This window comes from Eschscholzia californica, unplaced genomic scaffold (assembly GCF_041429995.1).
Source record: "Eschscholzia californica isolate CP2 unplaced genomic scaffold, dmEscCali1.0.p SCAF_4, whole genome shotgun sequence".
NCBI lineage: Eukaryota > Viridiplantae > Streptophyta > Magnoliopsida > Ranunculales > Papaveraceae > Eschscholzia > Eschscholzia californica.
Genome location: NW_028238461.1, coordinates 52,751,168 through 52,823,256, shown reverse-complemented (window position 1 = coordinate 52,823,256; position 72,089 = coordinate 52,751,168). Strand labels below are relative to the sequence as shown.

Genomic DNA, 72,089 nt, shown 5'->3' with positions numbered 1-72,089 from the left:
TTCTTTAACAAAAAATAGAAAGAAAATAGTCTTTCCTAAAGTAAACAGTAAACAAGTAGAGTTACTATTTTTTTTTTTTGTTGAACTAACAACTAGAGTTACTCAGCCGCCTTACTTACTACTCTTTATATTTATATATATGATAAGAAGAAGCATCTTAACAGTGCAACTTGCTTCTTCCAAACAGAAGGCTCTTCTAACTCTTCTCTATCTAAAGGTCCCTAGCTAGCTTTTCGTTTTGAAGGAATTAAGAGATGGAGAATAATAATCCACAAAATCATGTAATAAGAGTTTACCCAATACTATCAGAAAGCAACCCACCACCCCAATCTACCCGAGGAAACTCAGACCCCGCCCAAAACCAAAAGGATGACTGTATTCTAATTGTCAAAGCATTGTCCTTATCTTTCATCGTGGTCTCTTTGATCTGGCTAGGAATTTTCTTGAGCGACTCTCATAGCCTTCCCGTACTTCGAGTCAACAATGCTTCACTTTCTAACTTCAACGTTTCTTCCACAAAGTTGAGATCATCAAACTGGGAATTCGATCTTTTTGTTCGAAATCATGACAATATGTTCACATTCAATTATGAACGAATCAATGGTTCTGTTTTTTACGGAGACAAACTTGTCGCTCAAAAATTACTTCCACCATTCCATCAAAAAAAGAAAACCAACAACAATGTTACTTTCTCCTTCTCCATGGATTCTTCCGTATACCTTGATGAAGCAGCAAGGAGAGAAATTGTTCGGGATCGTAATAATAGTGTGGTGAGTTTCGATCTGAGAATGTCGATTTTGGAAAGACATAAGCTTGGGATTTTCAAGGGAACAAAAGTGATTAATGTTTTATGTGAAGATATCAAGTTCCAATTTTCATCAAATAGTACTAGTAGTTCTGATGGAATAATGTTGGGTGGATCGAATGAATGCCAAGTATCTAACCGTGACGCAGGCGATGAACCGTGGCGTATTCAGAATTGTCTTTGAGGGGGGTCTGACAAATTTATTTTCAATTGCTTTTGTTTCTTTAGAGAAGAATCATCATAGTTCTTTGTAAGTGGTGATTTTCTTATCTTAAATTCTCATATTTTATAGTTATTTTTTGTTTTCATTCCTCTTGTTTATTGCTTCCTATTTGTTTGTAAGTAATTTTGTGACTCTAGTGTTCTACTAGAGATAATTAACTAGGTTTACATTAAGAAAAGGGTGATTGTTTTTAGGCCGCCGATTCAATGAGCTCAAGCTCATAAACCAGAATATGAGCTTGAGCTCCTATTGGTTGATATTTTTGAGAACATCTCCCACGTCAAATAATCAGCCACAATTTAAGGGATCCTTATGTGTTAGCAAATAACATATAATATCTTCCATATGTACATATTATATCTTCAATCCTTATTCTCTCATCTTCCATTTCTTTAGAGAGAGAAAGTAAGAAGAAGAAGAACCTTTACTTCCTCTGTTTGTCGCTCATCTTTCATTGAAGAGCATGATCCTCTCTGCAATTTCCCCCAAAATCACTACTACCCATAACCATTATAATATGATCTCTTTCACTCTCGCAACAAATTTATTCTTCCATCTAGTTACTTTTGTACACAGAGAACAACTATTCTACCTCTCTTGATTAAATGAAAATGAATGTAACTACTTCATTTTTCTATTATTCTTGGTTGTTTTAATTATTTTGTTGTGAGTTTCTCCTGTCTAACAAAGACGTTGATTAAGAAGATGAAAAAGAAGATTATGAACCATGCGAGTAGAAAAGACAAGATTATGAACCATGGTAGGTAGTGAAATCCAACTATTCAAGAGTTGATGATGGCGGTTTTTTTCTAGAGTTAATTCCTATATGGCCCCCTACTTTGTGACCAGCTTCCTTTATGGCCCCCAAATTTCTGTAAATTCAAATATGACCCCCTATTTTCATGGAAATGTCATAACTACCCTTCCCAATTAATATATTTTCAAAATAAAATTAAAAACAAAATTAAAAACAAAATCCTAAATTCCACCTCACTTCCCTCTCCACCACTCATCTCTCTCCACTTCACCTATCTCTCCAACTCACCTCTCTCTCTCCAAGTCAGCACTCTCATGAAGGTCGCCGGCCGGAAAATTTTCCGGTCGGCGACCTTCAAACTTAAAAAAAAAAAAAAAAAAATTTTCACTCACCTCTCTCTCTCTCCAAGTCAGCACTCACATGAAGGTCGCCGGAATTTTCCGGCCGGCGACCTTCAAACTTCAAAAAAAAAAAAAAAAAAAAATTTTTTTTCCCTCATCTCTCTCTCTCTAAAAATTCCGGCGAAGGGGGTTTCCCTTCGCCGGCCCCTTCGCCGGAATCTGGTCTGTTGAAGAACAGACCGATTTGGTCAGTTCTTCAACAGATCCGGTCTGTTCTGTTGAAGAACAGACAAAGAGACTTCTGATGAATCGATGGATTCAATTTATTCCAAAAACTCTTTGTTTAATCTGGTTATACAATTTTGACGATTAGGTGTTGGAAGATTCTTGAACAATTTTGATGTAGAGTTCAATTGAATCTCTTGATGGGTTAGAGTAAATCGCTGTAAATTACTACTTACTTTTTTCATTACCAAACTTCAATCAAAATTCAACAAGTTCTAAAATCCTCTATAAAAACAAAGATGAGTTCAACAAGCAAAGCTTGGATGGTTGCAGCTAGTGTGGGTGTTGTTGAAGCATTAAAAGATCAAGTTGGAATGTGTAGATGGAATTATGCTCTAAGATCAATTCATCAACACACCAAGAACAACATCAGATCTTATACTCAGGCCAAGAAACTCTCTTCTTCTTCTTCTTCTTCCTCTGTTATTTCAAATAAGAAGAAGATGATGAGTGAGAAAGAAGAAGAGAAATTGAAGAAATCAGCAGAAGAATCACTCAGAAAAGTTATGTACTTGAGCTGTTGGGGACCTAATTGATGATCAATATTTTTACACTCATCAATTGATTCAACATCTCTTTATCATCACTGTAAATGCTATTATCATCAATAGAAATTTCTTAGTTTGATTTCTATGTTTCTTTATGTTTATTTTATGATCTATTGAGTTAATTTTTGATTTGTTGGGCAGAAGCTCGATTTTTTCTTAATTGAGCTTAGAAGTTGCAAGTAAGCAAGCAAGCGGCAGATGCTATTTGGCCCGGGCAGACTATAACTCGATCGGCCCCATCAACTTCTAGGCTGTTGAAGAACAGACGGTCTGTTCTTCAACAGAACAGACCGGATCTGTTGAAGAACAGACCAAATCGGTCTGTTCTTCAACAGACCAGATTCCGGCGAAGGGAAACCCCCTTCGCCGGAATTTTTAGAGAGAGAGAGATGAGTGAAAAAAAAAAAAAAAAATTTTGAAGTTTGAAGGTCGCCGGCCGGAAAATTTTCCGGCCGGCGACCTTCATGTGAGTGCTGACTTGGAGAGAGAGAGGTGAGTTGGAGAGATAGGTGAAGTGGAGAGAGATGAGTGGTGGAGAGGGAAGTGAGGTGGAATTTAGGATTTTGTTTTTAATTTTATTTTGAAAATATATTAATTGGGAAGGGTAGGTATGACATTTCCATGAAAATAGGGGGTCATATTTGAATTTACAGAAATTTGGGGGCCATAAAGGAAGCTGGTCACAAAGTAGGGGGCCATATAGGAATTAACTCTTTTTTCTATGGTGGTGACGGTTTTCCGGTGATGACGACGGTTTTCCGGCGACGGTTTCCGGCGACAATGGCGGTTTGCCGGCGAATGTGACGGAGATTTAAATTAGTTTTTCTTTATTCTGTATTATTTTATGTTTTGTTGACCTTTAGGGTCCTTTTATTCGTGATCTTTAGGATCCTTTCATCTTTTTCTTTCTTTTTCGTCAGAGTCTAGTCCAATTTCTTTCTTATTCACGAGGTACTTTGCACTTAAAGGTATGCAACTCTCATGAAGTTGGAAGAGAGAAATAACAATTTCATCCATGTAAACATTGTGATTGTATCACTTATGAATGGAAATCGATTCCCGTGGCTTCAAAAAAAAAAAAAAAAGAAAGCAAATAACAACCCATGTTATCCTTGAGGAATTACAAGACTGCCATATTTCCACCACAACCCATATTAGCAACACAAATTATCTCATTTGCCCATTTTTTCACCCATCATATTTTATTTCTCCTCAATACATGGATTTATAATCAACAAATATCAATTCTTTAAATTCTCTAGTTAATTTTTTTCTCATCTTATGGCCTATTTAGTTATTGGACGGATTGAAATAGAAAAAAAAATGTATCAAAATAGTGGTGGAGGTGGTGTTCGGATTTGGTGGTAGTGGTGGTAGGAGATGAGGAAAAAGAAGGATTTTGTTTCCAGCTAAAATTCTACACTCAGAAAATTAGTTAAAATTCACATTTCTCTTAAAAAATTTCTATTCCAATTTTTTTTCTTATTTTGCCATAGCGTCAGTCTTTAGTAATTTTAATGGGCCAGCGCTTTGGGGAAATCAAAATAATTCCCGGGTGTGAAGACTTTGTCAAAAACTGGTCAACTTTAGTTAGATTCTTAAAATCAGAAACTATTTTGCTTTCCCTAAAGCGCTGGCCTTTTAATGTAAAACTATATACTTAAGAACTGGCCAGCGCTTTCGGGAAAGCTAAATATGTTCCGGGGTGTGAAATTTTAATGGGAATATATAGAATTTTAGAAATTTTCTGGTGAAATAAATTTTAAGGGGAAATAAAAAAAACACTCCACCTCACCTCACTTTCTCTCCACCTCACTTCTCTCTCTCCTCCTCATCTTCTCTCTCCCCACCACTCTCTGTCTTCTCCGACAGGTCGGCGGCCGGAAAATTTTTCGGCGGGCGACCATGAAAAAAAAACAAAATTCACTCTCTCTCTCTCTCTAGAAACTCCGGCGAATTTCCCTTCGCCGGAGTTTCTAGAGAGATAGTGAAACTTTTTATTTTTATTTTTCATGGTCGTCGGCCGGAAAATTTTCCGGTCGGCGACTTGGAGAAGACAGAGAGTGGTGGGGAGAGAGAAGATGAGGAGAGAGAGACGTGAGGTGGAGAGAGAGAGAGACGTGAGGTGGAGAGAGAGAGAGCTGAGGTGGAGAAGTTATTTTGTTTTCCCCAAAAAAAATTGTCAAACAAAATTGACCAAGTCTTCAAACCCCGAAAACTATTTTGCTTCCCCAAAGCGCTGACCTAAAAACTCGACCGTTTGGTTAGTTTCTTGTTGGCGGACTAAAATAAATAGTCAATTAACCGTTTGAAAATATTATTCAGAATATCTAGTAGGGAGGAGAAGAAAAAGTCACACGTGAAAAATATTTTCAAACGGTTAATTGACTATTTATTTTACGTTGAAGCCAAATTTTAATTTAATTGAAGTTGGATGTTTTTTAATTTAATGAGATCCGGGCGGAGCGATTGTAGGGGTTAGGTGGCGCCTCCTCTTTAGGACGGTTACCGATTAGATTTTCAAAATCTAATCAGTTTCTGAGGTGGTTACAGGCAGTTATCGACTTTATTTTCTTTGTTTCTGGGTTATAGTTTCTCTTTAGGAGAATTTTATTGTAGAGATTAGTCTCTTTTCATCCTCTTCTTCTTTAATCTTCTCTTCTGTCTTACCATTATCTACCGATTATGTCTACTTCTAATGAACTTTTCTATCAACAATTTGCTGCCCTGTCTACAGAGGATATACCTCCGGCAATGGCGGAAGGAACTGACTTAGTTAGTTCCTTCGCCCAAAATAACAAGAGAGGGGTTCTCAAGTTTATGAGTTCTAGACGAATTGATATTAGTCAAGCAATGATGCGACTTGCTCGAGTCATCAATGGTCCGAATAAGTTCAATCTCACTGAATTACAGGATAATAAATTCCTAATTCGGTTTGAAACTTCTAGTGAACTCGGCCTGGCACTAGACAGTTCGCCTTGGACTATTGCGGAAGAATTAGTCATCCTGAAAGAATGTAACATTGATTTGGCTCCGGAAGAACACACATTCGACTCGGCCAATTTTTGGGTACAAATGCATGGAATTCCACTAGGTTTTCTCAATTCCGAAACGGTGAACAGATTGGCTTCAAAGATCGGGAACTTTATTCCTACTACCCCGGCAGATGAATCCAAATGGAGTGTGTTTGGGCGTGTGAAAGTTGAAGTTAATCTTTCGGAGCGTTTTCCCATGGGAGTATATCTTAAACTTTCGGAATATAAAATTATTCTTATTGAATTACGTTTTGAACGCCTACCTCGTTTCTGTGTTTCTTGTGGGAAAGTGGGACACTCTATGAAATTCTGTCCCATTGTTCTTCGTTTTAATGATTTATTAAAATGGAATCTAAGCGACGAGCAACGTTCTTTGGTCATGAAGGCTATTCAGCCAAAATATTCTGACTTGTTTCGAGTTCCTTTTTCTTCCAGGGGTCCAGGTAAAGCATTGGAATCATTCAATACAATCTCCTCTATTGTAGGAGTAGACCAGAAAGGAAAAGGAGTTCTTCCTATACGTGAAGACCCACCTAATGTTACTCCCATTACAGATTCATTCGGAGATCTCCTAGACCATCTTAATCAAACCAAGAGGTCTAAAGTCATCACACATGAAGGAACGGTGAAAGGTATCAAAACAGGGACCTCCATTTCCGCCGAGTTTGGGACGGATCTAGAAGATTCTCCTAAAGACACTGATGAGCATTCAAACTTGATTATGCCGGATCGTACTAGGCGGAGTTTCAAAAGAACATCAAGATTAAGTATTCCTGACTTATCTACTGAAAGGGCTGCGGCACCCGTAATGCCGAAAGCACCATGAGTTGTTTTGCTTGGAATTGTCGGGGATTAGGGAACACCCCGACAAGGAATACATTATATCAGTTCCTTAGGTCTATCCGACCCTCTTTGGTTTTTTTATCTGAAACTCGTATTTCCTCTTCTAGTAATATTCCTCTTCTTGCTAATTTTGGTCTTACTAATTATCTCCCTATTTTTTCTTGTGGTCGTAGTGGAGGTCTTCTCTTATATTGGAGTGATGATATGTCCGTTAATATTAATTTTACCTCTAATAATCTTATACATATTACTATCTCTGACTTTAATAACTCCCCTACTTGGGATCTGTTTTGTATCTACGGTCCTCCTCGTGTGACGGATCGTCGTACCTTCTGGAATGACCTATTGCCCCTTGTTATTAATAATAACAATCCAGTATGCTGTATTGGAGACCTGAATAATATTATGTCTCCCTCGGAAAAATGGGGTGGGAGTTCGTATACTCCTTTTACTCAAACTTTTAAGGACTTCGTTACTCAATCGGGTCTAATTGATATTGGGTTTAACGGCCAGGCGTTCACTTGGACTAATAATAGATCTTCCTTTCATTTAACTCGTGAGCGTCTAGACAGGACCCTTTGCTCATATTCCTGGTTAATGGACCACCCATATTCCGGCCTCTTTCACCTCCCTAGATATAATAGTGACCATGCCCCCATATTACTTAAATTTCATGTCGAAGGCAAAATTCTGAATACTATTTCTAGATATGAGACTTTCTGGACTAAGCATGATCAATTTTTTGATACTTTAAAAAACAGTTGGGAGGAAACTTCTGGCCCTTTCCATGAAAGAGTCTGCCTAGTAAAGAATGATCTTTCTGTTTGGAGTAAAAAGGCTTTCGGAGTTCTCTCGAGTAGACTCAACATTCTTCGAAAGCGTTTACTAGATATACAGTCTTTTCCTCCTATAGACGAATCCCTGGCTATAGAAAGTGAGCTCCAAGAACAACTCCTTTTTTTGGAGGATGTTCATCGGACTAAACTAGAACAAAGGTCTAAACAACATTGGACTCATAATGCTGATCGAAATACTAATGCGTTTCATAGGTCGATGTCTAATCGTCGACAGAAGAATAAAATCGCCCAGCTAAAATTATCTAATGGTAATGTTTCAATTAATGAGCAAGAAATTACTAATGAATTGATTTCTTTTTTTCAGAATTTATTTCAAGCAGAGTCAGTGACACAAGCTCCAATTGAGATTTTAAATGCATATCATGTGATCCCGGATTCTGAAATGGGCTACATCTCGAGGGTGCCTGATTACGAGGAAATTAAGGGAGTAGTAATGAAAATGGGAGCTATCAAGAGTCCTGGTCCAGATGGATTGCCAGTTCACTTTTATCAACATTGTTGGGACATTATAGGGCCGGATCTCGTTTCTTATATTCAGGATGTTTTTTCCTCGGGACAGATAGATCCAGCTATCAACACTACTACTATTGCCCTCATTCCCAAAATCAGACAACCGAGTATGGCCACGGATTTCAGGCCGATCTCACTATGCAACTCAATATATAAATTCATCACGAAAATATTGGCGAACAGGATCAGCCCCTATTTGGATCAATGCATCATGTGGACTCAGAATGCCTTTGTCCCATCAAGACAAATTATGGACAATATTGTAATGTCCCAAGAAATCATTCATTCAATGCATAATTCGAAGGCTCGAAATGGTGGGTTTTCACTCAAGATTGATATGGCCAAGGCCTATGATAGGGTCAACTGGGACTTCTTGCATCAAGTCCTTCGGTCTATCGGTCTTTCAGGTAACTTTCTTCGCCTTATTTTGTCGTGTATTTCTACTCCTCAGTTTTCCATTCAGATAAATGGCTCACTTCATGGGAGTATTGTTGCTTCTAGGGGAATCAGGCAGGGTTGTCCTTTATCACCCTACCTGTTCTTCCTAATATCTCAGTCGCTCTCCCTTCTCATTTCTTATTATGAAGCAAACAGTTTGTACAGTGGTTACAAGATTAATAAGAATAGCCCCTCTATATCTCACCTACTATTTGCGGATGACCTAATCCTCTTTGGGAGGGCTAATACCACTCAGCTTAACATCATCATGGAGATCCTTGACACCTACTCCAACTTCTCTGGTCAGCGAGTTAATTTTAACAAATCCTCCATTTACTTTGGCAAAAGGGTTCCTCAAACAGTTCGATCTCAATTTATAAGTTCCCTTCAAGCTCCTATTATGACCAATCAAGCAAAATACTTGGGTTCCTTTCTCCTGAAACCTGGTCACAGAATTGACAGTTACTCCTGGTTAACAGAGAAATTCAAAAATACTCTATCAAATTGGAAGTCAAAACTAATATCTCAAGCGGGTAAGACAGTATTAATTAAATCTATTTTGGGAGCATATGGTACATACACATTTAGTTATCAAAAAGTACCTAAAACAATTATTCAGAGATTAGAACAAGTGGAAAGGAGCTTCTGGTGGGGTCATTCAACCTTAGAAAAGAAGTTACATTTTATTAACTGGCAGACCATTTGTTCTCCTAAGAAGAGTGGTGGTTTAGGGATTCGATCTCTCGAGGAAGTTAATGATTCCCTTATAGCAAAGATGACATGGAGAATTCTCTCGGACTCAACTCAACAGTGGGTACAACTACTTCAGACTAAATACATAAAGTCAGGTACATTTTGGACTGTTGATATTCCTAATCATTCTACTTCCTTTTGGAAATCAATTCTTCATTCTAGAGATTTTATTTGGAATCATATTATTTGGTCAATAGGTGATGGTAACACTGTTAATATAGTCTCGGATCCCTGGCTCTTAACTATGCCTAATAAGATCCCTATAACCATACAGAATCTCCCTAGTAATATCCATAAGGTTAGGCATCTTAGAAATATGGACAATACTGATTGGGATTACAGTATTCTGCATACTTATTTTGAGCCAAACTCTATTGAAGCTATAGTATCTGTCTATATAGATCATTTATCCAATCAAGATAAACTTATTTGGACCCCAACAGACCATGGTCGATTCACCACCAAATCATGTTATCAACAACTTAGGGTTACACCTAATCTTTCTAATAATATTCATGATTTTCCTTGGTCTAAACTTTGGAAAAACCCGAACATGAACCCTAGGATTCAACAGTTTATCTGGAAGCTAATACATAATGGGATAGCTACTTTAGGCAATATTGGTAAATTTAATCTTTCTGTTATTCCTATTTGCAAGCTTTGTAATTCGAATGAAATCGAAACTATCATGCATTTATTCGGATCATGCCCAAAATTTAAAGAACTTATCATGATTTCTAATAATAATAAACTACTAGCTCTTTCGGATGATCCGATCTTTAACTTGAAAAAGATTTTAAGTAATGAAGGTAGTAGATCTTTAGATTGGATGTTATATACTCATCTGATTTGGGGTTGGTGGAAAGCTCGCAATGAAATGATATTCAGCTCGAAATCTCCTGATCTATTGAGATGCTGGTGGATGATTAACCAAGAGGTAAGTACTAACTCCTTAAACCTTCCTTCATCAATGGATTTAGTTCACATGCAGGATGATCTTTGGATGCCTCCTCCTCGATCGATAGTTAAAATCAATGTAGAAGGAGCCTACAAACCTCCATCGGCGGCGGCAGGAGCTATTGCGAGGGATAGTGACGGTGGGATTTTAGGGACAAGATCACTAAGATTTCCGGCGACTTCAGCTCTTCACAGCGAGATGATGAGCTTCGGTTTAGGGTTGGATTTAATAGAAGAGTTGGGGGAAGGATCATATATTATTGAAGGTGATTCGAAGATAATGGTTGATCTTCTATCAGACAGCTCTCTTGAGATCCCGTGGAGACTGCTGGGAGAAATTAGGACCCTAAATACTAGGGTTTCTCAAGCTCGTGTGAAAATACAGTTCTGCCCCCGTTATTCTAACGTTGAGGCACATAAACTGGCGCAGTTGGCTATTTAGTCCTTTTTAGATGGAAGTTAGTTACTTCTGTCCTTTCAGATAACTTATTGTATTTGGTTTCTTTCTCTGTTTGGTCCTTTCGGTTGCATACTTTGTAAGAAACCTTATTCTATTTTTATTGAAAGCTTGATTCAAAAAAAAATCTATCTTTTTTAGATTTTCTATTAAAAATAAGTCAAAAAGTTGCATATTTTTTAGTTGTCAAAGTACACTTAAGAGGGAGAATTTTATTCCGAGTTTTTTTAGATGTTGACTACGATAGTCACTACAGAGGCATTGCTACATGAATACGATGTAATAAGTACAATAATTGTCGAATTTAAACCTTACAAAAGTTATCAGCCTATAGTACATATAACTATTGTATTTATACTCAAGTTCAACAATCCTAGACAAGGGCGGAATTAGGGGGTGACAGGGGAGGGCAACGACCCTCCCTGGAATTTGACTTCTAATAATAATTTTGACTCTGACAAATTTTTTATGTATGATTTGTTCTATTAGATTTCATCTTTGCTCTCCCTCGCACTATTTTCTGGTTCCACCCTGATCCTAGATTTGAACTTGCATGGATGGAATGTGAGGACGCCAATAATGAAGGACTGAAGGCAGACGGGCTGGGAGGCCCCATTTGTTCTAATAGGCCGGCACTTATGTTGGGGTCTTCCTAAAGAGACAACCTAAAAACAATTAGATTCACTAATGGTGTGTTTGGATGGCGGAATCATGAGTCCTTCGGATTCATGATTCCACGGATTCGTGAATTTAAGTAACATTTTTTGGTTTGTTTGGCAACTAATAGAATCCTATGATTTATTATTATTTGAGTATTTTCAAACGCTTCTTTAAAACAAATATTGAATCAACCTTGTTTTCGAAACTCGTTTTTTTTAAATATCGTTTCATTCGAGAACTTTCCTTTTTCTTCGTAATTTTTTTTGAGAACCGTTTTTTTAACTTTTTTCATGAACAACTTTTTTTCCAAAAATTGTTTTTCGCGAAAGGCGTTTTTCTCAAAAAAAAATTCCCCGATTTTTTTTTCAAAAACTATTGTTTTCGGTAACCGATATTTCGTGAAACCTTTTTTTTTACGAAAATCATTTTTAAAAAACATGTTTGGAGGAAAAATTGTTTTCAAAGAAAATATATGTTTTCTGGAAAAAATCGGATCTCTGGAAGAAAATAATTTGGGGAAGATTCGATTTTCGGGAAAAAGGCGGTTGTCGAAAAAATTGGATTTTGATAAAAAAAAATAATTTTTTGGAGAAAAACGATTTTTTGAAGAAAAAAAACGATTTTCGGGGGAAAAATGATTTTTGGGGAAAAAATGATTTTTGGGAAAAAAATGATTTTCGGGAAAAAAATGATTTTTGCGGAAAAAAAGATTTTTGGTAAAGAAAATATTTAAAATAATTATTTTGTATAAGAAAGTATTTTTTGTTGTTTTAAGTTTATTAATCCAAAATCCTAGGAGGTAGGGTGGGATTTTGGTCCAATAAAAATTTTAGAATTAGGAATCCTTAGAATTCAAGAGTCCTAAGATTCTTGGTAACCAAACAGACAAAGGATTCATGATTCCTACCAAATCCCACTGTTAATAGGAATCCTGCAACCAAACGCACCATAATTAAATTGAGATTCTACTCTACTTGTAATTTAGCTAGCCGCCTTCATTCTCTATATATTGTACTACTAATTACAAACATCTTAACAGTCATCAATTACTTCTTTTATACCAGCAGCAGGGCGCATGCTCTTAGTTTTCTCTTTTTAAAGTCTTTGCTTTTGGTTTTGAAGGAATTTCGAGTTAACAATGCTACAATTTCCAACTTCAGCGTTTCTTCCTTAGAGTTGATATCAAACTGGGAATTCAATCTCCACGTTCAAAACCCTAACAATAAGTTCGCATTAAATTATGAACGAATCAATGGTTCTGTTCTTTACAAAGAGAAACTTGTCACACAAAAATTACTTCCACCATTCTATCAGAAAAAGAAAACCAACAACAATATTACTCTCTCCTTCTCCATGGATTCTTCGGTGTACCTTGACGAAGCAATTGGGAGAGAAATTGTTTGGGATCGTAATAATAATGTTTTGGGTTTCAATCTGAGGATGTCGATTTTGGAAAGATATAAGTATTTGTTTTGGAAGGAAAGGAAAGAGGTGAGTGTTTTATGTGAGGATATCAAGTTCAAATTTTCATCAAATACTAGTAGTACTACTTCTCAAGGAATAATGTTGGGTGGAACGAATCAATGCGAAGTTAAAACCAAATACTTGTAACTTGTCCCACAAATAATTAACTAGGTTTACTATTAATAAAAGGGTGATTCTTTTTTTCAAATTTATTACTGTATGTCTTAATCTAGGTTTTCTTTTCTCAATCTCTTTGCTTGTTAACTATAAAAAGAGAGATTTGTAGTGAAAATCTGAGAGAGAGAGAGAGACACATTATCCACCTTTTGTTTGGTCTGGTCATTCTAATTTGGTTTTCTATACCAACAGAGAAAGAAAGAAAAATCAATGGAATCTTTTGTTTGATTTGTTTGACTAGCTCAAGTACAATAACTTCTACATCCTATCATATAAGCTAATCAAGTTTGTGAAATACTATGAGCCGAAAGGGCTATTAACCGGCTGTCTAAATTTACAAAATTCAATAGGCTGTTCTGTATACTAAGCGCCCAGCAGGATCTCTCGGCAAAACGACCACAAAACAACCACAAAACAACCACCACCACCACAGAATACCACAACCACAAAACTGTTAGAATCGGAGTCGATTTTGGATCGGTTAAAGTCGTCAAACCCAGAAGCGAAACATGCAATTGCGTTCGTCTCGTCGAGCTCTTAAGTTTGGACTCAAGAATCACTCAAATCTGTGAATGAGATATTCAAGTTTGATGTTTGATCGATTTTTGGTTAATTTAGGGACTAAATCGCAATAAGGAAACGTTGGTTTGGGGACCATTTACGCAAAGCAAACACGCCTAGATCAGATGGCTGGCGTTCGCTCCGCGCAAATGCGCAAGATCCAACGGATCTGGTTAAGCCCGTGTCGGGCACGAATGGGGACATCTCCCGAACCTCAATCCAACGGTTGTTTTCCTTCAGATGTCGGGCTTCCTTAGGTATACGTCTCAAGATCCAATGAATTCCGTTGCTTCCGTGTTTTTGAGAGCGATCTGATGGTCCAAATCTCAACTGACACGAACTGTAGGGAATGAAGTGATGCGTCACTTTTAGTTCTCAACAGATGTGTCCCTTAACCAACAGAAATGTCCCAAATGCATGTGTCTATTCGAAACCTATTTATAGGACCCAAATGAACTCCAAATTTCAATCCGTTTTTTTCCAGAGCATCAAGCATTGTTAGAAGATCATATTAGAGAGTCTAAGATAAATATTTAGCAGAATTTTGAAGGAGTTTCATAAGCAAGAAGTTTGGTCCATTTGCATAAGTCAGAGGTTAGTATACTTTCAAGTTCGACTGCTTTCTGATTTGAAGTACCATTGAATCGAAAGATAATCGTTGTATCTTGGGAGACAAACGCCGGTAACTGTTTGGTACTATACAGGGCGTCAATTGTCTTAAGGAAAGAGGAATACCTCGCCTCGATTAAAAAAAAATATTCTTCTTCTTATCCTCCGATTTTTCTTTTTCTTTTTAGTCTATCTGATTTCTTAATCAAAGACATTCTGATTTTCCAAATCAGAAGTATGTTGATTTTTTAAAGTAATAAATCAGTAAACACAGAAGGATACAATTCTTCTTTCCGATCTTAAATCGATAGTGAGATTCGACTACGAATCATCTGTTCTGGATAACAGACATTATCGGTTAGAAATACGAAAGATATTGAGTTGTTTTATTCCTTAGTTTTTCTCCATTAATTTGGAAAGAAAGTGTTTTTGATTAATTTACAAATAATATCAAAGTAGTAACCCGTTTCACCAGTGATCCGGTTAGAGACTCGTTGAATCGGTACACCGAGACCGACAAAAACACCACCACAACGCTCTCTCTAATCATGTGACTTTCTACCCGTCTACTTGAAGGCCCGAAGTCTAGTTGTTGATGGCCACCTAACGATCTGATGCAGGCGCATAACACGTGGGCCCACGTCTACGCGTGCCCACGTCCCAGTCGGCCATAATAGTGGTCCTAATTAGTATAGGATTAGGAAGTTACTTTAAATTGGTATTTCTTTATTTTTAAGTTTCTATGTTTTGAGTATTTTATTATTTAGGAATCCTAGTTTGAGTCTATCTAGGAAAGTTTGTTATCCTATAAAAGGAGGTCTAGTCTATTTTATTATTGGCCTTGAAGAGAAAAAAACCATTGAAGTTATTAAGAATTTAAGTTTATTTTATCGTTTCTTATCGTTTTCTTTATTGTTCTTAGTTTATTTTATTGTTCTTCGTTAATTCCGCTGCGTCTAAATCACGATCTCTCTAATCGGGTGACTTTCTACCTGTCTACTTGAAGCCCAAGTCTAGTTGTTGGTGCCCACCTACGATCTCTCTAACCGTATGGCTTTCTACCTGTTCACATGGACTAACTTCACGATTTTTTGGAATTAAAACAACTTATAGTTCTAAAAGTTTTGTTCGGACCCAATCTATGTAAGCTTTTGACATTCTCAATATTCTCAACTCAAAAGAAGTTGTGAGGCCTGCTCCCACGCCTCTGTCTCCTGGTTCTCACTTGTTGTTGGCCTATGGTTTCTCATTTTTTTTGTTGTTAAACGTATTTTTTGGTATATCAAAGGTTCAATACTCATGGGTTTGCAAGTTTATCAGGATTCCTCAAATTCTACCGTGTTGCCTATTCTGATGTTTGATTGGGTGGGCAGACACCCGACGTTGTACTACTGGCTTCTCCATCTTCTTAGGCTCTAATTTGATTGCTTATTAGAGTGCTAAGGAGTAACCCACGGTCTCTCGGTCAAGTATGGAGGCTATGTATCGGGTTATTGCTATTACTGTTGTTGATGCTACATGGATCTCTTTTATTCTTACAGAATTGCCCATTTATTTCCCTCAGCTTGCTTGTAATCTGTGTGAGAATAAAAATGTAATCCTTCTTATTTCTAATCCAGTGTTTCCTGGTCGCGCTAAGCGTTGTTTTAGATTATCACTTTGTTAGAGAAAAGGTTGTGGCTGGTCATCTCAAAGTTACATTTGTTCCGATTGAGGTTTTAACTAAATAGGTCAAAATAATATTGAAAATAGGTAAAAAAAAACACAAAATATTTATAATTATTATTCAGGTAAAAAAAGAGTAAAATACCCTTTTGTCATTTTGTGTAACTAATTTTTTTACTTAGTCTTTGAACTTCAAATCTATATAACTTTTTCCATAGACGCGAGATTTCCATGAAACTCATATATCTAGAAAAAGAAATTTTATTAGCTTTCTAACAAGATAATATATTTCGACACTTTTTGTAAAAAAAAAAAAAAAATCAGAAAAGACGCCATTCAGAAAAAAAAAATCAGAAAAAACAATACTTTTTTTTTGCAAACTGGGTTTGCAATTCTGGCAAACAAGATTTGCAAAATGAAACATGCTAACTGGGTTCAAAATGTAAACTGCAAATTAGGTTGTAAAATGTAGACCACAAACTTGATTTGCAAGCTTTTTAGAATGTAATCTCGGGTTGCTTATCTTGCAAACTCGATTTGCAAATCGAGGACAAAATTTCTTATCTTCAAATTTGAAAATTCTTCTTCATCATTATCAAATGAATTAGGGTTTCTGATCTGGTTACACATCATCATCATCATTAACACCAATATCAAATTCATTATCCTCATCAGATTAGGGTATCAACATCAACATCAGATTAGGGTATCAACATCAACATCAAATTAATCACCTCATATGTTTTAAGTCTTTTTTCTTGAGATCTTTGTAGGTGAAGATGCAAAATCGATTAGCTATGTTTTTTTTCTTTATTTTACAGCTAAAGTTAAAGAAAAGATCAGGTAAAGAGAAACTTGTATCTCTGAATTGTCTTTCACAAGAAGTAGAGAGAGATGAAGTGAATAAATTAGTCTAGAGAGAGAAAATAGTCACAACAACGACATTTTCTGACTTTTCTGTTCTCTTTACATGTACACGATTACTAATTAGAATGAAAAGCCCTAAATCTAACTGATTCTAGATCGCTTCAAATGATTAGCTCGATCTTACCTTTTGTTGTTTTATGTCGATATTTATCTCAAAATAATGCTCATGTTCACAGAAACGAAGAATCGAGAAGAAGAAAAAAAAAGACTACAATTTTTTGGGTTTCTTGAGAGAGTAAATAATAAATTCTAGACAAGGTATTTTGGAAATCTACCCATAAAGTGTTTGGTAACTTCAACTTAATAGAAAATAATTTAACTTTTTTTTTTTTTTTTGTTATTGTGATCATTTTTTCTATCCAAACAACCCATTTTCTACTTCCAATTTGGAAGGAAATCTTGTTTTATCACACACTTTTGTTAGGGTCATCCAAAAGAGTCTTTCCTTCTTTAACAAAAAATAGAAAGAAAATAGTCTTTCCTAAAGTAAACAGTAAACAAGTAGAGTTACTATTTTTTTTTTTTTTGTTGAACTAACAACTAGAGTTACTCAGCCGCCTTACTTACTACTCTTTATATTTATATATATGATAAGAAGAAGCATCTTAACAGTGCAACTTGCTTCTTCCAAACAGAAGGCTCTTCTAACTCTTCTCTATCTAAAGGTCCCTAGCTAGCTTTTCGTTTTGAAGGAATTAAGAGATGGAGAATAATAATCCACAAAATCATGTAATAAGAGTTTACCCAATACTATCAGAAAGCAACCCACCACCCCAATCTACCCGAGGAAACTCAGACCCCGCCCAAAACCAAAAGGATGACTGTATTCTAATTGTCAAAGCATTGTCCTTATCTTTCATCGTGGTCTCTTTGATCTGGCTAGGAATTTTCTTGAGCGACTCTCATAGCCTTCCCGTACTTCGAGTCAACAATGCTTCACTTTCTAACTTCAACGTTTCTTCCACAAAGTTGAGATCATCAAACTGGGAATTCGATCTTTTTGTTCGAAATCATGACAATATGTTCACATTCAATTATGAACGAATCAATGGTTCTGTTTTTTACGGAGACAAACTTGTCGCTCAAAAATTACTTCCACCATTCCATCAAAAAAAGAAAACCAACAACAATGTTACTTTCTCCTTCTCCATGGATTCTTCCGTATACCTTGATGAAGCAGCAAGGAGAGAAATTGTTCGGGATCGTAATAATAGTGTGGTGAGTTTCGATCTGAGAATGTCGATTTTGGAAAGACATAAGCTTGGGATTTTCAAGGGAACAAAAGTGATTAATGTTTTATGTGAAGATATCAAGTTCCAATTTTCATCAAATAGTACTAGTAGTTCTGATGGAATAATGTTGGGTGGATCGAATGAATGCCAAGTATCTAACCGTGACGCAGGCGATGAACCGTGGCGTATTCATAATTGTCTTTGAGGGGGGTCTGACAAATTTATTTTCAATTGCTCTTGTTTCTTTAGAGAAGAATCATCATCGTTCTTTGTAAGTGGTGATTTTCTTATATTAAATTCTCGTATTTTATGGTTATTTTTTGTTTTCATTCCTCTTCTTTATTGCTTCCTATTTGCTTGTAAGTAATTTTGTGACTCTATTGTTCTACTAGAGATAATTAACTAGGTTTACATTAAGAAAAGAGTGGTTGTTTTTATTTATTATGTCTTATTCTTGGTTTTATTATTTTATTGGCTTGTTAAGTAAATATTTAAATACCTCAACAAAAAAAAAAAAGTAAATATTTAAATACGGTGCATATTTCTCATAGACAATTTGAAGTGAGAGCAGAGAGAGTTAGAAATCCAGCCACCTTTTGTTAATTTAATTAGTCTGGTTAGAAGAATGATTCGAAAATGTTATTTGTCCTGAAAATATAGTTATAAACTTGTAAAATTAGATTCAAAAATGTTATTCAAATCGAATATAGAATAAAAAACGTGTAAAACTTCTTACGATATTTAAATTCTTGTGTTTTAGTTGAAGAGGTGATTGTTGCTGCAACGAAAATTAAAAACAAAGTTTAGAGATCGTTCTTAATTGGTTGTTATCTGTTTGCTATCTTTATGGACTCTTTCGTTGGAGAGGAATTATAAGATCATCAATGTATAGTGCAAATATCCCGAGCAGTTAATAGTTTTTTCTATTGGAGTTCTCCGTTGAATTGGATAAAGACTATTTCATCTTCGGATTTGGATTTTAAATGGCTTTTGTGTTTGGATCATCCAATCCAATTAAAAGAGTCTTTCCGAAATAGAAAACAACTACATTTTCTAATTCAATTGAGATTCTACGTTAACACCTAGCCGCCTTTCTTCTCTTTACATTATTAATATGATACATCTTAACAGTCAAGTCATCACTTACTTCTTCTATACCAGCAGCAGGCTCTTCTTTTTCACTATCTTGATTCTTGAGTCCAACCTATTGTAATAATAATAATCCACACAATGATGTAGTAACGGGTCACCCACAAAACCAATCCTCCCCACACTCATCTCCGGACCGAAAGTGAAATGGTATTATGATACTCAGAGTAATGTTCTTCGTTCTCTTTATCATTTTCTTTTACGGCTGCCTAACAACTATCAGAAGGTCTAACCTTCCGGAATTCCGAGTCAACAATGATTCAGTTTCCAACTTCAACGTTTCTTCCTTAGAGTGGATATCAAACTGGGAATTCCATCTCATTGTTCGGAACCCTGACAATATATGTTCACATTCAATGACGAACAATTCAATGGTTCTGTTTTTTCATAGAGAAACTTGTCACACAAAAATTACTTCCACCATTCTCTAAAAAAGTAAAACCAACAACAATATTACTTTCTCCTTCTCCATGGATTCTTCGGTGTACCTTGACTAAGCTATAGGGAGAAAAATTTATCGGGATCGTAATAATAATAATAATAATAATAATGTGGTGAGTGTCCATCTGAGGATGTCTATTTCGGAAAGGCATAAGCTTTGGACTTTCATGTTCAAGATTTCATCAATTACTAGTAGTTCTCGTGGAATAATGTTGGGTGGAAATAATGACTGCCAAGTTATTGAAAAGTGACAAAACTGATACAAGTGAACCTTAGTTGCATATTTTATGATTATTTATTTTTTATTCATTGCTCTTCTTTATTGCTATTCCTATTTGTATTTTTGATACTCTACTGCTTTAATAGAGATACTTAACTAGGTTTACTGTTAATAAAACGGTGATTTTTTATTCAAATCCTGCAAAAAAAAGCAAAGTATAAATTTGTAACTCTTCGCTAAAGTCCTAATTTTGAAACTCGTCAATGAAAATAGCAAAAGTATTTGTTTGTAATGATAGGAATTAGGATTAAGAATACCTTCTAAGTGCAAGTTTTTCTAATTTGCATACGTGCATGAAACAAATTTGTGAAGATCTTTGTTGACCCAAATTGGACATATAAATATAGAGATGATTACACACATAAAATATCATAGTAAAACCTCATAGGAGGATCCTTGATATCCTTTGTTCAGATATTGCTAATATTTTCTCCATTCACCGAGAATAATTACTTTATTAATAATCACCAAGGCCGTGCGGTGCCCAGTGCGTCAGAGCGGGCAAGGCGCCCGCACTGGCCCCCGACTCACGTTGGCCCCAAAGTTGTAATATGTAGTGCCTAGGTTTGAAAGTCAAAGGTAAAAAGGAACTTAAACTAAAGCAATTCGGGTAACTCACGTGGGCCCCCAACTTTACGATAAAGTAATTGTGTGTGGCGGTGCTTTTCAGAAAATTTCTCTCTCTACTCTATGTTTAGGGTAAACTGACGCGAACCTATTAATTTTTTTCTCTTTCTATTTTGCTTTGGTGATTAAATTTCTCTCTCTAGCAACTTTTCATAGGCGATTGGTAAAGAGAGCTGAAGATTTTTGTTGGGGAGCTGTACTACAAAATCAATTTTTTGTACTACAGCTCCTTATACCAATTTGGTATTATGAGCTATTTTTTTGGATTTGGAACTAAATAATGAAACATAAATGGATTAGAAAAAAAAAATTATATAATTCAAAATTTTAAAAATTTTGATTGTAATTTTTCTTTTCTATTCTTCCTTAAACCCTAAATATTTCAATAACAATAGCTCTTTTTCTTCTCCACAATCAAGTTATACAAGAACCATTATCGATAAGCAACTAGTTGATTGATTCTCACTCTCTTCTCTATTGGATACTAATGTTTATTATGTCTCACGATCAAGGGCGGAGTCAGGTTTTCATTTTAGGCAGGGCTGACTCAAGTAGAGTTTTGTGTATGAAATTTTTAAGGCATTACCACTTCCGAAAGATAATGGCTCTTTTTTTCGATTACAATTGTTGCATTTTAATTGTTTTACAATAAAATTTCTATTTTCTACCATTAGACATACAAAAAATTTGGAAAGCGGAGAAATATTTTGAAATTAGATTCGCGATAAAACACAAAAATAACACATAAACTCTTTTGTCTTACCGAGTAAATTAGACAAAATATGGTAAAATACTAAGTTGTCGTGTATGAAAAGAAAAGACTCTGACTCTTCCCTTCACTACAACAACTAATAAAAAGAGAAAAGATGAGAGACGAAGAAGAGAGAAAGATGAAATCTAGAAGAGGAAAGATGAAGTGAAGGGAGATAAAAGATAATAAAAAATATTAGAACAACAAGAAAATGAAAGTAAAACAAAATAAGTGCAAAATATATGGGGGTAAAACGGCAGTTAGTTATGAGTTAAGGGTGAAATTAAGATTTCGTTATAAATTGAGGGTCAAACAAGGATTATTCCTAAATAAAAGAACTTCCCTAAAAAAAGATTGAAAACATACTTATTGGTGAACTTGAACCAATGACCTAAGATGCATTAAGTAAGCTTTCTACCAACCAGGCCATCTCTAATACTTGATATCATTATGGTGCGGAAGCTTTAAGTCCTAACCCAGGCTATAGCCTGGGTTAGTCTATACATGCCTCCGCCTCTGTTCACGATATTTATGATGTTGCTTCTTTAATAGAGGAAGAACATATTTTTAAATTGAATCAACAACCACCAACTCAATCAAACAGCGTTATTATAGATGAAGATCTATCTCAAGATGTAAGAAATTTCAAAGACAAATGTTTTCAGTTAAATTTTATTTTGCTTTCTTCCTTCAACTTTAAAAATTTGCCCAAAAAGAGGCAGAATCGTTCGTTCAGACATTTCTCTGGGGAAATTTTTGAAACATTTCCTCCCAGCTAAGGGAAATTAGGCAAACAAAAGTGAAAACAGTAAGTTTTCCCTAAAGAACCACATATTCATGATATTTTCTTTAACAAATTTCCCCCCAGTTGAGGGAAATTAGACAAAAAAAAAGGTAAAAACAGACTAGGGAACCACATATTCATGATTTCGTCATTGTAATAACAAAACCTCAAAAAATGAAAAAACTAGGTACAATACTAAAGTTTCTTACCATTTCTGAAATTTAGTGAATAATATGATTACATTACAGATATAACATATCAATTCTCTTTACAAAATAGTCACAAAAAGATTCATCAAATTATACTATTGCCAATTTTACTCATAATCTTCATCCCCATCGCTTGAATCGCCCTCATCGACTGGATCACCCTCATGTTCTTCGTCTAAGACTTGATTTCCCTTTTCAGCAGAATCTTGATATATGCTTTCGAGGGTGTCTTGCATTTTCTTCCTCGATTTCGGACTTATCGGTTTGTTTGCTTCTCCGCCACCATAAGCTTTCATGTTATCTAAAAGTTTATCAATTCGCTTGTTTTGCAAAAAACAAACATAAAAATTCTAAGTGCATAACATGTTGTAGTACTCTACATTTGTTTACAGTAGTTGATAAAAGATTTAGCTTACCAAACGCCTAAGTACCAGAGCCAAATCAAAGAACATATTGCAATAACAAGTGATGAAGGTGAAGATAATCAAAGAACCTAGAAATTATACAGAAATTGCATGGTAAAATTTGTGATAAACTCCCACCAAAATCCTAGATATAGTTTTGAAACTAACACAACAATCTTAAGTATAACAAAAGGGGGAAAACAAATAAGCAACTAATATCATCTTATGACAAATTCTCAGCAAAATCCTAGGTGTAAAACTCACTAAAACCCTAGATATAAAACTTTGAAAATCCCTAGAAATTAAAAGGGGAAGAAAAACTCACAAGATTTTGGTTGATGTCTTCTTCATTAGAGAAAATACTTAGGTAAAATTAGCCAAGATTTTGTAGTTGATGACCGGAAAAGATTGAAGAGAAGTCGGATAGAGATTAGGAGAGACGATTTGAAGAGAGATCGAGTGAAAGAAGAAGACATCGTTTTTTTTCTTTAATTCTGGTATATTTGCATATATTACACTTGAGTCCCTTAAATTGTGAATCTTAGAAGGTCTTTAAAATAATAACTCCAAACTTACATCTCCCTTTACTAATCTTGGCAGCTCCAACCATAGTAGTTCCCCAACAACAATCCTTAGCTCCCCTTACCATTCTCCTTTTCATATTACACTTTCTCTCTCTACTTTCTTTTTTGGCACTTTCTTTATTAGTCAAACAGTATTTTGATTTCTAGCTATCTTTTATTAAACATTACACAACTCATTTTTCTTATCTCCTTTTCGTATTACAAATCATCTTTTCTTATTACAAATCATCTTTTTACTGAGGACTAAATTTCTTATCAAATTGATTAGCTGTTAGAGTTCGTATTAGTTAATTTTTTTTTTTTATAAATTGTGAGTGCAACAATTTTTTCATTAGTTTTGCTCAATATTGAAAGTGGGTTCTCAGACAAAATTGATTACAGACCGTCAATTGATGATTTCGCTTCAAGAAATACGAGAAAAAATTTCAAGTAAACTTTTCTTGCTTCGAATGACTTTTATACATTTTGAGTTAATAAATAAACAATCAACTATCTTGTTATGGTCAAATTATTTTGAACGTGTTTATTATTTTGTGTATAATTTTTTTATTTTGATTACATAAAGGACCCAAACCAAATTTTGGCACTGGGCTTTCAAATTCTCAAGCACGGCCCTGATAATCACCACATACAATTGTGGGGTTATTCGGTCATATTGGTCATACATAACTCGATAATCTAATTCCTAGAACCCTCGATTATTTGGACATAAATTAAGGTTTAGGATTTCCTAGTTTCTCCTAACTAAACTAGGAAATGATATAAAATCTATCTAATATTACCTGGAATCCGACCCGATATGACCAGTTACTAAGCATTCGTTATAGTCGGGCCAAGATATTCGCCCGAGAGACTGACTGTTTGAAGACCCGCCAGATAGAGCCATGTTGCCCACTTGCCTTATATAATTGATCCAACGACTGAAATTACTTCTCTTTAAGAGCTAATCTCAATTTTTGGATCAGAAGGGATGTCCCCTTAAAGCCATCCTCTCTTCAGACTCCCCCTTTCATCTTCTCCCACCTTCTACCCTTCACTTCAGACTTTTTCTTCCATCTTCTCGCACCTTTTGTTGATTCTTCACCTCCTCCTCATCATCTTCTTGCACCTTCTTATCAGTAAGGATCGTCTTCTATGGTGTTATTTCTATATATTCATTATGGTAGTTTTTGTTCATCTTATCTGATAAAAAAACAGTAAGATCATTAAATCTTTTAAACCCTCTTTATCTATGTTTTATTTTTTGAAAGGTTGTAGATCTTCTACTGGTTTATCCTTGAAACTAATAACCTTATAACTTTTTATAAAAATATCTTAGTTTATTATCTTTCTGAAACGCGGATAATCTACTGATCTGATGATGCATTCCAAGGATTAACTCTACAACTATTACTTCTGATGAATCATATTTGTTTGTTTTTCTTATGATGTAAACCTTCATGAAATAGATCTATTCTCTGATGAAAAAGTTTTGTCTGGTCAAACAGATCTAACCGAGGATATGTTAGATCAAATAGATCACTTATTTGTTTTAGAAAGGTCTTAGGCAGATGACGTAACATTTTATTTTTATTTTTGCGATGATGTGAGATATGTGTTTTTTTTACGGTGATAATGTAAACCATTCTGAATAAGATTTATATTATGATGAAATCACATATGTTTGATCAAGCAGATCTAACCGATTATTTGTTTAATCAAGTAGACCACCTATCTGTTTCAGGAAGGTCCTCTAATGATGACGTAACATTTTGTTTTTGTGTTTGTGATGATGTGAATATGTGATTTTTTTTTAATAATCGAAGTCTTTCTTTGATGCAACTAACTTCATTTTTCAAGTCAGTATGTTACATCAAATTCTATTATTGAGTATTTGGTTGATATCAGAATGGTGTATCTTGATAATTGAAATCATCCGATTTTTCTGAAATTATTTTGTGTATGAAGTTGAAAATTTGCAAGTATTGGGGAGAGCCCCCTGCTTTATTTGGAGTTGTCTGCATTCTTGATCCTCATATTAAGATGAAAGTTGATATGGTGTTATCCGAACTTGAGAATAGTTTTGAAAGTTTTACCCATGCCATAAAGTGTTTTTCATCTCAGTCTTTTACAATGGTAAGTAAATTACGTGAACTTTTTTCTAAGTACACGACCACTTTGAATGTCTCTGCTCTTGTATCTTCCTCTTCTATTGATGGTCTTCCTGAGCCCCTAGAATCTTCAAACCAATGTGTGTTTTGGAGAAGTAACAAAAATGCTAGAAGGAATCCTTTGGCTATTGCTTCTGAAGAGACATCTCCGTATGATTCTGAGCCTGATCTTTCTATCGATGATCTTGAGAAATTTGATCTTTTGTGTTAGTGGAGTGAAAATGAGAAAAGGTACCATGTTTTATTCCGGATATCACTTGATGTTCTTACTGTCACGGTTTCGACTGTTGCTTTCAGGTCTGCGTTTTCTTTGTGTAAGAAACTTTTGGGTGATTATAGGAGCAGTCTTACTCTGGAAATGTTGGAACGTTGTGTTTTCAAAGATTGATGGTAACACCAACTTAATGTTAGTATGATGTAGTTTGCTCCGCTGAACGACAAAGTTCCCGAGCCAGTCTCGACAACACGTCCTCTCAAGTTCAATATCTTATTTGAACATCAGTAAGTTGGTTATATTATAATTTATATGTAATTTTTTGTTACATAATTTTTTCGTACTTAATTTTTTTTTTTTACTTACAGATGAAAGTTGGGATTTGGAGATTTAAGGAGATGCAATTTTTTTGTTATATAATTTTACCTTTCCCGTATTATATTTATGTAACATATTTTGATGAAATTCTTTTTTCCGTACTTTTTTGTTTTAAATTTACAAATGAAATTCAGGAGTTTTTGTATTATAGTGTTTATCTATGGAGTAACTTGGAGCTCGTTCGACCCGTGACCGTCAAAGCCTGATTGGTGTGACGAGCACTAACAGGTCGCTAGCACCTCAAAGGTGAAAAATGTTTGGCTCCACGACCCCGAAGATCTTTAGCGGGCTTAAGACATTTAAGCCTGCCAACCCCGAGTCGATAAAGCGACTGCCTGAGCCTAAACAAACCTGCTTGTTTCCCGCCACTACATGCAAGTACATTAATCATCAAAAGGTTAAGATAATAAGATGACAGTGAAAATAGCCCAAACACCAGCACGACCAAAACCATCAGAGAGAGAGAGGCTTATGATAGTAAATTAGAGAAAGAAACTAAAGAGAGAAAGTCGTCCTTTTATGGCATTTGATATATGCCCCAACCCAATAATATCTTCACCGAAAACATGCCTTTAAATTAGTTTACAAATACATATACCTAACAAGTGAAAGTTTACTGTTTATAAAAAAAAAAAACAAGTGAAAGTTTACTCCAAATAACTAACTGGAAACCCTCGTAAGGGGTGTAACTTCTCTTTCCCTTTCAATTATATCATCTTACTAATTAAAAAAGAACTAACCCGATTTGGATTGATTTTTCTTTTTTATTAATAGAAACTTTAGTACCTAGCCGCCTTCCTTCTCTTTATATTAATATGATCATAACTAAGAAGAAACATCTTAACAGTCATCAATTACTTATTCTAAACAATGGCCAATAATAATCCACAAAATCATGTAGTAACAGGTTACCCGATAATACCAGCATTCTACCGACCACCACAATCTACCGGAGGATACTTACGACGTCCCGTCGGAAGGTGTGAGGCTATTGTAGCAATCGGAGCCGCGTTGATCGCTTTAATGCTCGTTATCTTTTTCGTCATGCTATTTATTGTCACCGGTACCCATCATAGCCTTCCCGTATTTCGAGTCAACAATGCTTCACTTTCCAACTTCAATGTTTCTTCCACAGAGTTGAGATCAAACTGGGAATTCGATCTGCTTGTTGGAAACCCTAACCATAAGTTCACATTCAATTATGATCAAATCAATGTTTCGGTTTTTTTCAGAGACAAACTTGTCACACAAAAATTACTTCCACCATTCTATCAAAACAAGAAAACCAACAACAATATTACTTTCTCCTTCGACATGGATTCTTCTGTAGACCTTGATGAAGCAGGAGGGAGAGAAATTATTTGGGCTCGTGGTAATAATGTGGTGAGTTTTGATCTTAGGATGTCAATTAGGGAAAGATATAAGTATATGTTTTGGAAGAAAAGGGAAGTGGTGAATGTTTTGTGTGAGAATATCAAGTTCAAATTTTCATCAATTAATAGTTATGATGGAATAATGTTGGGTAAAACAAACGAATGCCAAGTTAAAAGTGACAGCTAGGATCAAAGTGAACCTTAGTTACATATATTTTTATTGAAATTTTTTTTATTGATTCCTCCTTTTTTTATTGATTTCTATTCGTAAGTGATTTTGATACTCTATTGTTCTAGCACAGAAAATTCAACACGTTTAAAGGTATGCAACTCTCATGGAGTTTGAAGAGAGAAATAACAATTATATCCATGTAAACATTGTGATTTTATCACTTATGAATGGAAATCGATTCCCATGGCTTCAAAAAAAAGGGTGATTTTTCTTGAGTTTATTATGTTTTATCCTTGGTTTTTATTATTTTTATTGGCTTGTTAAGTAAATATCAAATATTGTGCATATATATCGTGGGCAAATTGATGTGAGAGTGTTACAAACTCATTGTAGTGGCCCTATCTAATTAATGGTTGACTATAGCACCAACCCTTTTAAACCTCATTTACAGAAAACCCTACTGTCTACATTTTTCTCATTTAAGATTACCTTCTAAAAAATCTGCATGATTTTTTACATACTTGCATGAAACAAATTTGTGAAGATCTTTGCTCCCCCAAATTGGACATATAAATATAAGGGTTATTTTCCAAATAGCGCACGACTTTATGACTAGCTTCCTGTCTAGACCCTTACTTTATAAAAAATACTCAGATGACCTCATTTTTCAGTTACTGTTATAACAATGTTACCTAGTCATCACCCGTCTCTCCTCCATCTCATCACCTCTCTCTGCCACCTCGTCATCTTCACCGGCGAAGGTCGTCGTCCGGCCAATTTCCCGGTCGGCGACTTTCAAACATTAAAAAAAATAAAATAAAAATCCTCGCTCTTTCCTCTCTCTAAAAAAAGTAATCTCCCTCCTCTCTCTCTATAGACACTCCGGTGAAGAGGTTTCTCTTCGTCGGAGGACTGGTTCACCAGATCCAAGTTGAAGAAGAAGATGGACTGGAAAACAAAACCATTTTTCTAATGAAGTAATCCTGCATCTCGTTAAAACTATAAGTATAGGGATCACCAGAAGAATCAATAACAGTGAATTCTTCATCAACAAATGAAGAATCAAATTCTCTGCAAAACCTAGCTTGATCGTTTGTTGAAGTTGGAATTCGCCAAAAAGCAAATAATTCTCCTTTGAATTCTCACCCAAAACATCATGTCTTGAGGTTACTCGGTTCATGTCTAACCCTCTTGAAGAACTTACTAACAGCAAAGGAGCAGATATTTTATCTCTCTTCATTTCTGCCGAAATTCATTTTAAGTCCTCAAGGAGCCCCCTGATTTAACTTAACTTGTTTCCAAAACAGTCCCTATTGTAGTTATTCCTTCCATCCTTTCATTGAAAACCCGAGTTTTTACACTGCAAGCACCTCAAAGGTGAAAAATGTCCTGCCGACGACCCAGAAAATCTTTAGCGGGCTTAAATCTTAAGCCTGCCCACCCCGAGTCGATAATGCGACTGCCTGAGCCTGAACATACCTGCCTATTTCTCGCCACTACATGCAACTACACTAATCATCAAAAGGTTGGATTATTGATTTATTGGACATGATTAGCTTACCTACACTAAACTAGAAGGTGAAGACGACAGTTAAAATAGCCCAAACACCGCCATCACCAAAACCATCATAGAGAGGCTTATGATAGTAAATCGAAGAAAGAAACTAAAGAAAATCATCCTTGTATCGCATTTGATGTATGCCCCAAATAACATCTTCACCGAAAATATGCCTCAAGTTATGCAGTAGTTTACAAAGAAAATTTACTTTTTGTAATTTTAGGCTTGTCCGCCCATGATTGAAACCGGATGGGTGATACGAAGAAGGATAATTTCATCATGAGTTGTGTGTTTCATTAGCCCAAACACAACTTAACTGGGATTAGATAGAAAAGTTCCAACCGGGGTGTATATCAGTCATTATAAAATATACAGGTGAACACCAGACATCTCAAATTAGTTGGGGATCTACTTAAAGCTAACCCGATTTGAATTGATTTTCTTTTTTTTTTTTGTTAATAGAACTTTTGTTTGGGTCATCGGAAAGAGCCTTCCCCAAACAAAAAAACCACTAGATTTCCTAATTCAACTCTGATTCTACTCTACCTAGCCGCCTTCCCTCTCTTTATATTAATATGACCAGAACTCAGAAGACACATCTTAACAGTCATCAATTACTTCTTCTAAACAATGGCGAATAATAATCCACAATTTACCGGAGGATACTCACGATGTACCATCGGAACGTGGGAGGCTATTGCAGCAGTGTTGATCTTTTTAATGTTCGTTATCTTTTTCTTGTTGGTGACTATTATCGCGTTTACCCCTCATAGCCTTCCCGTATTTCGAGTCAACAATGCTTTGTAAACATGGGCTATGTTCATGCAAGGCCCATTCGCCAATTTTCATGAACAAGGCCCATTAGTATGTCCCATACAATAAGACCATGTATAAATTTATTGGGCTAAAGGTTTGTTGGGCTCATAAAACTCATTCATGTATTGAATTTATGGACACTAACTATGTGTTGACAACAAGGCCCATCTATAACCATGAGGTGTATAGACTAATGAGGTGTGTTGTCTTGTCTTGTGTCTTGACACTTAATGGTCTAGTTGTTTGACACATAAGGGACACTTGTCTTGTGTCTTGACACCTAATGGTCTTGTGGCTTGACACATAAGGGACACTTGTCTTGTTTCATGACACCTAATGACACCTAATAGACTTGTTGCTTGACACATAAGGGGACACATGACACCCATGTAGTAACTTGTACAAACTCTATGATGGATTAGAGAATTGTATAAATAGAGATGGAGAATGAGATGGAAAGCTATGCTCTTGCTCATTAACTCAAGCTAGTATCTCCATCACTAGTGCTTGAAGAATAGAAGAGAAAAGAGTATACAAGTTCATCTTCTAGTAAGTAGAGAATTAAGGAGTTAATCTTATACAAGAAAGGAGCTTATATTGGTTCAAGTTAAAAGTTATTTCTAATCTCTACAATGGAGAAAGGTATGTAATTATTTCATGTTAATAATTACCTAATGTTCATATTTCCATATTGATTTTGTGACAAACATGAGTCCCTAGATTCTTGTGTGTTCATGAGAAGATTTTGAATTGCTAACTTGTCTCATGAACACTACTTATTGAATGTATAACATGTGGTATCAGAGCTATGGGTGTGGACTTCATGTTTGTTCAAAATCGTTTTGGCAAATTATCGAATTTTAATCTATGTTTAGTTGCCATATTGGAAATATATTTTTAGAAGCTATATGAGTTGATTTTGAAACTTAAAATATTTTGTATTAAGGAACTCATGTAGTTTCATAAAAGTTCTTTTAATTGAATTAAAAGTTATTAAAAACCACTAATGAATTTTGGTTTGATTTAAGAGTACCTTTCTTTATGTGTTTTATCGCCTTATAAATTTTCGATAAAAACTAGCAAAGGTTAATTTTAGAACTTGTAAGGAGACAATATTAAAGTTCATTATGTTGACTAATTAAAGTTTGGTTATAGTCAAATAATTGAAGTATATGAAAATTGTCTTTTATAAAAGTTTTAAATGAAAATTTGACATAAGAATAAAAGTTTAACCATGATATGTATAATTAGTGAAAAGGTTGCCAAAGTGACTTTTGAACTAATCTTACATATCTAAGAAGGTTAATTAATGTTCAAACTTATGTTGGATAATTTGCATTAAACGATTTCGATAACGTGTAATTTTTCCAAAGAAGAATTATAAGTTGATTGAATATTATTGTTAATGCTTTGTACCATCTAATCAACTTGGTTCTTTTGCCCAAAGGTGATGAACTCTTTTGTGGTTAGACGATACACTAGTGGACTCATTTATGTATGATATTTAAATGATGAACGGTATGGTATATATCTTAATTTAGACCCAAAGGATAAATTTTGATATAGTTAACTTGCTTATAGTATATTGTCTAAATGTTTGCAGTATCTGCGCCGATATCCCTACATTCGCAAGCTGCGTCTGTTCCCTTGCTTACTGGCTCAAAATTTTCAGAATGGAGCGAACATGTCAAGTTCACTTTAGGTGTTCTTGATATGGATCGAGCCCTTATGTCTGATAGACCTGCTACTCTAAATGTATCAAGTAGCACTGATGAGAAAAATTTGTTTGACGCTTGGGAAAAATCAAACAGACTAAGCATGATGTTTATGCGAATGACTATTGCAAGCAATATATAGTCATCGCTTCCTCAAACTGATAATGCTAAAGACTTCATTAATGCAGTTGAGGAGAGATTTCGTGCAGCCGATAAGTCTCTAGCTGGCACGCTAATGGCTCAACTCACTACCATAAAGTATGACGGTGTGAGAGGTATGCAAGAGCACTTAATTGAAATGACTAACATTGCGGCGAGACTTAATGGACTTGGTATGAATGTAGAGGAGCCTTTTCTTGTTCGTTTTATTATGAATTCCTTGCCTCCTCAGTATGGACCATTCTAGATGAATTACAATTCACTTAAGGAACAATGGAATGTGAATGAACTATCTAGTATGTTAGTTCAAGAGGAGACAAGGTTAAGACAACAAGAAAGTTTCTCTACTAATCTTGTTACTCAAGAAGTGAAAAGAAAGAATTGGAAGCCCAAGAAAGGTAAGAAAGTTGTCGCACCAAAGAACCATGAACCTGCTTTAGCTCCCCAGGTTCATATTAAGAAGAAGGAATTCAGATGTCATTTTTGTAGAAAGATTGGACACTTTCAGGCAGATTGTCCAAAGCGTAAGGCTTGGTTCGAAAAGAAAGGTGAGCAGTTAGCTCTTGTATGTTTCGAATCAAATCTTGTTGAAATTCCTTCTAATACTTGGTGGCTCGACACGGGCGCTAATGTTCATGTTTCTAAAACGATGCAGGGCTTTGTTTCAAGCCGAAACCCAAGTCAGACTGAACGTTTCATTTTTATGGCAAACCAGATTTCCTCTGAAGTTTTATCTGTTGGAACCTATCGTTTAAAACTTGATACTGGTTGTTTTTTGGATTTGTATAATACTCTTTTTGTTCCAACCATATCTCGTAATCTAGTTTCTATGTTTCAACTAGATCTTTTGGGTTATAAACTGTCTTTAGGAGATCAACGTTTTGAATTGTATAAAAATAAATGTGTTATAGGTTCTGGCGTTTTATATAATAAACTTTATAAAATCAGTCTTGATAATCAGTTTGCTGAATCTATTTTAAGCCTGCATCCTAATGTAAGTTTTGGAATTGAGCATAAAATAAATGAGAACTCTAGCAACTTGTGGCATAAAAGATTGGGGCATGTCTCTAAAGAAAGAATGATGAGATTAGTGAAGGATGGGATTTTGTCAAACCTAGACTTCACCGATTTCGGGATGTGTGTCGATTGTATAAAAGGAAAGACAACAACACACACCAAGAAAGGAGCCACAAGGAGCAGAGAACTTCTTGAGATCATCCATACTGATATTTGTGGACCTCTCTCCACTGCATGTATTGGTGGAGAGAAATATTTCATCACATTTATAGATGATTTTTCACGTTATGGGTATATCTATTTGTTACATGATAAATCTCAGGCAGTAACTGTTGTTGAGATTTTTATCACTGAGGTTGAAAGACAATTAGATAAAAAGGTGAAAATCATCAGGTCAGACAGAGGTGGTGAATATTATGGAAGGTATGACGAATCGGGACAACATCCTGGTCCGTTTGCTAAACTCCTAGAAAAACTTGGCATTTGTGCACAGTATACAATGCCAGGAACGCCTCAGCAGAACGGTGTTGTTGAAAGGCGTAATAGAACTCTAATGGATATGGTTAGGAGCATGATGAGCAACTCTACTTTACCCATTATGTTATGGGGTGAAGCTCTTAAAACTGTTGCATATGTCTTAAACCGAGTTCCTAGTAAGTCAGTTCCTAAAACTCCTTTTGAGTTATGGACTGGTAGGAAACCCAGTTTAAGGCACTTTCGTGTTTGGGGTTGCGCAGCAGAAGCTAGAATCTATAACTCACAAGAAAAGAAATTGGACTCAAGAACTATCAGTGGGTTCTTTATTGGATACCCTGATAAATCCAAAGGGTATAGATTTTATTGTCCTAACCATACCACTAGAATTGTTGAAACTGGCAATGCAAGATTCCTTGAGAATCATGAGAATAGTGGGAGTTCTGAACCACGAAATGTGGTTATTAAAGAAGTAAGGGTAACTGTTCCCATACCCTTACCTATTGAAAATATTGTTGTTCTTCATGAAAACTATCCAACTGTTGATAGTGAACAACAATTGATGGACCCACAATCTCATGATCCAGTAGAGTTACGCAGATCTCAGAGAATAAAGAAGTCTGCGATCTCTTCTGATTATTTAGTATATCTTCAGGAATCTGAATATGACATTGGGACAAGTAAGGAAGATCCAGTTTCATTTTCACAAGCAGTAAATAGCAATAATTCTTCTAAATGGATTGATGTAATGAATGAAGAGTTGAAATCTATGAAACAGAACAAAGTCTGGGATCTGGTTCAATTGCCTGAAGGGTGTAAGAAAATCGGGTGTAAATGGGTCTTCAAGACCAAACTCGACTCTAAAGGCAAAGTTGAACGATATAAAGCCAGACTTGTTGCAAAAGGTTTCACTCAGAAAGAAGGCATTGATTATCATGATACATTTTCGCCTGTATCAAGAAAAGACTCATTTAGAATCATTATGGCTTTGGTGGCTCATTATGATCTAGAGCTTCACCAAATGGATGTGAAAACAGCTTTTCTAAATGGGAGTTTAGAAGAAGAGGTCTACATGGAGCAACCAGAAGGTTACTCAGAAATGAGTATGGAACATATGGTGTGTAAATTGAATAAGTCAATATATGGACTTAAGCAAGCCTCCAGACAATGGTTCCTTAAGTTTAATGATACCATTGTGACCTTCGGATTTAAAGAAAACATTGTTGATCAATGTATATATCAGAAGGTCAGTGGGAGTAAGTTCATATTTTTGATTTTATATGTGGATGACATACTCCTAGCCACTAATGATCTTGGTCTACTGTATGAAACCAAGAAATTTCTCTCTAAGAACTTTGAAATGAAAGATATGAATGAGGCAAAATTTGTGATCGGGATTGAAATTTTTCGAGATCGAAAACAAGGTCTACTTGGTTTGTCTCAGAAGAGCTATATCGAAAAAGTTTTAGAGAGATTTGGCATGAAGGATTGTGCACCGACTGATACACCAATTCAGAAAGGAGATAAGTTAAGTCTCATGCAATGTCCTAAGAATGACTTGGAAAGAAAAGGAATGGAAAGTATTCCTTATGCTTCTGCAGTAGGAAGTCTTATGTATGCGCAAGTTTGTACCCGTCCAGACATTAGCTTCGCAGTAGGAATGCTTGGTCGTTACCAAAGTAACCCAGGGATGACTCACTGGAAAGCAGCAAAGAAGGTGATGCGGTACTTACAAGGAACGAAAGACTATAAGCTTACTTTCAGAAGAGAAGATAATCTGGAAGTAATAGGTTACTCAGACTCCGACTTTGCTGGATGTACTGATAGTAGAAAATCCACTTCTGGATATGTGTTCCTATTAGCTGGAGGAACGATATCATGGAGAAGCATTAAGCAAAGTATTTATGCATCTTGCACAATGGAGTCTGAGTTTGTGGCATGTTATGAAGCCACAATTCATGCTTTATGGCTGCGGAATTTTATCTCAGGACTTGGACTTGTCGACTCTATTGCCAAGCCGCTGAGAATTTATTGTGATAATACTGCCGCAGTATACTTCTCTAAAAATGATAAGTATTCGAACTCACGAGGAAGCAAACACCTTGAGCTCAAATATCTTATTGTAAAAGAGGAGGTTCGGAAACATACAGTAATTGTAGAACATATTAGTACCATGTGTATGGTAGCTGATCCACTAACTAAGGGTTTGGTATCTAAGACCTTTAAGGAACATGTTGCAACGATGGATCTTAGTAATCCTTGTATCGTAGTGGATTGATATGTATGTAAGTTTCTACAAATACTAATTGAGATCTCATGAATGATATGCTTCCAAATTCTTGTTTACTCATATGTGCATAATCGAAATGAGTGAAAGTGACAAGAATAGTCTTGATTAGACAGGAATAGTCTTAATCAGACATAGCTGAATTGAAACAAAACCACTTGTGTACTTTGTTTTGTATCTAATCTCCAATGAATGGTAATGTTAGGAAGTTGCTAATGTCGTAGTACATGGAAGGAAATATGTCGCTTTAAGATATATAACCGCTATGACTCGCACTAGTAGCCTACCTGTTAATGAGATTGTGTTCACTAGATATGAATGGAGTTATTTTTTAAAATGCGCGCATATATGTTTTTGAGCCTAAGCCTTAACCAATACATTTACTAAAAGTTTTAAATGATCTTTGAAAACCTAAAATTTTGTTTTCAATTGTATGGTCCAAGTGGGAGAATGTAAACATGGGCTATGTTCATGCAAGGCCCATTCGCCAATTTTCATGAACAAGGCCCATTAGTATGTCCCATACAATAAGACCATGTATAAACTTATTGGGCTAAAGGTTTGTTGGGCTCATAAAACTCATTCATGTATTGAATCTATGGACACTAACTATGTGTTGACAACAAGGCCCATCTATAACCATGAGGTGTATAGACTAATGAGGTGTGTTGTCTTGTCTTGTGTCTTGACACTTAATGGTCTAGTTGTTTGACACATAAGGGACACTTGTCTTGTGTCTTGACACCTAATGGTCTTGTGGCTTGACACATAAGGGACACTTGTCTTGTTTCATGACACCTAATGACACCTAATAGACTTGTTGCTTGACACATAAGGGGACACATGACACCCATGTAGTAACTTGTACAAACTCTATGATGGATTAGAGAATTGTATAAATAGAGATGGAGAATGAGATGGAAAGCTATGCTCTTGCTCATTAACTCAAGCTAGTATCTCCATCACTAGTGCTTGAAGAATAGAAGAGAAAAGAGTATACAAGTTCATCTTCTAGTAAGTAGAGAATTAAGGAGTTAAATCTTATACAAGAAAGGAGCTTATATTGGTTCAAGTTAAAAGTTATTTCTAATCTCTACAATGGAGAAAGGTATGTAATTATTACATGTTAATAATTACCTAATGTTCATATTTCCATATTGATTTTGTGACAAACATGAGTCCCTAGATTCTTGTGTGTTCATGAGAAGATTTTGAATTGCTAACTTGTCTCATGAACACTACTTATTGAATGTATAACATGCTTCACTTTCCAACTTCAACGTTTCTTCACTAGAGTTGAGATCAAACTGGGAATTCGATCTCCTTGTTCGAAACCCTAACAGTAAGTTCAAATTCAATTATGAACAAATCAATGCTTCGGTTTTTTTCAGAGACAAACTTGTCACACAAAAATTACTTCCACCATTCCATCAGAAAAAGAAAACTAACAACAATGTTACTTTCTCTTTCTCCATGGATTCTTCTGTTTACCTTGATGAAGCAAGAGGGAGAGAAATTATTTCTGAACTTGATAATAATGTGGTGAGTTTTGATCTTCGGATGTCGATTAGGGAAACCTATAAGTATATCAAGTTCAAACTTTCATCAAATAGTACTAGTAGTTCTGATGGAATAATGTTGGGTGAAACGAATGAATGCCAAGTTAAAAGTGATGAAGATGATGATTCTGACTACGATTACTATTACGGTCAGGGCCGTGGTCAGGGCCGTGGATGGGCCCATTAAGTTCTTTATATTTCGTTTGTTCAAAGTATTTATTGAAGCAAGACTAACAATAAAACATTCAATTGTTACCAGCTCAGTTGGTATTCAACCCCCAGTGAGAACTTCTTTTTAATTTTTTGGAAGTGGTAAACAACCAACTCTGTCTCTAGGCCTCTTCCGCTTTCAAATCCTTCTGTAATTTTTTTCTTTTGCAATTTTCTCTATTACCTTATCTTTCAAACCTTAATTTTACAATTTTTTTCTATTAACCTATCTTTTCAAACCTTAATTTTACAATTTTTCTCTATCAACCTATCTTTCAAATCTCTCAACAAAAAAAACTGATATTTCAAACCTTAATTTCAAATTGCATTAAAAAAATGGAAACTCTAATTTTAGTAAAATCTATACAAATTAGGATAAGTTGGTTAGGACAATCACATAGCAACACCACCTCGGCTCCTATCTCCTTCCCTTGGATATTTTGGTGCTCCTTCAAGGCTCTCTTTCGCCTTTGGTTGAGACGCTTCCGTGCATTCATTTGGGCTCATCAGTGATTTATTATAACGTTTTACTGATAAACTATTTCAAATTTGTTTCATTACTTTGTGTGTACAAATTTTTTTTACTTCGAATTTGTATGAAAGAGCACCAATTAAAATTTGGCACTGGGTCCCAAAAATGATCAGCCACGACCCTGATTACGGTTAGTTTCATATTTCATTGGCTTTGGCTTCAGATTCCTCTTTTTTATTGCTTTCTATTTGTAAGTATTTTTGATACTCTATTGTTCTAGTACAGATAATTGAACAGGTTTACTACTAATAAAACGATGTTTTTTCTTGAATTTACTATGTTTTATCCTTGGTTTTTATTATTTTTAGGGTTATTTTCCTAATATACCTCAACTTCATGACCAGTTTCCTGCCTAGCCCCCTACTTCATCGAAAATACCCAGATGGCCCCATTTTTCAGTTACCGTTATATTCCGTTAACTAGTCATCATCTCTCTGCTCCATCTCATCACCTCTCTCTGCTCCATCTCATCACCTCTCTCTGCCACCTCATCATCTTCACTGGGGAAGGTCGTCGGCCGACCAATTTTCCGGTCGGCGACCTTCAAACATAAAAAAAAAACTCTCTTCTTATTCCTCTCTCTTCTCTCTCCTTTTCTCTCTCTTCCTCTCATTTTCTCACTCTCTCTATCTCCGTAGATCTCTAAACTTTTCTCTCTGTATATAGATCTCTAAATTTTTCTCTCTTTATAGATCATTCTTTGAAGTAGTCTTTCTTTAGTTAGATCTTGAAATAAAATGGGTAGAATATAAGTCTCAGATGATCCAAGACGAGTATTCGAAAATAAACCCGATGATGATGAAAAGTTTCCAAAGAATGATCAATTCAATCCATGGAAATGAAAGAGTTACAAAAGCCAAAAGAACAGATTTTGCAGTAAGCTTTAAACCCCTAGAAATAGGTTATTTTATAATCAATTGATCATCAGAAAGTAAATACAAATTCATCTTTAATCAAAAAAAAAAATTTCAAATTCATCTTGTTGGGAAGAAGAACCCAAAATAAAAATCCAATTATCCTTAATAAGAAGTAGAAAACTTACAAAAAATAAATAAAAAAATTGAAAACATCAATTGAGTAGTTGCTCAAGAAAAATAAACCTTAGCTACATCAAGTGGGTTATAAAATATAGGATTTTTTAGTTTAAGTCCAAAAATAAGGGGGTAATTAGTATACTATTAATAATATAAAACCAAAATAAACAAAAAAAAAATAGAAAATAAGGTGCTGTTTGTTTTTTGAAATTTTCAGATCTGAAATCTGAATTGGATCCCAATTCAGATCCAATTCAGATTTCAGATGTTTGTTTTTGTTTTTTGCCAAATCTGAATTTTTGTCTGAATGAGATAAATGTCTGAATAGGCTGAATCCAGGCTCATACATTTCAGACTTCAAAAGAAGTCTGAAAATAGAGACCAACATCTGAAAAATCGCAAAAGACGTATATACCCTTCTAAAAATTTAAAATACCCAACCACGTCCATCTTCTTCCCTTTCCACCATTAAACCTTAAACCCTAACCGCCGCAGTCACCTTTTCTCCTCTCTCTCCCACTAGAGGTTTTCCAGTTGAGGATTCACAGAGGGTTAGAGAGAGAGCATTCCATCACTGAGAGTCCATGGGTCTGGTGTGATTGAGCTAACAATTTTGATTCTAGGGTTTTTGTGAGGTTTATGAGATGAGTGATTTTGGTGGGAAGGAGAGAAATTTGTTGTGGTAGAGAGGAAAGAGGTTTTGATGGAATTCATTTTATTTTCTAGGGTTTAGAATTAGGGGTCTTAGGTGGAAGAAGAAGGAGGAGGTTTCAAATAACTAGAGAGCCATTGCCTGGGAAGATAAAATTTGGGTGTTCTTATTTTGAGTGGTATTTTGGTCGTTAATCGTTAGTTACTTTATTTAAAGTACAATAGATCCGGCGAGAGGGTTAGAGACAGAAAGATCCGGCGAGAGGGTTAGAGAAAGAGCATTCCGGCGAGAGGGTTAGAGAGAGCATTCCGGCGAGAGGGTTAGAGAGAGCATTCCGGCGAGAGGGTTAGAGAGAGAGAGATCAGGCCATGGAGATGGAGGCTTCTGAATTTTTTTGGTTTGAAAGTAAACAACAATGAAACCCTAGGTCTTTAGGGTTTTTATAGTTCTTATATTTTTATTTGGCCAAAAGATAAAAGACAAAAAGAAATGAGATTTTTCTTATTAATCATGGGTATAAATGTAACTTTAATTTTTCAGACCTAATAATTCAGATTTGAAAAACAAACATCTTAATTCCATCAATTCAGATTCAACCAGTTCAGATTCAGCCAATTCAGATTCAGCCATTTCAGATTCAGACATAAATAAAAAAACAAACGGCACCGTAGTCCAAAAATTTACTATGTAGTGGCTCATTCTTACCCTTTCATAAATATATATTAACCATTGGTAATGGTTGAGTTAATACATTTATTCTTTCCACAAATTTTAAGAGAAATATTTATGGTGGATATTAATTGTCAACATTTCCAAAACTTACATTTGTCTAAAGTAACCTACCAAAATAATTGTGATTTACCTAAAAAAGTTCCTCTCTCTCTCTCTAAGAGCATCTCCAATGCAAAACTCAAAAAAATCTCAATTCGTCCTATTTGTCAAGTTCCAATTGAGATTCTCGCTCCTAGGTGTCGAAAATAGAGATCCTCAATTCTTGTATGTCTCCAATGCAACACTCTAAACTCTTTTATTTTACTTACGTGTCATGGTTATTTTTGTAAAAAAATAATTAGTTATTTTGGAAATATACGAAGACTTGATTTCTATTGGTTGAAATTTAAATATTGATGAGTTGGACAATTAGAGATATCTCAAGAGGACACTCTATTTTCAGAGTGTCCTCTTGAGCAGGGGCGAGCCCACATAGGGGCCCGTGGGGGCGCAGGCCCCCACGACCCTAATGTGACTCGCCTATGTTACACTTCACGTGCTACTATATTATATACGTGAATTTCCATTATGAAATATCATCCTTTCTTAGCTTAGGTGGTGAAACAGTGGAGTTACATCACAAAGGTCAAGGGATCGAAAACCATGCAAACCACATTTTTTTTCTAGAATTTCTACCATCACATTTTTATCTAGAATGTCTACTACTTAGATTAGTTAAAATTGTTCGTTAAAAATATATTATGAAGGGCATGTTCCCCTTAAAATTGGTTCTTATTAATTGAGATAACTCAATTTTAACCTACTCAAAGTCACCAACTAAATAAAATGACATCCAAGAGATGATAAGTATTTTAAACAACCCCTTTAATATTGATTTCGTGTGATTTTTTCGTGATTTGTATTTGGACTTCAAAATTGTCTTTTTTTTTTACATTTTTTTGTCATAGTAAATATGTTAATAGAAAGAAAACTTTATCTTCATCTTTTCTTCCATTACGATCACTTCCTCTTCATCATCTACCATCGTTTCTTCTTAATCTTCACCAAAATTACTATAGAATATCTAAATTATAAATAAAATTTTGTTGAATTTGCTTTCCGGTTCTAACTTAATCGCGTATTATGAAATTCTTTCATTAGCTATAACAAAAAGGTGCCCCCACTCATAAAAATTTCTGGCTTCGCCACTGCTCTTGAGATATCTCTATTCCACTCTCGACACATCATCTTTGAGATCTTAGTTGAGTTTTGCATTGGAGATGATTTTTTAAAAAAAACTCAGAAAATCCTATGTGGCACTCCGAGTTTCTAAGATTAAGTTTTACATTGGAGATGCTCTAACTCTATGTTTCGAACTTGATGAAATTGTGAATTTGTGATTTACTTTTCATCTCTACCTCGATATTTTCATGTCTAAAACATATCTTTTCTTGGAAATCATTAAGAAAATCGTATATATGTCGATTAAACTGAAAATCTTGTTAAAAAATTATTTTATTATAACAACAAACTTAAAATTTAACACTTTTTCGTACACAGTGAGTTCTGATATCTATTTCACTATAATCTTGTTCTCATAAAAAAATATGAACTGGATTTGGTTTTGCTACATTTTCAATATTTTACTAGCATTTTCTTGATTCTATTAGCATCTGTTATGAATATGTTAGAAGTAGGTTAATAATAATTTTATTATTTCGCATACATCTTATTGATTCTAACAACATTCTTATATATAACAGAATTCACCAAAAATTTCATTTCTCTAGCATCTTATGAAAATAAATTCTTCTAGAATTAGGATTGCATTTCTCTAGCATCTTATTGATTCTAACAACATTCTAAAAAATTTGTTTAAGAAGGAGGACAATTTTTTTCTTTAAAATTTCTTTGATTCTCCTGCAATAATTATATTTCTCTAGCATGTTATTGATTCTAACAAAATTCTGATGAAATTCTATTATGTTAACCAAACTTTTAATATTTCTCTAGCATTTCACTGATTTTCCTGCACATGTTTTAAATTATACTGTATTTCTCTAGCATTGCATTGATTCTCCTGCAATACTTACATTTCTCTAGCATCTTATTTATTCTGACACAATTCTCCTGAAATTATATTATGTTAACCAAATTTATTATCAAAAACTTATAACTTGTGAGTGTAAGAATTCGCGGGTCAAGAAGTCAGCTGGACTGGACCGTTGACCGGAAGTCGAACCTCCACATGTTAATATTTTTGCGGACACCAACGACGTCTTTGGGTTTAACCTATGACAAAAGCACACGTGACCGTAAGATCTTAGGGGACACCGGGATGGTGTAGGCCTAAGGGGTCTCCGACGATTAAGTCAGTATACTTGGCAAATAATAAATAGGAATTATAAACCAGAGTTGAGCTATGGAGTTAAATATGTCGCTTGAGCGAGACAGTCGTGGGGAGAAAATGTGATACAGCCGGGTGTATGTCTGCCTAGTTCTCTGGTCGTCGAATGTAATAAGGCGCTTGCACCCCTTAGTCGTGTTGAGAGAGAAATGAACGGTCGTCTAGTCGTCCTTCCTTGGTTATCAGGTCGTTAGGACAGAGAAAGATCACCGTCTTCCTTTAGCAGATGGTCGTTTAAGAGAGAGAATGATCACTCGTCTTCCTTAAGCAGGTGATCGTTTAAGAAAGAGAAGGATCACTCGTCTTCCTTGAGCAGGTGATCTTCAGGAGAGAGAATGACCACCCGTCTTCCTTGAACAGGTGAAGAGATGATGGTAGTAGCAATCGTTGGTTGCCTGCCAAAGGTTTGGATGATTGATATGAAAGAGAAAATAAGTAATTAGTTGATTAAGTGAATTTAGAAGTCGGGTGTTGTTATCCATAGTTGGATGCCTTAGTTGATTACCAGCTGACCCTTATATAGAGTTTTGTGGTCAACTGTCCATTTTGTTCAACCGTCACCAGGTGGTGAGTTGTTGCCTTGAATATGGTAAAGCACGGAGTTATTACCATGAATGGGGATATCGTAACTCCCATCCAACATATATATTGGGGATATTGTCATCTAGAATGACGGTAACGCCTCCTTAACGGATATACGAAGAGAGGTCAGCTGAGGAGGAGAGGACGAACCTCTTCTTTCCAGAGCTAGATGTACTTCCGTATTTTGGTCTGCTGAGGGAGTGAGGACGGACCTCTTTATCCAGAGTTGGATGTACTTCCGTACTTTGGCCTACAGGTGAGGACGAACCTCTTAGAGTTGGACGTACTTCTGTACTTTAACGTTGCTTCGATCCTACAAAATCACCATTACCTTACCTTGTAGGTCTGGTTTTTCTGGCGAAGGGGCTCTTACCCTTCGCTGGATTAGTAAAGAGAGATGAGAGAAAAAAAAATTAATTAGAGAGAGACTGGAGAGAGAGAGAAAAAAAAAGATTAGTTACAAAGAGAAGATAGGGGAAAGAAGAAGAAGAAAGTGAAAAAAATGTTTTTTTTAATGTTTGAAAGTCGTCGGCCGGAAAATTGATCTGTCGGCGACCTTCGCCGGTGAAGACGATAAGGTGGCGAGAGGATGAGGTGGCAAAGAGAGGTGATGAGATGGAGAAAAAAGAGGTTATGACTAGTTAACGAACATATAACGGTAACTAAAAAATGGAGTCATCTGAGAATTTTTGATAAAGTAGAGGGCTAGGCAAGAAGCTGGTCATAAAGTTGGGGGCTATTTGGAAAATAACCCTAATTTTATTAACTTGTTAAGTAAGTATTAAATATTTTGCATGTATATCGTAGACAAAATGAAGTGAGAGAGAATTACAAACCCATCCACCCTTTCTCTGGTCTGGTTACGAAAATGATTCAGAAATGTAATTTGGGTCGAAAATAGAGTTACAAACATGTAAAATTTGTCACAAAATTTTAGTTCTTGTGTTGCATTGGAAGAGGTTATAGTTTTTTTTGAATTGTTAGCGTTTCTCCAACCCATTCCAACCAAGTGATGTTCGCAAAGAAGAGGTGATTGTAAAGTTAAAAGAAAGTTGAAATATCATTTTTGTTGATTGTACTCCTTTGTTGTCCTTGTGGGCTCTTTGGTTGGACAAGGTAGTGACATGGTGAAATGATGTATAAAATAGGTTAATGACTTCTTAGATATTGAATGTACTTGAATAACTTTTTAAACATTTTAAATATAAGCATATTGGTGGTCTGGGTAACCTTTTTTTAATAGTATAAACTGCAAACCAGATACTTGAGAAACCTAGAAGTTTTGAGGACTTGGAAGGGTTTTGGACAATAGGATTTTAAAATTGGGTTGATTTTGTTTTGATTTCCAATTTGTGACCAACTCACTGTTTTGGCCCGCATAAGTATCTGAAAGTTCGATTTGGCCCAAGGCTAAAATGTTTTTTAACTTTTTCAGAAACTATCTTTGGAGGCCAAAATATGAATTAATTCTAAAAAACATCTAAAGCTATAAACGTCCCCTCATCTATCCATGTCTCTTCCATTTCATCATCTCTCTCCTCATCTCTCTCTTCTTTTCCTCTCTCTCTCTCTTCTTCTCTTCTCTCTCCTCATCTTCTCTTCTCTCTCCTCATCTCGTTTTCTCTCTCTTCTTACTCTCTTTCTCTTTTCTGGTCAGCGAAGGCGGAAGCCCTTCGCCGGTCGCCGGTCTGGGCTTCTCTGACGGCGGTCTTGATAACCCAGACCTTTCGAGATATAGGGTTTCTCAGACCTTAGTCAAACTTTGAATTATTTCGTCATTTATCTAGATAAGGTGAGTCAGCATGTCATAAATTAAGTCAAAATCTCTTGTGCGCGTAGCACTCCCCTTTCATGAGTATCCTCTTGAAATATCTCTAATTGTCTAGGATTTTCCCTCTATTTCCTCTATCTCTAAAATTTTGTAATCTTCAACGACGATGAGTTCACCGTCATATGATCCAAACAAGCACCCAACCCTAACAAGCTACAACAATCACCAACATCAGTGTGTTGTCTACATCTTGTAAACATCTATATCCACTTATTTTGACCTGAAATAGCTTGGGTTTGAGTTGAGAGAACATTTCGATTTGAAGAGATGGTGAGATTTAGTAGAGAGAAAACCATCCTTGTTGTGTCGAGTTTGATATATGCTCCAAATATGTAGTACGTAATATTTAATGTTCACCCCTATTTTTAGGAGAAGAATGAGTTTTGGTCGGAATACGATGGTTGATCTTAAGAGGGATATGAGTTGTGGTATGTCATTAGAATAAACACAACTTAAGTGGGATTAGACTAAAAAATCCCAAACGGCCCGTGTATATCAGATATTAAAAAAAAAAAAATAGAGGTGTACACCAATATCACAAGATAGTTGGGGGTCTACCTGAAATTAACCGGATTTGGAAATTGGATTAAATATGCATCCTATCCAAAAGATTCTTTCCTAAACAGAAAACAACTAGGTTTACTAATTCAATTGAGATTGTACTAAACCTAGCCCCCCGCCTTACTTCTCTTTACATTATATACTACTAATCACAAACAATTACTTCTTCTATACCAGTAGCAATGGAGGATAATATTAATCCAGATGATGATCATGTAGTACCAGGTTACCCAATAGTAATTATACAACCACCAACTGATCCAGTACTTAACCAAGAATCTACCTCACAATCACCACCTCCCGTCCAAAAGCATAAGTTCTTCCATCTTCTAGTAGTCGGAACAATTGTCTCTGTTATCTTGATCATTATTCTTTTGATCTGGATGTATATTGTCGCCAGTCAGTCCGTTAGCCTTCCCCAATTCCGACTCAACAATGCTTCAGTTTCCAACTTCAACGTTTCTTCCATAGACTTGAAATCAAACTGGGAATTCGATCTCCTTGTAAGAAACCCTAATAATAAGTTCAAACTCAATTATGAACCAATCAATGGTTCTGTTTTTTTTAGAGACAAACTTATCACTCAAAAATTACTTCCACCATTCTCTCAAAACAAAAATACCAACAACAATATTATTTTCTCCTTCTCCATGGATTCTTCTGTATACATTGATGAAGCAATAGCGAGAGAAATTATATGGAATCGCAATGATAATTTCTTGAGTTTCGATTTTAGAATGTCTATCGGGGTAAGATATAAGCTTGGGTTTTGGAAGGATATGAGTTTGGTGAATGTTTTGTGTGAGAATATCAAGTTCAAATTTTCATCGATTAATAGTTCTGATGGAATAATGTTTGGTGGAACTCATGAATGCCAACTTAAAGAGGATGAAGTTGAAAGTGATACTTAGTTGCATATTTCATATTTTTGATACAGATCTATTGTTCTAGTATATATAATTAACTAGGTTTACTATTAATAACAAAGGGTGATTTTTTTTTTTGTTTAAATGTTTTTTATGTCTTATTAAGAACTAGGCATAGCCCGTGCCTCCGGCACGTGCAAGTCCTAATTATAGTGCGGGCATATATATATATATATTTATTTGTTAAGCATTATTTACTATCTTTCCTAGCTTAAGTTCGACAAACTTTTTTTTAAAGTGGATGAACATATGAGAATCATATAATGTAGAGATGTATAAATTGATTATCGTTTAATATGAAGATGTATAGTTTGATGATTGAGAGCAAATGTGTTTGATGATTGAGAGCAAATGTGTGGAGATATTTTTAAAGACGACAAATGGAAGAAAAAAATGTGTGATATGGAGTAAAACATTTAATTTTTTGCTCCGGGCATGTTCTGAAGAGTAAGAGAGACAATATATGCTCACTAATTAGGAAAAATTGAACCAAAATAATTTTATTAAAAATAAAAATAAAAAATTATCATAAATTGAAATTTATAGTAAATAATTTTATTACAAAAAAGACAACATATATGAGCTAAATTCTGCCAGTTCTTGTAAGTTATCTATTTTATCATAGATAATGCATAATGTTAAAGCAACATTCCATCTTATTTACAGAGATTCCCTCAGAAACACAGGTATGATATTTCCTTTTCTTTTTTCAGCATGCATGAACATTATTACCTGTTTGAGTGAAAGAAGCAAGAGAAAAGAAAATGTATAACCAGAACTATAACAGGTTGTAGTCAAGATAAAAAATTTTACTCATATTACTGAAGTGTGAAAGAAGAAGAAGAAAAGAGAAAGTACATCTAGAATTAGGACAGACCGCAATCACGATTGAAATTTGTATTAATATTATTAGTGCATAACTCGAATTTAAGTAAGAAGCAATAAGCAATAGTTGTTCATTCTTGACTATTGGAATTTAGGTATATCTTATATGTGCCCAAATATCTATTGGTCTAGATCGACATTCACATCATAATTTGTGTACGATTCATCTAATATAACATTTGTATAAGACTCATAAACAACATATAATAAACAATTAAGAAAGAAATGTATTGGTACCATAATAACATTGTGTTTTCCCATCCCTGTAAATATTACAGCGATTTAGAGAGTTTCACTCAATCTTAATTTCAATATTAGGCTAAATTGAGTTGTTAAACCGACGGTTTGCTTCTACTGTGCTACGAATCCACTCTATGTATACTGACTTAAAAAAATGTTGAATAATGGAGGAGGAAACACTTGCGTTAACTAACAACCGAATCAACTAAGTTGGTGTGCTTTAGTTGAGAATTAACAGGTTTTTATGAAGGAATTAGAGTAACCTAAAGTCCAAAACTAATCTATTGATGAACATTAAATTTTAAGGAGAGTTAATGAAAAATCATGGAGTATTTTTCATTAACTCAAGAGGATGACGAACAATCATGGAGTATTTGATATCAGGGCTCCTACGAATTAAAAGAAAATGATGAATAATCATGGAGTTGTCGATCTAGCGGACAATTTTTCTATCTTTTATCTTAGTCCTAGTCACAACCAAGTTGTATTGTAATATAAGGAGTATTTGATATCAGGGCTCCTACTAATTAAAAGAAAATGATGAACAATCATGGAGTTGTTGATCTAGTTGGTAATTTTTTTATTCTTCGATGGTAGAATATATTTTGATGGTCTTTTTTCATGAATTTTAATTGAGAAATAAAACTTAATTAGTTTTGAACGAACAAAAACTTCTTTTTAGAAAGTGCACAAAGTGAAATTTTGTTTGTGCACAACTTCAACAAAAAGATAGTTCTTCAGACCACTTTGTAACTTATTTGTTGTTGGAGTAGAGGAGGTCTAAAAAAACCATTAGAATTTTGTGAGAGTACTTATGGGGGTTTATGGAGGAAGAATTGTTGGTTTGAATTCCATTATATGGAATGAGTAAACGAATGTGATTAGTTTGGAGGGTTATAAAATGTCATTACATCTAAGCAATTATGGAGGGTTAAATACAAAGTAAAGTTTGAGGGTTAAATACATGGTATGTCTTCAAATCTAGTTGGCAGATTTTCTTTTTTTCTTGTCCTAGTCAGCTTGTCCTAGTCACAACCAAGCTGTTTTGTAATATAGATGTTTTCAGTTTTATTATTTTCATTGGCTTATTAACTAAATATCAAACATCATATTTCTCAATTCTCAAAGACGATTTGATGTGAAAGAGAGAGTTACAAACTCATCCACCTTTAGTTTGGTCTCGTTAAAAATAAGATTGTACTTTGACTTTCTTCATCAATTAAGATACCACTAAAAGAAAGAATAAAAAAAAGAAAAATGCTAGAGAACAAGAAAATTTAGGAAGATTACATATAGGAATCTTTGTCGCGATTCTACTTTGGGTTAATTTTATTTTGACCCTCTAAAGATGACCAATTCACCAAAATGGCACCCTAAAGATGACCAACTTCAAATTTGACCTTCTTTTTCATTTTTCCGTTATTTATTATGTCAGTCGTTAATGAGTTGGATTTTCTTACCTATAATACTCCTACCCGTATCTTTTTGGCAGTTGGAGATATTTGTGGTCCCAAGAGTCATAAACTCAGCTTTATCTTTCTTCCCTCTTCCTTTCTTTCAACCAAACAAAAAAGGGAAGAAATAAATTAATACTCCTTAGAATTGAAAAGTGAGATATTACTGACCTATGTTTTCTGGTATTTAGTTTTTTATTATGAGGTTGTTAATTAAGTTGGTTTGGAGTAGATTGCTATAAAAACTAACAAACAAGGGAAAAAATATCTCAAAAAAGTCAGCTTTCTAGGACTGGAATAATTAGATATTTGAGTATATTCGTCTATTAGAAGATTCAGAAGAAACCAGTAAAGATCAACTAAAATGGGCTGAGAAATGAAAGGTGGGGTTAGATTTGTATACATTAAAATTTCAAGATGAGGGTTAGATTGATGGGGAAGTAATTTGATCACAATAAACAACATACCATAGGTTAGATTTCATAATGGATTAGATAAGTTTGAGATTAATAGTAATTGTAAAGATTTTATGAAGGAATTTACAATCCATGGTTTTTATAATTGAACATGAATTATTAATTTGAACACCTTCATCAATTAGACAAAGATGGTAAAGTAGTATAAAAAAAGAACAATAGTAGTTGTACCAAAAAATGAGTTTTACTACATAAATTTAAGAAAGGTGTAATTTTTGCTAGACTAAAATATGATCTTCTTCTTAATTTCATTCAACTAAATTAGTATGAATGATAATTGAATTTTGAACTTAAACTACAGAAAAGAAAAAGGTATGGGCATGTGTAATTTGTGGGTGAGAGAAAGAGAACCATTTAGTTGTTGGAACCATGTCCTTTGGTAGGAATCCTATATGAAGGTTTCTAGTTGTTTTAACGGAATTTTTGAGGGGGTTTGTAGTGAGTGGTTAAAGGGAAGGAAGAAAGATAAAGATGAGTTTTGAAAAGGATTTTTGAGTTTAAGGTCCAAAAATAGGGGGGGTAATTAGTCATATATCCACTCCTAAATCAATAAATAAAATAAAACCAAAATAAACCGAAAATGTATAATAAGTCCAAAAATTCACTATTTGGTGGGCCCCATGCATCAATCCTTTAATTTTCTCTCAATTTTGCCCTTTCATAAATATTTTTTAACCATTGGTAAACCAAAGGTTTATAATGGTTGAGTTAATACAATTATTCTTTCCATAAATTTTATGAAAGAATATTTATGGTGGATATTTAATGTTAATCTTTATTTCCAAAACTTATATTTTTCTAAAGTAACCTACCAAATCAATGTATATTTACCTAAAACTAGTTTCTCTCCCCCAAACACGAGTTTTTCTTTCTGTAACTATATGTTCTTTGAATTCAAGAAAATATATTATTTCCAAAACTGATATTTGTCTAAATTAACCTACCAATTCAATGAATATTTACCTAAAACGAGATGCTCTCTCCCAAAAACGATTTTCTCTCTCTGTAACTCTATGTTCTTTGAACTTCAAGAAAGTATGAATTTGTGATTTGTTTTTTATCTCTATCTCGATCCAATTAAACATCTACAAATTCTTTTGTGAGGTTAAAAAGCAAACTATTTTGCTAGCATCTTACTGATTCTACTAGCATATTTTACATTCTACTAGCATCTGATGAATGCATCGGACAAAGTAGTTTAAAAAGCAAATACTATTTAGCTAGCATCTTATTGATTCTAATAGTAATTTTTACATTCTATTAGCATCGGTTGAATAAATTTGAATACAGTAGTTTAAAAAGCAAGAATATTTTGCTAGCATCTTATAAATTTGTTACAATAGGTAAACAAATACTTTTTAGTAATTTTATGAAAGAATATTTATGGTGGATATTTAATGTTAATCTTTATTTCCAAAACTTATATTTTTCTAAAGTAACCTACCAAATCAATGGATATTTACCTAAATCTAGTTCTCTCTCTCCCAAACACGAGTTTCTCTTTCTGTAACTATATGTTCTTTGAATTCAAGAAAATATATTATTTCCAAAACTGATATTTGTCTAAATTAACCTACCAATTGAATCAATATTTACCTAAAACGAGATGCTCTCTCCCAAAAACGATTTTCTCTCTTTGTAACTCTATGTTCTTTGAACTTCAAGAAAGTATGAATTTGTGATTTGCTTTTTATCTCTACCTCGATCCAATTAAACATCTACAAATTCTTTTGTGAGGTTAAAAAGCAAACTATTTTGCTAGCATCTTACTGATTCTACTAGCATATTTTACATTCTACTAACATTTGATGAATGAATTTGATAAAGTAGTTTAAAAAGCAAATACTATTTAGCTAGCATCTTATTGATTCTAATAGCAACTTTTACATTATATTAGCATCGGTTGAATAAATTTGAATACAGTAGTTTAAAAAGCAAGAATATTTTGCTAGCATCTTATGAATTTGTTACAATAGGTTAACAAATACTTTTTAGTAATTAAAATATATTATGTGAAATTGTTTTTGTTACATTTTCAGTATTTTACTAGCATTTTCTTGATTCTGTTACCATCTGATATGAATTTGTTACAATAGGTTGATTCTAATAAAATTTTATGCTGGTAGAATCTTATCGAGTCTAACAGCATTTTTAACATTTTATTGTAACGTTTGTTTTTTCTTACTCTTCACTACTGTAGATGATGAATGAAACCATCAATCGATTCTCTCTCTCTCTCCCACTCGATGCTTTCACCTTTTTAACTCGGTTTAATTTGGACGTCGATGATGAATGAAATCAAAACCTAGTTCATATATTAGAAAGTGACGATGCTCTCTCTCTCTTCGGTTTGCTTTTGCCCAATTCTAATAGAAATATAAAAGAAAGTATTCTGCTAAACGGTAAAGGCAACTATTTTTCCGGAAGGAAAGTTTATTTTTGAGGAAATCATTTAATGAATCTCTAAATATTATGGTATATATTATTTTAGGTTATTTTTTTTTAACTTAGGATAGGTTAGGCAGTAAAAGAGAATGAGAGGATAGACATGTAATTTACTTTGAGTGGATTTATTTTATATTTCAGATTATCTTTGGTCTCTAGACTCATTGATCATGCGATTTTGGACTTAAAACACATCCCCCGTTTTGAAAATTGATAACTTGATTTGACAATCATAATTACTCTTGGAATTTTGTGTCTGATATTAAATATATGGGTAGATGCAGGCAAGGGTAAATGTGGGAAGAAAAAGCCAGCTCCCTAATGTCTAGCGGAGCAAAAGACGGAAAAACGAAAAAAGAGAGCTAAATTAGAAGTTGGTCATTTTATGGGGCCATTTTAGTTAGTTGGTCATCTTTAGGGGGCCAAAATGGAATTAACCCGTCTACTTTCGATGATTCTGATCCACTAATAAGTGAATCAGGACAAGCCACATGATTTTTGTCCAGAATTTACCTACCTTTTCTTGTTCTCTAGCATTCAGGGTCGGTCCTGACTCGCGTCGGGTCCCCAGGTCCAAAGGGCCTCACAAGAAGAATAAGTAGAAAGAAGTAAGGGGCCTCAATTTTGATTGTTTGTCTAAAACATGTACTAAATTAAATAAGTAGTCTAAATTAGCTCCATTGGTAAAAAAAACATGATAGGGAGCCTAGCAACATAGGTTTGATCCCAAGCATAAACATATTTTGCTTTTTAAATTATCAATTTATTTTTGTCACTTTACTTCTACCACCACAATTACTAAACTTCTACCATTGTATCTCCACTACCACCACCATTACTAAACTTCAACACTACAACCACCTCTATGAAAATATACTTTTCTTAATTACTTCAACCACTATTGTCCCTCTACTACCACCACCACAATTTATAAACCTTTACCATTGTACATCCACTGCCACCACCACCACGACCACTATCATCACTAAGTCTCAACACCATAACCGCCACTATTACTAAACCTCCACCAACACAACCACCATGGACCTACAACTAACAATGTCACTTTTTATACACCAAAAAAGAAGGTTGAAATTTCTTTAGGTATTTTTCTCAATGAATCAATTCTGATGTTTCTTTTTCTGTTAAAAAAAACAGAAACGAGCTACTGATTCGTTGAATTTCGGATTCGTTGAACCACTTGACCAGTGGATCGACTAAGCACGTACGATGTCTTTTCCCGAGCCGATTTCTGAGTAACTCAATCAGATCGTTCGATTCAGACTGCAAGTTATGAACATAAGTTTCATGTGTTAAACCTCACATGCGTGCAAATAAAATTTTGAGAATTCTGATGTACAAATTTTTTTCTTATGGAAGCCACATTCTTATAACTCGCTTCAGGTCTCCGAAATCTCATAACGGACCCTGCTAGCATTGTTTATATATACATATATATCTTTTCTCAGCGGCGCAATAACTTGTACGTACTCGCTTATAAGCCAATCGGGGTGTCATGCTTATGAATGTACTAAAAATAAGTTAATATTCCTCATATAATTAAGCAACAAAATTGGTGATTTCAAGCCCTTGCAGCTTCACATATTTTTATTCATTTAAATACTTTGGGCACCTCACTTTCCAATTTGTCTAGCATAAGAGTATAGAGTTTATCGAACAATGATCTCTTCTCCTCTAACTCATTATATAAATATTCAACAAATTTCTACTTCTAATTCCTCTAGAGTAGTTCCGAAAGGTAAAATTTGGAACAAATTTCATCCATCTAAAGTTTTGATCTTTCTTTGGATCATTTGGCATAAAGCGTTCCTACTATATACGAGCTCTTTTCGCAAAAGAGATGATGCTGATCAATAGATGTATACTTTGTATGGTCAAAGAAGAATCTTTAGAATGCTCATATGCAAAGATAATTGGTCAAATCTTTGTGGTAGTTTCTTACAAAACGTTAGTTTTTGTGTTTCGTTTAAAGAGGTGATAGTTGTTGTCAAGAAAATTATAAATTGAGCTCCGATATCATTCTTGATTGATTCTTCTCATTTTGCTACATGTGGGGTCTTTGGTTGGAGAGAAATGATACGATCTTCAGTGAGAAGTGTAGATCTCCTGAGTGGCTAGTAATTTTCATTAAAAGGCTTATTTTCTATTAGATTTTTCCGTTGGGTTGGAAGAATACTACTTCATTTTTGGATTTGATTTTAGTTAACAGACTTTAATTTCTATGTAGTTGTTTATTTTTTATATTATTTCTTTTGTAATCCTCGTGATGACTCCTTGTCGTAATTTTTCAATTAAATCGCCATTATTCAAATAAATTAATGATTTCAATAACATGGCTTATTGGTGGATTATTAGTCAAAAGAACATAGTTTGTATTTAAGCATCTGGTGTAGATAAAGGATCAATCAAAACTATATTTAGAAAACAAAATTAAAGATTTCGTGGAATAAGAGTTCTTTGATTTGGGTGACTCTTGTTTGAACAAATTTTTAGGAACAAAAAAATACACAGCTTAAATTCATCTAACACGAGAAAAAATTTCTAAATTAGTTCATTGCCAATTTTGTTAAATACATTATATTTAAAAAAAAAATGTATGCTTTGATGTTATCGAAAAATAGGCCACAAATTTTCCGCACGGACCCGGAGTTCTTAAACACGCCACTGATAATTTCATCACGAGTTTAGTGTCTCGTTAGCACAAACACTAAACTGAGATATACCAAAAGATCCCAAACAGGCTGTATACCAGTTACTAAAACAAAAGGGTTAATTCCATTTTGGCCCCCTAAAGATGACCAACTCACCAAAATGGCCCCCTAAAGATGACCAGCTTCTAATTTGGCCCCCTTTTTTTATCTTTCCGTCAGTCAACTGTTAGTCAACTATGACATCACACTTTCTTTTCCTGTTTTACCCTTCTATATAAAATAAATAACTTCTTTGTCCTTATTACTTTCTTCGTCGGAAAACTGTTGTCGGCGGATGATCGGTCGGCTACCTGTCAGCTACCATCAATATAAAAAATGAAAAAAAAAACTTTTTCCTTTTATCTGCTTCTCCTTCCTCCTTCACCATCACCACATTTCTTTATATTTCTCTCTATCTCTCAGGTCTGGGAATCGTTCTGGAATTTTGTTCAACAAGATCCTTCTAAACCCTTCAAGGTTCAAATGAATTCCCAAGGAGGAAATGGAAGAGTTCATAGATTACGCGAAAATTGAGATTGAAATTGAAGGAGAGATAAAGAAGGGGTAGGAGTGAGAAAGAGAACATTTCGTTCACGAGGAAAACGACCCACACTAGAGAGAGAAAGCGACTAGGGTTCTTGTTTAGAAGCTAAGTTTTAGGAGGTTATGTAGTTTGGGGGAATTAATAAGATGGTTAGAGAAGAGTGATGTTAAGTCGAGATCTAATTTCAATAAGTTGCCCACTTATTTGACGATGAGCAGGAAGGTTCCAAGCTCTCAAAACCACCTGGTTTTCAAGTCATGGATTATAGTAAAGCTCACCTTAAAGACTTCGTTGATTAAGAAAGTGGAAATTAAAGAAACCCAATTGAGAATTTGAACTCAAGAAGAAGCCCAATAAAGATATATGGGTAGATCTAATTGAGTTCCATTTAAAAACTTGAATTGAATCTTCAAAAAGAAAACCATTCAACAAGAACATCTGAATTCCGACAAGCTGTTTTTCTCCGCCACCGCCAATTTTGCTAATGCCTCCGTCGCTGCTTTTCTCGTTGACCAATCCTCACTAATCAAAACTCAATCAAACAAGGAATCAAATTCTTCATCAAATTACGATAACACCAGGTCCACCGATTCCAACAATACCACCGATCAAGCTTAACAGTGCCGGTTTAGGTTTAAAACTCTCACTCTTCAATAATTTCTAATCTAGGGCAAAATCTCTTCAATTCTACTGGTTCTAGATCATCAGCAACACCAATCGCATAAGCTAAACAAAGTGATGAACCAATTTGAAGATTCTAATTTTCTTCGATTCAAAAGAGAGAGAGAGGCAAATCCCAGATCTGAGATATATATAATATTGAGAGAGATAGGGGCAAATTCCAGATCTAGGATATATATATATATATATATATATATAAAGAGAGAGAGAGAGAGAGAGAGAGAAGGATATAAGAAGATAAGAAAAACAATGTTTTTTTCTTGATGGTCGATGGCCGACCATGCGCCGGCAAAATTTTCCGGCGAAGAAAGTGAACAAGGGCAAAGAAATTATTAGTTTTGAATAAAAGGGTAAAAAAAGAAAAACAAAGATTGATGTTAAAATTGACTAACAGTTGACTGACAGAATTACTAAAAAGGGAGCCAAATTAGAAGCTGGTCATCTTTAGGGGGCCATTTTGATGAGTTGGTCATTTTTAGGGGGCCAAAATGGAATTAACCCAAAAAAAAAATAGAGGCCAACACCAAATATCACAAAATAGTTGGGGTTTACCTGAAATTAACCCGATTTTATTTGGATAGTCCAATCCAAGAGTCTTTCCGAAACAGAAAACAACTAGAGTTACTAATTCAATTCAGATTCCACTAAACCTAGCTTGCCTTCCTAGTTCCTTATCTTTATATATATTATACTTCTAACTAATCACAAACATCTTCATAGTCACTTAATTACTTCTATAACAGCTCTAGGGTTTCTCTCTAAAGTCCTATTAATTAATTGTTTCGTTTCGAAGGAGGAATCAAGCAATGGAGAATAATAATAATCCAGACGATCATGTAGTACCAGGTTACCCATTTGTAATAAGTATCCCACCACCACCACCACCACCACCACCCCACTCTACCACCCCAGAGGACTCACCTCCCGCCGGAAAGTGTAATGATATTTGTAAAAAGGTAATAAGTTTCTTCTATATCACGATCATGATCCTTTTAATGGTGGGGCTAGAACCTCTTGTTATCAGGAACCGTAGCCTTCCGGAATTTCGAATCGAGAATGCTTCAGTTTCCAACTTCAACGTTTCTTTCTTTGGGTTGAGATCAAACTGGGAATTCGATATGCTTGTTCGAAACCCTGACAGAAAATTCACATTCCATTATGAACAAATCAATGGTTCCGTTTTTTACGGAAACAAACTTGTCACTAAAAATTCACTTCCACCATTCCACGTCAAACAGAAAACTAACAACAATATTACTTTCTCCTTCTCCATGGATTCTTCCATATACCTTGATGAAGCAATTGGGAGAGAAATTGTTTGGGATCGTAACAATAATGTGGTGAGTTTTGATCTTAGGATGTCGACCGTAGCACGATGGGTTGCCCGGGAAAGGGAAGTGGTTAATGTTTTATGCGAGGATATCAAGTTCAAATTTTCATCAAATACTAGTTCTAGTGGAATAATGTTGGGTGGAACGAATCAATGTGAAGTTAAAACCGAAGACATATCCCACACATAATTAACTAGGTTTACTATTAATAAAAGGGTGATTTTTTTTTTCAAATTTATTACGGAATGTCTTATTCTAGGTTTTTTTTTGTTTTCTCAATTATTCTTGGCTTGTACTACTTCCATATACCTTGATGAGAGAGACTTACAAATGTATCAACCTTTTGTTTGGTCTGGTCATTCTAATTTGGTTTTCTATATCAACAGAGAAAGAAAGAAAAATCAATGGAATCTTTTGTTTGATTTGTTTTATTTTGATTTTTTATAAAACGAATTTATTTATTTATTTTTTTGTTGAACAAACTAAACTCAAAAGGACTAAGAGACTAAATAGTTGGAGAGATCTTGAATGGAGTGCCGAGTGTGCCTGCATTAGTTTTTCCTTCCCCATTTCGCCAGTTTATCTGCTTGCATGTTGTTTTGCCTAGGAGTATACGTGAAGATGATGCTCTCGGTGTTGTTCCTGAGACTGGAGATATTGTCCATGAGTTTCTCGGATTGCCAGTGGATTGATGTGTTGTTGTGGAGGAATCGAATCAAGTTCTGATTATCGCTCTCGATGTGGATGTGATGGATCTTTAACTCTGCTGCCCATTGTATTGCATACATTATTGCTAGGCATTCACATTCTTCTGCATTTTGTCCTCTGATGGTGTCTGCTAATGCAGCTATAAGTACTGCTTGGTCATCGTGCATGACACAACCAATCCCTGCCGAATCTAAGAGTGATATGAATGGGGCATCAACATTAATTTTGATGAACGGGGCTTCTGGTGGTTTCCAACTTATCAGGTTGTTGTTATCTGTATTAGTCTTTTTTGGATCTGAGCTGGTTGTGGTTCCTTTTATTACGGTATAATCTGCATGGGGGTTTGTTCCTTCGTAGAAAAGCATTTTTCACATCTTGCTTTCCAAATAAACCATAAAATCTTTGCATAGAGTGTGACTGTTTCCGCATCTAGATCTTTGCATTGGAGAATCCATTATCTGAGATTAGTGATATTATCTGTCATAAGATTAAAGTGAAACCAGATAGTACGAGCATAACAACAGTGAAGTAATACATGAGTAATCGTTTCAATATTTTCACAATAAACACATTTGTAGAGGTTACCAATAAATTTTCCAATTTTGTCTCGCACGGGTAGACTATTCGTACAACATTTCCATAAGAATAGTTTGATTCTCGGTGTAGAAGCTATAGTCCAAATAAAGTTCCATTCCACTCATATGTATAGTTGTTGGTTCTTAGATAATAATACATAGATCGGATAGTGAAATTACCTGATTTGGTTAAGGTCCATCTTATTGTATCTTCCTTATGTACCTGAAGATTAATACTTAGGATAGATCTGCATATGTCACTGTCAAAGCATTGAGATATAATATTCATATTCCACTCGTTATTACTGATCAGTTGTGCCACTGTAGTTAGGGGCAATTTCTATCGTTACTAATGAGTGGTGGGTGGTTCGGGATCCAGTATTCATGCCAGATATTAATGTTAGTACCTTTATTAACATCCCAAAAGATAAGGTTGGACACAGGGTCAAAATGTTTAACTATAGACTTCTAAAGCCAGGAGGGGTTAGGTTTGGCAGAACGAGGCTTGAACTCCTTGGGAAAATATTTCGCTTTAAGGATTTTGGCCCAAGGAGTCTCGGGGTTTTTGAGAATACGCCAGACTAGTTTACTTAGAAAGGCTTGGTTATCAAGAGTTGGGAGCCTGAAACCCAGGCCACCTAATTTGCTGGGGAGGCAGATGGTAGACCAGTTTATTGTGTGCATAGATTTGGATTTTCCCCACCAGAATGACCGTTGAATGGTCTCAATGCGGTTACTTATGCCTTTGGGAATGACAAAGCATTGCATTTGGTATCGGGGAACGACCGCTGCAATTGTAGAAATTACTTTGGAGCGGTCAGCTTGAGGATGGAGGTTAGTTTGCCATTTGTAAAGTTTATTCTGGATTTGCACAAGGAGAGTGGAGAAAGCTTGTGTTTTATTGGCGCCTATGAAAAGATGAGTACCCAAGTATTTGTCGAGAGAAAAGGATTGGTGAACCTTCAGGTTACGGATAATCATTCTTTTAAACTTGGGATGGGTGTTCTTCGAAAAGATCACATCGAATCCCTTATCACTGCTGCTGCTGAACCGCCATTATCTCTGTAAGATCCATCTGTGTAGATTTTATATTGTCCTTGAAGTGGTGGAGACCACTGTTCAACCTGCGTCAGAGAAGAGTTAATTTGTGATGTAGGGTTAATTGATGGAAGGGAGTTAAGAGAAATTTTTGTTGAAACCCAACAGCGATTAACATCAATGGGTTTGTTGTTAAAGATAAAACATTTCTGGTTTTCCACCAATCCCAGAGAAGGGAAGTATAGGATAGCCACAAATTATCTCCGTCTCTACCATTTATCAGTAGATTCTTTAGATTTTCTACCGGATCTGTGAGAAGTTGTTGAAGTGTTTGATCTCCAGTAGATCTTATTAACTCTTTAAATTTCAAACAGGAACCAAATAAGTGCTCTATTGTTTCTATTTCCCCCAACTCGCATAGAACACATGATTGAGGTAAATCCTGTACTCTTTTACCTATATTACATGTAATAGCTAATCCGTCATGTATAAGCTTCCATATAAATATTTGAGACTTCGGATTCATTATTTATTTTTGCCAAAATCGTTTCCAAAGGAACAGCTCTAATCTAGTTGGTAATGATGGCAAAGTTTTTTATTTCCTTGTAGTAGGATTTGGAAATAAATTTTCCATTCTCAGTTTTCATCCATACTAGTCTGTCTCTTGTAAAGTCCTCATGAATATGAATTCTTTGTATTGCCCGAACTGTATTGGGACTGAAATGATTCATCAGGAGTTGGCTATTCCATCTCTTGGGGTTGTAGAGTAATAGATCAGAGACCCAGAAGATGTTATTGGGTAGTTGGTTTGTTGTGTTTGGTATAAAATCTGGTATCCAAGGATCAAAGTTGTTTTTCATTGTAGGCCTAGCATTGATTATAGAATTTTTGGGTTTATAGCCCAAAAAATAGGCCCTAATTAGACATTTAGTCCTTTCTAATCCTATAAAGGGTTTCAAAACCAAAAAAATAATACAAATGGATATCTAGTCCATTTGGTGTCATCTAGAGAGAAAACACAAATCCCTATAATACATATTAATTTATAATACCTATACTAACCTTCTATATATATAAAATCTGATTTACATTCTGAAATCCAAAATACCTTTTTCCATTTTTATCTCTCATCTTTCTCTCTCCAATCACGTTTCTAAACAAAGTAACCGTGATCTTCATTATCTTTAGTAATCAAAACTTGTTTATTTTCTCTCTCTCTAAACAAAGTAACCGTTTGATAATGATCCATTAATCTCAGAAATCTTGTTTCTTCTTCATTAGACCAACTGAAATCATCTTCTTTATCGTTTATCAGGTAAAACACATTACAAAAGTCATTTTTCATTCCATTGAAACAGATTCTGAATCAGATTTAATATTGCTTTTCAGGTAATGTTAAAGGTTTTAGTTTCTTCTTTTATGTTTAATGTTTTTCATCTTCATCTTTAACTTTGTTCATGAATTTCATTATAATCAAATTTCTCTCTGTATTATCTAATCAAATCTTTATCATTATTTAATATTTTCTCTCTCTAAGATTCATAACCGATTTTATGATGTTAATTTTAAATCCGTCTTTACAATTCATCTTATTCGATTAAAAAGTGTTTGTCTCTATGTATTTTGTTACTTTTTAGTAGTTTTAGGTTACAGATTTTGATTTTTAGACCATTTTTTCAAATCTTCATCAAGGTTTTCGTACAATTTTTTATGCAGTGAAGATATCGAACGATTTGTTATAACTGAATGCAAACGATATGTAATTTAAAATAAATTACGGATCGTTTACAATAAATTACATATCATTTTTTATCCAGAGAAGATCTAGTACGATTTGGTTGTAACAGAATGTAAACGATATATAATTTACACGACATTATATAATGTTTACTGAACATAACACATACATAACTCAAACATCTTCTGTACGATGTTTTTATAACAGAATCTAAAATATATGTATTTTGTTACAAATTATACATATTTTATAAATAATATCAAAAATATCTTATAAATCTGCATAAATTATATATAATTTATTCAACATTACGCGTACTTTTTCTTCAAAACAGTTGTTGTTTATAGTACAATAAATGTTCCAAAAATTATATGTAATTGATTGCACATTATACATATTTTTTCACATAACAGTGACATTGTGATTCAAACTAAAGTTATGTTTGTCTCTTAACACATTATGAAGTTTAACAAACAGTATGCATAATTTATTCCATTATACATGTCGTTTCTAGTAAATTATATGTTTTGTTGACAAATGTATATGTTTTCTTTTTGTAGTTTTGCTGTTACTTATGGAATTTCCTACTGAAGTTGGTCATTTGTTTCTTGGTGGTGCAAAAGTATTTGGATATGCTCTTCGACAATATAGTGTAAATGTTGTTTCTCCTGCTCAAGACTACATATGCTCTACGACAATACAGTGTAAACGATTTTTTTTGTAACCGAATGTAAACGATGTGTAATGTAAAAGAAATTATGTGTAATCTATTGAACATGACACACGTACAGTTGATAAATTACGTTGTATACATGACAAATGTTGGTTTCCTCGTCATAAATAACAAATAATTTACGTATTTGTTTCATAATTTGTATTCGATGTGTATTTATGTATGAGTAACAACAAAAACAAATGTTGTAGTAATGTTCCCAGAAAAATATATTATTTCCAAATGTGAAAATTAAGTGAGAGAAAGTGATATATACGTTTTGTATAATGTTCCCAAAAAAATATATTATTTCCAAATCTGAAAATTAAGTAAGAGAAAGTGATATATACGTTTTGTATATTAACCCCCAAATCACGCTAAATTGATCTAAAAAAATATACTCTTTCCAAATCTGAAAGTTTAGAGAGAGAAAATAAATTTAATTTACAAATTTGTTTAGAGGAGAGAAAAATTATGATTTGTTTCTATCCATTTTTTGCTAATAAATTTCCCAAATCACTCCAAAATTTGATTTCCTTCTTTTCAGCGTTTGATTAGTTTCTGGTAATGGCGTTTCGAAGATTTAGGTTAGGATTTTTAGAAACGTTTCGTTTTGGGAAAGTTTCGATTTTGTTTCCTATAATTTATCCCAAATTCACGGTTAATTAAGTTGTTGGAATTTTCGGTTCGGCCACAATTTAAAATCCCGTGAAAATGGTTTGGGACACGAATGAAATTGTTTTATAGATAGTATGGGTTTTTAGACCCAAGAGCAAAAGGACTAAAAATCCATTTTTTGACAAGATTGGACCCTAAACCCTTGTTGAACATTATTTTGGTCTATATACCCACGGACCCTTGATTATAGCTGACCATAATGGTGATGGTGAATAAGATTTAGGAGAAGACCAAAAATCATCTAACTTGAAATATTTTGCCTTAATGATTTTCACCCACATAGCATTGGGATTTGTCAATAATCTCCATATAAGTTTGCCTATAAGTGCTTCATTCACTTGTTTCAAATACCTGATTCCTAACCCACCATTGATTTTTGGCGATGAAATAATATCCCATTGTATGAAATGCATTTTCCTTTCATTCTCAGTATGACCCCACCAGAAGTTGCGTTGATGTTTTTCCAATTGCTGTATAATGCCTTGTGGAACCGATTGATAGCTAAATGGATATGTGCAGTAGGAATTTAATATTGGTTTTATAAGTATAGTTCTTCCTGCTTGTGATATAAATTTTTGTTTTCACCCAGGTAAAGCTGATTGATACTTGTCTAATAACCAGTTATGACTTTTGATTTTGTTTCCCGACTTGAGCAACATGGAATCAAGGTATTTGCCGTCGTCAGTCATTATTGGAGCTTGGAGTTCAGATGTAAAGGCTTCTTTTGTTTGCTGAGAGACGCCGGAGCAGAAAAATAAGGAGGACTTTGTATAGTTGACAGCCTCACCTGAAAAATTCGAGTAGGACGTCATAATATCTTGAGTTAATCCTATATGGCCCCCTACTTTGTGACCAGCTTCCTTTATGACCATTTTTTTTCGTAAATTCAAATATGGCTCCCTTTTCTTAACACCGTTAGTCAACTTTTATGGTTAATCTTTTTGTTTCCATATTTACCTTTCTTATAAAAATGATTTCAAAATTCAAAATTGACCCCCTTTTAAATTTGGGTCAATTTCCAAAAACTTATAGCTACTTTAGAAAAAAATAGGGGGCCAAAATAGAATGAGGGGTTGGGCAAAAGGCCCAAAATCAGCCCAACAATATGTATCAGGCCCACTGCAGATAAAGAATGAGGGGCAGGTCCAAAAAAGTCAGGCTAGGGGTGGAATTTCCGAAACACCCTTCTTCGTTTTGAAATTTACGAAACGACGACCATCGAAAAATTCCCGGGAAACTCGAAAATTTCTAACAAATAATCTGACACGCCTCCCATCAGACTGTGTACTTTCCATAAATTCACAAAATTGCCACCGAAAAATTCCCGGGAAATGCGAATTTTTTTGAAAAATAGTCTGACGCACCTGACATTAAACCTTGTACTTTCCACGAATTTACAGAATTGCCATTACAAAATTTACCAACTTGCCATTTTCGTTCTCTTTTCCAGATTTATTTCTTATTTCTTTTTTATTTTCTCCCACACATATTTCTCTCTCCAATCTCAACAAATTTCGTTCTTTTTTTCCAGATTTATTTCTGATCTCTTTCCAATCTCAACAAATTTCTTCATTTTTGGTAGTATTTCATTGATTTGTATAAAGAAATTTTCTTGTGTACCGGGAACTATTTAGTGTACTGGTCATTTTTTAGATATGTACTACACATTTTTGTACTGGGAATTGTCTTGTGTACCGGGAATTGTTCTGTGTACAAGCCATTTGGTTATGTACTAGAAATTTTTGTAGTAGGAATTTTCTTGTGTACCGGGAATTGTTCTGTGTACTCGCCATTTGGTTATGTACTAGACATTTTTGTACTGGGGAATTTTCTTGTGCACCGGGAATTGTTCTATGTACTGGCCATTTGGTTTAGTACTGGACACTTTTGAACTGGGAATTTTCTCCTGTACCGGAAATGGTTCTGTGCACTGGACATTTGGTTATGTACTTTGATGTTTTTAGAGATGAAGAAGATAAAATGTGAAACAAATAAGAGTGATGAAGAAGAAAAATAAGAACATAAAACTTTTTGAGAGAGAAAGACAGAAAACTTTAATGTTTTTAGAGATTGAAAGAGATGAAGAAGATAAAATGTGAAACAAAATAAGAATGATGAACACCCAAAAATGAGAACATAAAACTTTTAGAGAGAGTAAGAACAGAAAATTGATGTTTTTAGAGATTGAAAGAGATGAAGAAAATAAAATGTGAAACAAAAAAGAATGATGAACATCCAAAAATAAGAAAATAAAACTTTTAGAGAGAGAAAGAAAAGAAAATTTATGTTTTTAGAGATTGAAAGAGATGAAGAAGATAAAATGTGAAAAACAAAATAAGAATGATGAAGAAGATTTTTGGGTGTATAAATAAGAAGAAAGAAGGAGTTGAAATAAAATATAATGGGAGAGATCCAAAAAAATTGGCTGAAATTTCGTCAAAAAATGGCGCCATTTTTGAATTTTCAGAAAATCTGAATGTTTCTCTGACATGACGTCATGTACGGGGAATTAATTGCTTCGCTGTCGTCCGTCAGATTGTCAGAAAACACAGAACTTTCCCGTGGAGGGGTAAAAGATGGATAAATAAAATAAAAACCAGAAAACTGTGAGCTGTCCTGACAATTTGGACTGGGTTCTAATTTTTTTTTTGGGTTGGGGGTAATGCTAATTTACCCTCCATTTTTTGGGCCTCTCACTCAAAAATCCAAATAGAATACATATAAAAAAAAATTTAAAAACACCTCATCTCTCTCCTCCACATCATTTATCTCGCCACCTCATCATCTTCTCCGATGAAGGTCGCCGGCCGGCCAAATTTTCCGGCGACCTTCAAATTTTTTTTTTTTTTTGTATCTTTCTCTAACTAATCTCCCTCTCTCACTCCCATCTCTCATTTCTCTCTCTCTCTCTCTCTCATTTCTCTCTCTCATCTCTCTATAATTCCGGCGAAGGGGAGGAGCCCCTTCGCCGGAATAACCAGACCTTCAAGGTCTGGTTTCAAAGTGAAACCAGACCTTCAAGGTCTGGTTAATGACCACCGGGATCTGGTTTCAACCAGCCAGACCGAGATCTGGTTGGTTGAAACCAGATCCCGGTCTGGTTTCAAACCAGACCGAGTCTGGTCATTAACCAGATCTTCAAGGTCTGGTTATTCCGGCGAAGGGGCTCCTCCCCTTCGCCGGAATTATAGTGAGATGAGAGAGAGAGAGAGAGAAATGAGAGAGAGAGAAAAATGAGAGAGAGAAATGAGAGAGAGATTAGTTAGAGAAAGATAAAAAAAAATTTGAAGGTCGTCGAAAAATTTGGCCGGCCGGCGACCTTCATCGGAGAAGATGATGAGGTGGCGAGATACATGATGTGTAGGAGAGAGAGGGAGAGATGAGGTGTTTTTAAAAAAAAAATTATATGTATTCTATTTTGGCCCTCTAGTTTTTTCTAAAGTAGCTATAAGTTGTTGGAAATTGACCCAAATTTAAAAGGGGGTCAATTTTGAATTTTGAAATCATTCTTATAAGAAGGGTAAATATGGAAACAAAAAGATTAACCATAAAAGTTGTCTGACGGTGTTAAGAAAAGGGGGTCATATTTGAATTTACGAAAAAAAGGGGCCATAAAGGAAGCTGGTCACAACGTAGGGGGCCATATAGGAATTAACTCTAATATCTTTTACAACCTCTAAATTGTCGGTATTTGCCTTGCCAAAGAGAATTAAATCATCGGCAAATAGTAGGTGAGAGATACTAAGGCTAGCATTATTGATTTTGTAACCTATGTACAATTGTTGGTGTTCATACTGAGATATAATGAGTGAGAGAGCTTGAGAGGTTAGAATGAACGGATAAGGGGACAAAGGGCACCCTTGCCTCAGGCCTCTAGAGGCCTGAAAGTTACCAAGAGTCTGACCATTAATCTTATAAAGGTGGTTGAAGGATTCATGTCTCCCCTTCAAACCCTTTCTTACCGTCTATACCTCTCTGCCTAAAAGACTGAATCAGTATCTACCTTCTCCATTCTCCCTTCAATGTCTCTGAAATTACTATTCATCTTTCTGTCTAATTTATCTCTTTTAAATTGTCATCTTTCTTTCCCTAATTTGTTTCTTGGCCTTCCCCACTCTAATTATTTTCTTGCTCAAACGGATGAAAATCCTTTGTTACTTTATATCAAATTTCTATCTTCTTCTTTAATTTTTTTTTCTTGATCTTTCGTTCTCTAGTTATTTTATTTCTCAGACAGATGAAATCACTATTCAAAATCATTTTTCAGTAGTGACTGAATCATTATTCTTTGTCTCCTTTTTTTTCGGTAATGGCTGAAATGATTGCTTTATAGATTTGCAAATAAACAATTTTTTTAGACTAATATTACTCTCTTCCTCTTTCTTTCCGTAACTGAAATTATTGCTTTTTGAAATTTCAGATTTCGTGATTTCGAGAATTTGATTCTGTAATTTCATCTCTTACTAATTGAGCCATTCAGGTATTGATCTAAGTTAAAGGTGTTTATGTCTTTTGCCTATTTGGTGTTGTATAGATGTAACTGGTTAAGGATAGAATTGGTACATAAATTTATTTTGTTTATGTTAATTGACTGTGGTTTAATCGCTTTCTTTTGTGTTAATGTACCCGGATTTGTGTTTTGATTTTGATTTTGATTTTGATTTTGGTTTTGATTTTGATTTTGATTTTGATTTTGAAGACCTAATGATATCTTGTAGGACATAATAACCGGGGATATACTTTTTTCTCTCCACATTCTTCTCAATTTAGTTTATCAAGATGCTTACGAGTGTGTACCGATGAATGGTTTTATACAGTTTGATGTTAATGGTTTTAGAATTTGAAGATATTTTGGTTGTTAGCTTTACTTCTTGATGTCTTAGTTGCTTCTTTGTCTTAGTTTTCTAGGAAAACTATTTACGTTGTCACAGTCTAAAAACTTAGGATGGACGACGTGGTCCTTGCAAATGAACTTAGTTCGTTACTTTGCATTTAAGTACTATCAAACACTTTGATTGTGTGCAAATGGTTCTCCAGAAAATGTCTTGGTTAGGCTCAAAGTTCCTTAAACTTTCCGACTCAGAGTTGGGTCCCGCAAAGAAACGAGCAAGAATAGATGAGTTCCCGTGGCACTCCTTGTGGTTGTCCTAGTAGAGGGTTATTATCGATCACAGATGAAGATTCATGGAAGATAGCCAATACGAAACCATAAACACTACGTTTTTATAAAATTGTTGGGTCACCTGTAAGAGACAACAAGAGGTTAGCTAGGTCACTTGGGCTACCAAGCTACATCGCATCCGTAAATGCTAAGGCCCAACTTCTTGGATGGTACTTGATAAAAAAAATGTTTCCACGTCCATTTAGGGAGGGAAAAGATTTGTTGTGTTGAGTTGTTAATTAGGTGTGAATAACTGCCCATTCTTAGTTTTCACGCAAACTAAGAATTTTACCTTTTAAAAATTTTAAGGTTATTTTACATCACAACAACATTCATAAACATATGAACTTTTCTTAATTTTATGGAAAATCTAGCTTAACATATTTGAAGTCGAATGTTGCACTATGGAAATTTGAATGATGTGGGTTTTCTGACTTTTATATATGGCCGCGGCTTTGGGGAATAAAAAAAATTCTCTGGAAAATAAATTCTCTCGGGAATCCATATTTTTATTACATTCTCGGGGGAATATTATTTTTTAACCCAAAAATTAACTTGATCAAACATTGGCCCCTAATATTCATATTCTCTATCTAAAAAATTAACTTGATTAAACATTACTCCGTCGAACAGAATACTCGGCGATTTTGTAACTAGATTTCCAATCGAAGGGCGGTTTATAACAATAATAATCTAGAGTGATTAAACAACACCAAGCGCATGATAAAGAAAAAGTGAAATTAATGGAAATAAAGTGAAGGAATTGAGTGAAGAATAAGAATGTGTAGTAGATTAGAAGGGTGAAGATTAAAAGAGTAGCAAATGAGATTTGAAGGAGTTGAACTTTACTCAGAGATTCCATGGATTACGGTTTGTCGTTGCAGGTTTTCAAAAGGAAAAATGAGAGATGGGTAGGTGGAATTTTTGTTCATTGATGTTGTAGTAGTAACAGGTTAGTGTTATAATTATATTTATGAAGAATTTTTAGAGAGAGAAAGAGAATGTTGATTTTTTTTAAATATAGTGAATCACCTTTCAAGTCATCAAATAAGGAAAACCTAACGAAACTTTATATGAGATGTATCAAATAACAGAAGACATCACCAATATAGAACGAAAAAAATTCACACGAAAAGTGATTTGAAGTTGTGTATAAAGATTTATCTGATAATCATGGTGATCATAAACCGTCCAAAGGGTTTAAGCCCCAATATTGTTCGAACAATCCACCAACAATCCACCACTGGTGAATTCCATGGGCCTGTTTGAAATCATTAAATGGGCTTGAATTAACAGTCAGATTGGCTGAAGGAAGGAGATGAAGTGGTTCTGATTCCCTTCCAGCTGAAGGAAAGAGAATGTTGATGTACTCTTTAATGGAGGGGCCACTCCCTAGAGAGGATACTTGAGAGCTTAGTTCATGCATGTTGTTTGCTTTTTAGAGAGAGAGATGAATAGTAGGTCTTCTTTCATTAATGGTGGGTATAAGGTTTACTAATAATAAACGCAGATGGAATTTTCTTTAGATAGAGAGAAAACGAGGAAGAGAGAGAGAGAGAAAACGAGAACGAGAGAGAGACGAAGTGAGAAGATGGAGATTAGGGGGCAATGTTTGATCAAGTCAATTTTTGAATTAAAACAAGAACATACTTCTAAATCAATTTGTTATCAAGTAACTTTTTATTCTCCGGAGATTTTTCTTTATTCCCCAAAGCCGTGGCCTTATATATAAGAGGTATGGACGAACATCCAATAACATTTTCATATTTTTACAATTTAAACCTAAGCAACCACGCAAGTGACGAGTACATTAAGCACCAAAGTGCAGATAAAGGGAAAAAATAATCATTTGGTCCATATAACTAAAATACACCAAGAGAAACTAACCAAGAGCTGCATCTAAACCTTATAATTCATAGCCTAAACATTCAACATGAGAATATAGTCAAAGCATTAACGGCCTAATTTAAGATCTTTAGTTTTCCTTATCATTTTTCACTATTAATTATTTCTAACTACAGTTTAATAATTTATAAATGTATGACATGTGAATGGAGAAACTAACCAAGAGCTGCATCTAAACCTTATAATTCATAGCCTAAACATTCAACATGAGAATATAATCAAAGCATTAACGACCTAATTTAAGATCTTTAGTTTTCCTTATCATTTTTCCGTATTAATTATTTCTGACTACAGTTTAATAATTTATAATTGTATGACATGTGAATGGAGAACGGCACTTTAGTTCTTAGCGTATTTTTTGAGGTGACAAAGATGTGATAATGATTAGGGAACTCTTAGAATAACAAGGCCTGTCATAGCCTTTACAAATTTATAAATAAGTAATTCTTGTATTTAACAAATTGACCCACGACTGTTAGTTGAAGTTAAGTGGCAGTTAATATTGAGTCTATTCCTAATTAATCAAAAGCTCATGTGTCTTTCACAAAATGATCAGGAAATTATCCACGCCCATTTCGAAGAAAAAAAAAATCTTGTTTTATCATCACATATTATTACCTTTTTTTTCTGAGTATAAAAAAAATTACAGTGATATAAAAGGTTTACATTTTAACAAAATCATTAGGTAAGATCCTTGAACAATAAAAGATTGCATAATTATTTTTTAAAATTACTGCCTTAAAGTCACGTGAGATGAAAGCTGTTTATTTGTAACAACTGAGACTCCTACAACGTGATATGCAAAGCGGTATATAAGAAAAATAGAAGCACATAGAGTAAGTGAGGTATTTCTAGAAACTAGAACCTTAGGATCCTCGTCAGATGGGAGAATTATTTCTTGAAAACAATGGTTTTCAATACAAGGGGCTCATCGTTGCGGTTTGGAGAGATAACTATGGGCTTCATGTCTATATAAAAGAACACCGTAGCCACATTCTCTGCCCATCCTAAGAAAATTTCTATCTGCAGAAATGATAGATGTGGCGTTTGAGATACACAAAAGGCATGTCAAGGGGTTCGAAAATGATGGTAAGTTTCTCTGATTTTGATTTTGTTCAATTTATTTTACTTTGTCTGAATTTTATACTCTAATTTATTTTTGGATTTAAGTTCCTTTTAAAATCTTTAACATTTTTTTACAGAATCGGAATGTCATGCCAATAGTGATGTTGGTGAAGTGAAACAATCTAGGAATGTATGGTATGGGAAAGCAACGAGGCCTCGCAATTACCCCTTAAATACGGTAATTAAATATCTTTTCTTGATTGTCAAGATGTAGATAGCGTTTTTTTTGGGGTTATTTCCCAAATGGCCCCCAATTTTGTGACCAGCTTCCTGCCTGGCCTCCTACTTTAGCAATAATTCCTGTATGACCCCCTTTTCCGTTATCTTTAACTTTCCAGCACATCATCGTCTTCACCGGCAGTGGTCGCCGACCGGCTAAATTTCCGGCCGGCGACTTTCAAACTTCTTTTTTTTTCTCTCTCTTCTCTCTCTCTAAAAAAATTTATTATTTTTTTCATTTCTCTTTCTCCCTCTCTAGAACAGATCTAGAGAGAGAAAGATTCATCACGAACAAACTCGTGATGATTAGAGAAGAAGAAGATAAAAAATGGAGGTCGCTGGAAAAAGATGTCGTCCTACGACATTTTTCGGCGACATATTCCGGCGATCTTATGTGGACAAATGTCACGTGGAATTGCTTGGTGAGGTGGACAAAGAGTAAAAAAACACAATTAAATTACGGAATTGCCATATGGGTATAATGGAGAAGCTTATAAAAAAATGTGGGGGCCAAATAGGAAATTGGGGCCAAACGAACTGCCGGACACTTATTGGGGCCAAAACGGTGAGTTGGTCACAAATCGGGGGCCAAAACGGAAACCCTATTCTTTTTTATGAATATCTAATATCTATTAAAATTTGACCATATTGCAAAGGAGTAAGGACTCCTGGACAACATCTTTGTTTGTCCTAGTGATTTACAATATTACAAAGAATTCATCCTAAAAACCAAAAGAAAATGAGGAAAAAGTAATAGAATATTTATTGTAAAGTCAAAGTGGTTCTCCATGATCCTATAAAGTTTTATTTTT

The 72,089-nt window shown here is 34.6% G+C and overlaps 4 protein-coding genes and 1 pseudogene across 4 annotated transcripts; 4 read left to right on the top strand and 1 right to left on the bottom strand.

The window, feature by feature from the left end:
- Positions 1–2,472: 2,472 nt before the first annotated feature.
- Positions 2,473–2,981, top strand: LOC147546032 (uncharacterized). The gene has a single exon (XM_086635153.1). It carries the CDS (start codon positions 2,651–2,653, stop codon positions 2,945–2,947), a length of 297 nt encoding a protein of 98 aa, XP_086491279.1. The 5' UTR covers positions 2,473–2,650; the 3' UTR covers positions 2,948–2,981.
- A 14,593-nt stretch (positions 2,982–17,574) lies between these two features.
- Positions 17,575–18,309, top strand: LOC147546031 (NDR1/HIN1-like protein 3). The gene has a single exon (XM_086635888.1). The coding sequence runs from the start codon at positions 17,575–17,577 to the stop codon at positions 18,307–18,309; it is 735 nt and encodes a 244-aa protein (XP_086492014.1).
- A 16,558-nt stretch (positions 18,310–34,867) lies between these two features.
- LOC147546030 (secreted RxLR effector protein 161 pseudogene) lies at positions 34,868–35,637 on the top strand (annotated as a pseudogene).
- A 21,256-nt stretch (positions 35,638–56,893) lies between these two features.
- On the top strand, positions 56,894–57,607 carry LOC147546029 (NDR1/HIN1-like protein 10). The gene has a single exon (XM_086635887.1). It carries the CDS (start codon positions 56,894–56,896, stop codon positions 57,605–57,607), a length of 714 nt encoding a protein of 237 aa, XP_086492013.1.
- A 362-nt stretch (positions 57,608–57,969) lies between these two features.
- On the bottom strand, positions 57,970–58,491 carry LOC147546028 (uncharacterized). Its single transcript, XM_086635886.1, has one exon. It carries the CDS (start codon positions 58,489–58,491, stop codon positions 57,970–57,972), a length of 522 nt encoding a protein of 173 aa, XP_086492012.1.
- Positions 58,492–72,089: the final 13,598 nt, after the last annotated feature.

Coding starts and splice junctions, on each gene's coding strand:
- LOC147546032 (XM_086635153.1), top strand. CDS start 2,651: ATGAGTTCAACAAGCAAAGCTTGGATGGTTGCAGCTAGTGTGGGTGTT.
- LOC147546031 (XM_086635888.1), top strand. CDS start 17,575: ATGGAGAATAATAATCCACAAAATCATGTAATAAGAGTTTACCCAATA.
- LOC147546029 (XM_086635887.1), top strand. CDS start 56,894: ATGGAGAATAATAATAATCCAGACGATCATGTAGTACCAGGTTACCCA.
- LOC147546028 (XM_086635886.1), bottom strand. CDS start 58,491: ATGCTTTTCTACGAAGGAACAAACCCCCATGCAGATTATACCGTAATA.